At 36.0% G+C, this 72,089-nt stretch overlaps 5 protein-coding genes and 1 non-coding gene across 6 annotated transcripts; 4 read left to right on the top strand and 2 right to left on the bottom strand.

Annotated features, from left to right (window-relative positions):
- The first annotated feature begins 1,420 nt into the window (after positions 1 to 1,420).
- Positions 1,421 to 6,472, top strand: LOC146937283 (NAC domain-containing protein 53-like). The gene is made up of 4 exons (XM_085751701.1): positions 1,421 to 1,618; positions 2,559 to 2,833; positions 4,580 to 4,864; positions 5,245 to 6,472. The coding sequence occupies exons 1-4, from the start codon at positions 1,462 to 1,464 to the stop codon at positions 6,211 to 6,213; spliced, it is 1,686 nt and encodes a 561-aa protein (XP_085607827.1). The 5' UTR covers positions 1,421 to 1,461; the 3' UTR covers positions 6,214 to 6,472.
- A 2,933-nt stretch (positions 6,473 to 9,405) lies between these two features.
- LOC146937282 (Plant invertase/pectin methylesterase inhibitor superfamily protein) lies at positions 9,406 to 10,327 on the top strand. Its single transcript, XM_085751672.1, has one exon. It carries the CDS (start codon positions 9,480 to 9,482, stop codon positions 10,161 to 10,163), a length of 684 nt encoding a protein of 227 aa, XP_085607798.1. The 5' UTR covers positions 9,406 to 9,479; the 3' UTR covers positions 10,164 to 10,327.
- A 5,402-nt stretch (positions 10,328 to 15,729) lies between these two features.
- On the bottom strand, positions 15,730 to 19,284 carry LOC146937281 (putative protein FAR1-RELATED SEQUENCE 10). Its single transcript, XM_085751700.1, has 3 exons — positions 19,107 to 19,284; positions 18,348 to 18,420; positions 15,730 to 18,228 (listed from the first exon to the last, which is right to left on the bottom strand). Exons 2-3 carry the CDS (start codon positions 18,417 to 18,419, stop codon positions 17,182 to 17,184), a joined length of 1,119 nt encoding a protein of 372 aa, XP_085607826.1. The 5' UTR covers position 18,420; positions 19,107 to 19,284; the 3' UTR covers positions 15,730 to 17,181.
- A 6,749-nt stretch (positions 19,285 to 26,033) lies between these two features.
- Positions 26,034 to 27,024, top strand: LOC146937280 (uncharacterized). Its single transcript, XM_085749388.1, has 2 exons — positions 26,034 to 26,569; positions 26,712 to 27,024. The coding sequence occupies exons 1-2, from the start codon at positions 26,034 to 26,036 to the stop codon at positions 27,022 to 27,024; spliced, it is 849 nt and encodes a 282-aa protein (XP_085605514.1).
- A 1,686-nt stretch (positions 27,025 to 28,710) lies between these two features.
- On the top strand, positions 28,711 to 29,286 carry LOC146937279 (uncharacterized). Its single transcript, XM_085749387.1, has one exon. The coding sequence runs from the start codon at positions 28,711 to 28,713 to the stop codon at positions 29,284 to 29,286; it is 576 nt and encodes a 191-aa protein (XP_085605513.1).
- Positions 29,287 to 31,570: 2,284 nt separating this feature from the next.
- LOC146937278 (small nucleolar RNA R71) lies at positions 31,571 to 31,677 on the bottom strand. The gene has a single exon (XR_015033653.1). It is a non-coding gene; the product is annotated as a small nucleolar RNA R71 (small nucleolar RNA).
- Positions 31,678 to 72,089: the final 40,412 nt, after the last annotated feature.

Below are 72,089 nucleotides of genomic sequence, written 5' to 3'. Positions count from 1 at the left end.
AAATACAAGTCAAACACTTTTTAAAGTCATAACCGTATAATTTCCAATACAAAAATTGCTACTTTTAGATGCTTAAACAATGCCCTTAGGGCACTTGTTAGCATTTTCCAAAAAAAAAAAATAGTGATGGTGAGGTGGTCACAAACAATGTGACCACAAAATGGTGAGAGGGAGAGGCAATTGAAGAAGTTTTGATTTTTATTTTTTTAAATAACTTGCTTTGGAGAGTTTAAATAAACTATTGGTGAACAGAATTTTTGTGCATATAAAATGCTAGGACCTATAATTCTTTTCAAACAGATTCACCTTAATTGCAATACCACAAACATTTTCATTGTGTACAATGTTTATGTTATAACCAATTATAAAATATTACTCGATATTAAATTGGATTTCAAAGGAAAATGATTCAAAGGATAATTCACTTGAACATAATTAGACAATATATTTAAATACTTTTTTAGCAAACAATAGATTTAAAGTCTTATGAATTGTTCAAACACGAAAATAATATACACATAAAAAAATTTGTTAACTTTTTTGAAGAATTTAAGTTTATTAGGCTACATTTATTTTTCGCATCTCGAAATGTACTTTGATAAGTTATAAATTAAATATGATATCATATATAATCAAATTCTTTAAAACATACTTTGAATGTTGTGTTTACGAGAATTGATTTTGCCATCTAAAAAGGTCTAGCGGCACAGCTTGTTGTCCGCTTCCCTCCTAGTCATATGTAAGTAATATTGATTGTAAATACTATTTTAAACAAATAGAGTTTAATCTCATTAGTGTACTAGTTTCTCAGTTCTATTTAAATACATATATATATATATATATTAACATATCATATCAAATATTTGTAAAAAAATAATATCATATCAAATAATTGAGAATATCAATGAGCTTCACCAATGACGAATTATTCATGAGAGCCTGAATTCGATTTCTAGTAAAATAAAGCATGACCAGAATTGTATCAGACTTTTGAAATGTCAGACTCAAGCCTACGTATGAAAAAGTATATGATAGGATAAATTTAGACTTTGCAAAATTTTATCATATCAACTTTTTTCATATATCTATATAAAAATTTGTTTTCGTATGTATAAGTAAATAAAATCTATAATTAGAGTGACTTAATTATATAACAATTTTTTTGTAATACTCATTATTTTCATCTAATAATTATAAACATATATAATATTAATAACCTAAATATTTTATTTTATAATTATCGCAATGTTATGTTATCGTGCAAAAAAAAAACGTTTGTTAAAAAGGCAAAGGAAATTCCCTTCTACTCCTTATTTTTTTACGGACCCTTTCACTCCTAAAAAGCCCAAAAGTCACACAGTCCAATTGAAAAACCCTAAATTTTTTCTCTTCAAAAACCCTAATCCACATTTTTCTGATCAATTTCAGTTTTTCTCTCTTTTTTTCTTTCCTCAGCGATCAATGTCTCTCTACCAAGCTCCTGGGTTCCGATTCCATCCTACTGATGAAGAGATCGTTTGTTTCTACCTCAAGCGGAAACTCACCGGAAAGTTGCCACCCTGTTTTGATCATCTTGCTTTCATCGATATCTACAAGTTTGAACCATGGGATCTTCCTAGTATGTGATCATGTTTTTGCTTTTGTTTAATGTTTTTAATTTATTAGGGATTTTCAATCATGATTTTAAATGTTTGATGCTGTTTTGATCATTTTAGTTTTTTCAATGTTATTGTTTTTGTTTAAGGTTTTTATTTATGGTGATTTGATGATTGTTGTTGTTTTGATTTTTTAGGGTTTTCAATGCTATTTTTTGTAGGGTTTCTATTTAGGGTTTTTCAGGGGTGATATGATGATTGGCGTTGTTTTGATTTTGTCGGGTTTTTCAATGATATTGTTTTTGTTTAGGGTTTTTCAATGGTTGTTTGATGATTGAAGCTATTTTTTAGGGTTTTGTTGTGAGCAATTGAAAGTGTAGTGAGGTGAATAGTTGGATGAAGGAAAACGGGTTCAATTGTTGTCGTTAGGTGGAGGAATGTTGTATTGGTTGGAAGGGAATTGAGGAATGTTAAGTGTTCGTGATGGACGAGTTTGTTTGTGAGTAGTTGAATCAGACCATGCTGCCATGGTGAGTGAGTGTGATTGCAAAAAGTGAAAACGTTTTCGGTTTTAGGTGAATTGAGGAACATTAAGCGGTCGTGATAGTGGTCATGATAGACGAGTTTGTTTGTCAGTAGTTGAATCAGACCATGCTGCCATGGTGAGTGAGTGTGGTTGCTAAAAGTGAAAATGTTTTCGGTTTTAGGTTAGTGTTGAACGAGAAGCGGAAAATGACATGTAAATGTATTGTAGTAGAATGTATTGTAGTAGAAGATGAAGAGTGTGTGTGTTAATAGTGATTGATTGAAAGCTTGATGATTAATGTTGTTTTGATTATTTACGGTTTTTCAATGGTGATTTGATGGTTGAGGTTGTTTTGATTTTTTAGGGTTTTCTATGTTATTTCGTTTAGAGTTTTTCAATGGGGATTTGATGATTGGTGTTGTTTTGATATATTTTAGATATGTCCAAGCTGAAGACTAAGGATTTGGAATGGTACTTCTTCAGTGCGTTGGACAAGAAGTACGGCACTGGATGCAGGACTAATCGTGCTACTGATCGAGGTTATTGGAAGACTACTGGAAAGGACCGGGTTATCAAAAACGGGGAGGAGACAGTTGGAATGAAGAAGACCCTTGTCTATCACCTGGGTCGGGCCCCACATGGTAACCGAAGCAATTGGGTCATGCATGAGTATAGGATGATTGATGAAGAATTGGCCAAAATTGGAGTGCAGGTATTATAGTAGTGATAGACATGGAAATTGAATGTTTGTTTTTTCAATTTTTATTTATGCCCTTTCAAAATAGATAGTGAATAAATAAATTTCCTCCATATTCAAAACTTGTTACATTTACTGTCAACATTATACCTGTTACCGGTGCGCGTACACAACTTGTTTAGTACTTCATTTTTTCTTATCATTTTGTCCATTTTTCTTTTCACGGAAAAAAGTTTCCGCGGTTGACTCACTATTTATTGCCAACCTACCGTAATTATGATCTTTGACCCACAGTAGGTGTCTCAAAGTATCTTCATGGCTCAGGCCCTTTGGGCTCGTTATGGAACTAATCTTTGAGTCTGCAGCCGGATATCTGATTCTTTTTACGAGGTTGGACTACTTTAATCGACGACCCAGGAATTGAACCTGGGTTCTTTTCCTGGGGGAGTCATATTTGCCTCACTTTTTATCTGTGAGTTTCTGTGATTTGTATCTCAATGTTTCATTGCAGTTTACTTTATTTCTTTCATGGGTTTAATTATTCTCTGCCCAAGTTCAGTTTGTATGTTTAGCAAAGGATTTTCTCATAATTCTCTTTCATAGATAGTCAAAGGTTGTTGTGTTCTAAGTATATTGTTTTTCTCATATTTGTATCTTGAATAAGGAAAATTAGTATATTTCACGAGAGCAGCCACTACGCCTTGTATATAGGTTCTGCATGTGATTAATTAGATATTTCTTTTAAAAATATATGATCCATCATGACTATAAGCTGGAAAACCTTATGCATTTGAAGTTTGATCTTTAATAGATGCTAATTCATAGTTTTTTGGTTGCACATATCCATAATTTCTTGAGTTATTTCCACTGCTTGTAATTTAAATCTTGAATAATCTCATACTTGGCTTGCTGAGATTTCTGTCAATTGCTACCAGAATTTCATCTGTCTCCTGAAGATTTGTTTTTATGATTTTGACATTGCATATAGTCGTTTGTATATTAGCCTTAAGATGTTTTTATCCTAGTGAATACATAGGAATTATTATTCAAGTATTGCAATGAGAAATTTAGCTTATAGTTTTGTATTGGGTGGTTCCACAATATGTGGCCCTTTTGGAAATTGGAAGGTGGAGTTTCCAGCTGTAGATTTTTAAGCATTGCTACCAACTAAATTCGGGATTTTTCTTTTCCTTTGCCAATTAATGGATCATTGTTTACTCTAATAGTAGGCAGTCACTGGCAGTGCGAAGGCCTCAACGTGTACTGCAGAAAAGGGGGGCTGTTATTTTTATAGTAGGTTATTTTTAGAAGACAAGGTCTAACATTTTCTTTTCCGCACATGAATCTGCATTCAGCAATTGTTTCATTGTCTCCTTAAAAAAACTATTTCATTTTCTCACCATTAAGAGAATACTTGTTACTCAACTACACTGCTCATTATTGTAGATAGCAAATTGCAAATGAAAAAAATTAACAATTGAAAAAAATATTCACTCAAAGTCGGTACATGTCTGGTATGTCTGGTACTCCATTGCTTGTTGTGAATCGAACAAATTAGCTTTCTCATGTTATATATGGTATGAAAACTCATGTTTTTTGTTGACAGGCCTTTACCTTATTTTTAATTAAACTGCCTTCCCTCGTATTCGTTCCCATATCTATTCATAAAGCATCCTATTATTTGTGCTTTGAATTTATGGAATTAGGTTTTGATTTGATTCTTACTTGAGATGACGTTTGTGTTTGTTTTTGGTGGCGAAGGATGCTTATGTGCTGTGTAGGATCTTTGAGAAGAGTGGTTCAGGGCCTAAGAATGGGGAGAAGTATGGGGCTCCCTTTGTGGAGGCAGAATGGCAGAATGTTGATGAACCAGTCGATCCCTTGCCACCGGTTGATAATCAGCTTCTGGAACAACAAGTGGCTGCTCCTGCTCCTGATTACGCTGAATGGTTGCAATCCATGGTGGCGTTTGATAATGATCTTTTGAATGAAAGATTGCCTGCTCCTACTGATGATAATTATCTTGAAATCCTTGACCTTGACCAGGTTTGTATCGTATCCTAAATGATGTTGGATCTTTCGTTGGGGTTGGAATTTTTTTTATTTTTTTTTGTTTGATTAATCTTTCCTGGGCTATAGATTGTATGCATGTTTGCAATGTTGTAGCTTTGCTTGATTTTTTAATTGAAACCTTTCCTGGGGTGGAGATTTATTTATTGGTGTCCATCATTCTAGATACGTTATTGCACAGCGTTGGCCTTTTCTCCTGAAGGATGATAAACATCTACAGTTTTACTTTATCATTTTTGTCTTTGCGATTTCTTCTCAAGCATTTTTTTATTTTTTATTTTTATATTATCTGCTTTCTTTGATGTTCCTGGTATATTTAATTCTTCTAATTTAAAAGAAATGTCTTCAATTACCAGGAGCTTGATACTAGTGTTACAGTTGGAAATGCTGATTTGCCACCAAACTTCTATTATGGGGAGTGTAGTAGCTTTCCTCAGCATTCCCAATCGGAAGCTGCTTTTGGTATTCATGATCATCAGGCTGGTCTGTATGGTGCGGATTCAGTGCAAGATGGTTACAATGGCGAGACAAACCATAATGAAAATCCTCTGAACTTCAATTTTGCCTCTGAGGATCCAGATCTGTATTTTGATGCGGCTGAATATTTTAAGGGTTTGAACGAAGAATATGTTGAAACCAATGATCTTACGAATCTTGGCGGGGTTGATTCTACCGTGATAGATCCTTCTGTTTCTGCACTGCTAGATGAGTACCTTGAATGCCGTGATGAAGAAGATATTACCAAATATATATGCTTTGATTCTGAAAGTCCCATTGCCAACCATGGACAGTCTTTCATTGAGCAGAATGTGGAGGGCGAAGCTAATGGTAGTTCCTTGACAAACAATCATGTTTTTGAAGCACAGTATAGTAATGGAGTTTTACCTAAGGAGGATCAAGGAGCTGCATCAAATTGGGTCTCAGGAAGTGAAAATGCTTTTGTAAAGCAAGCCAATAAATTGTTGGCCGGCATACCAGCTCCTCCTGCATTTGCTTCTGAGTTTCCTTCTAAGGAGTTTGCTGTTGGGATGCATTCTGCAGCTGAGTTTTCCAATTCAGCTCATATAACTACCGGTATTATTAGCATTACAGACATTACTTACAGTGGCAATGTGATGGATTGGATGGCCGGCAAGAATGGAGGTTTTGACACCATAATGTCTACTGAGTTTTCCCAAACTGCTGCTATTAACTCTGCTACTGGTTTGGTCTGTAGGAAAACTGCATGTATGTTATCACATGGTTGGGTTTACTTGATGGGTTTCTCAGTTGTGATTCTTTCAATGAGTTTGAAGATTGGAAGCTTCATGTATATGGGTAAATGACAAATGCAAGGTTGGCTATGATACAATAATCCAGTCAGTTAATTATTGTTCGGTTGACAGGACTAAGATTCCATGACTTTTGTAGATTTTTTTTATGGTAATTTAGTCATACCGATCATGACATTATTTATCGTAACTTACACGTCTGCATTTCAGTTTGTTGGTTGCAAACAGAGTTCTACTTGATACAATTAGTTATACATTTCAGTAACTATATGCCTTTGTTAGTTTTTAAATAAATATTTGGACTATTTTACTACTACTTGTAGTTATTTTGGGTTGTTGTATTCCCTATTGTTTCACAATTGTAAAGATATAAATTCGTTGTGTTTGATGCCCTGGACAATTATTGTTTCAACAATTCAATATATTAAGAATTTAGGGAGCCCCAACAAACACAGTATTCACAAAGCTATTCCATGGTGACATTTTATCATTTATGTATTATTAGGTTTCATCACGAGCATTTCAAAACGCATGAGGGTGTTGTCATGGTGTGTTTGGTAAAGGGGTGGCGTCACTATTTGCGATGTTTGAATTCCTTTATATCCCTTTGTACTATGTAGATATTGGTGTTGAAGGAAACAAAACTCAATAGTTGCAAGAGGCAACTCATGTTTCCATAACTTTGTTCACAAGCTGTTTGTTGTTGTCTCACCCTAGGGCTACATACTTTCTCTTAACAAATCGGAAAACGTGAGTGAACGACTTTATGAGTCAAGAATCAGAACATGTGAAAGGGGAGACTAAAGAGCACCAATGAGTGTGTCATGTTTCTTTTTTTTCTTCTTCTAAATGAAACAAACATGACTGATGACGTTACACGGGCGAGGTCATTGTCTATTATTAAACTAGAGGGGAGGCGTGTGACGCTAAGCCAAACCTTAGGGAAGGTGATGGTAATTTTTTATTGTTGTTTTTGCTATAATCACTACAATGAAAACAAACTCAGACAACCTGCCCATCGATATTTCTGCCACTCAATTGGAATATCTTTTTCCATTGCTTTGTCCTTGAAGTTGTCGATCTACCTTAAGGACCTCCCCCATCCATTGCGTGGCCAGATTTATGATGAGTGATTGCGCTTCATTGACCACACGACTGCAGGTCTGGTCCTCTCACCACACCGCTGCAGGTAGGGAAACAAGAAAAATTAAAAACTAATGTTGAATGTTCGTTGATATTTCAAAAGAAAATTAATTGACGCTATAGCATGATTGTGTTGGTCTTTTTTGTTTCCAGTTCATGGTTCAGATCTTTTATTCATTTTGATTGACATAATCGAAAATGACAAGTCCTATTTTTTTTGTTTTTGTATATGGTGTGAGCTGAATATCTATGGTGTGAAGTTAATGGCAGTGGTGCAAACTTTTTTTGTTGACAATATAAAAATTTCAGTTATTTGACAGCTGACCATCAAATGTTAGTGCATTACCAAATAGTTTCAAATAAAACTATGTGGATACTATAGTTTTTTCTGACTATTAGAACGAATTTGTTGAACAAAATACTACAATTTGATTCACTGAAAACATTTTTAATACAAAGAAGTCACAATTCAAACTTGCGAAAGTAGATCAAAAGCAATAGAATCTGAACCTCGATTGTCACTTGTCACTATGTTAAAACCGATTCTACAAAATCTTAAACATGAATATTAAAATTTATTTAGGGAAAACACAACAAAGACAAGTCATCATACTGCATAAAATGAGTGAAATATGTTCTTAATTTTTTTTAACGAAATTGGATAATTCAAATGCAGATAAGCATAATCACCAACAAAGAATATCATCATTACCATAATCACCAAGCAGATAAGCAATTAACAATTAATCAATAATGCACTACAAATATGCAACCTAATGATCAGCTACTACAATTAATCATTAATGGTACTAGTGGCATTATCATCTGATGCATTTCGTGCTTCATGTAAGTCAAGAGACTATGAACACTAGATAGTGTAAACTCGAGGTGGAATCACTACGTCAACCTTATCTTGGTTTGAACAAATAACAAAATTATGAAATATAAGGTTGATTTGATAACCGATACTAAATAGTTAGTGAATAGAATGATCAATATAGTCTCAAGTTCGGTTATCACCACCAATCAATACTAACAAATTAGGGAAATGCTAACCATTGCCCTTGAGGCATTGGATAAAGGAACAAAAATAGAAATTTTGTATTGGGAAGTGATAAAAAGTGGTCTAAGTCAACTTTTAAAAAGTTTACAAATTGTTATTTCCAATGTAAAACTACTAATTTTGGTTACCTTAACCATTGCCCTAAGGGCAATGGTTAGCAAGACCCAACAAATTAACATACTAATATTAACCGTTAAAAAAACAAAATTAACATAAGGGAATGTTCTGATTTATTTTGGTGAGGTTAATGTTGCCATCGGCAAATCACAAATCAATCAATCAAAACAACCTCATGTATTCTACTGTGTCAAACATAATATTCCAAGTAAATAATTAGTGGATATACATGACATTACAATTGGTTGTGAAATCTTTCAAAGGTAAATTAGTTGACTTTTTCTTTTTATTTTAATCTACCTTTTATGAAGAGGGTTACGAACACCGTTTTTCTAATTAACGTGGGTTCAACGGTATAAAAATAGATTTCATATAAATGTTAGAAAAGTGCATTTTAGTTGGCTTAAGTGGATTCTTTGTTTATGAGTTCCCTATTTTATGATTCTTATTCTATGGGTCATGTTAACTGATCCTCGAAGCCCTATTTAAACTACTAAATATGGTAAGAAAAGAGAAAATTAACAATAAAAACAACTCTTTTTTAAGTTTCAAAAAATAACATACATAATTTTAAAAAAATATTTCCTTTGCTGGGGATACTACTCCCTCCCTTCCATTTTAATTGAGTCTTTTGTTCATTTCACATATATTAAGAAAAAATATATAAGTGAAAGAGAGAGAAAAATAGTTTTGAATGCCTTGTCAAATATTGATGCATTCTTTCTTATCATAAATGCAAAGTAGACTATATTGAATTGCGAATGATAAAAATAGTTTTAATTAGAGTTATAATTAAAAAAAAGTAATTATCACTATATTGAAAAGTGAAATTAATCAATCTTTTAACAATTTTCTTTTGCAAATAGCTCAGTTATTTTGGGACGAAGTATTTAAGATTTCCTTATTCTATTCTATATTACTCCACTTGACAGTTTGTTCAAATAAAAATAGCAAGAAGAAACAACTCCTCCCTCTAACAAATCCCCAAAAGCAAGAAATGGATTCTCTCAAAATTTTCAAAGGTTATGACAAAGTAGAAGAAAATCTCGAAGATCCACAAAAACAACCACACAACAATCGTAACAAAATCTCCAAACCCCTCATCGCCACAATTTCCATCATCATCACCATCCTCTTCCTTACCCTCACTTTATCTTTCACCCTTTTCTTCCACCACAACACAAACACCGAGTCACAAAAACCCTTCAACTCACCCAACTCAATCCGATCCATTTGCAACGTAACTCGCTTCCCTAACTCATGCTTCACCGCTCTATCCTCCTCCTCCTCCTCCACACAAAACCTCACCAACCCAAAAACCATCCTCAAAATCTCAATCCTCTCCTCCATCAACCAACTCAACAAGACCAAACTCGCTTTCTCCAAGGGAAACGCGTTCAGTGATTGCAAGGAGCAGATCGATGACGCGGTGAGTCGACTCAACGATTCGATGTCGGTGATCACTAACGGCGCCGTAACGTTGACGGATGGTGAAGTTAATGATATTCAGACGTGGGTTAGTGCTGCGTTGACGGATCAACAAACGTGTGTTGATGGGTTGGAAGAGGTTGGTGTTTCTTTGGAGAGTGTTGGAAAGGTGAAGAAAATGATGGAAAAGTCTAATGAGTATGTTAGTAATAGTTTGGCTATTGTTGCTAATATACGCAATTTGCTACATTGAAATTTTTGAATATATTGTTTTTATTGTTTTTTCTTAGTTGTTTATTTAATTTACATAATAAAAAAAAAATTGTAAAAAGGTTTGATTATGCAAATTGTAAATGTTTGTATGAATGTATGATGTATGGGATTAATTTATTTGGTAGAGAAAACTCATTTGTTTGATATTAGTTTCATTTCATGCTTGCTAACATCTTTTTAATTTTTGATCGATTGAAATCTATTGGTATGTGTTCATTTTTCATGAAATTTATTTATTTTTCAGGAAAAGGAATACCAAAAACGGAGTGACAATAACTAAAATCTTTTAAAAGAATAACTATTTTAAAATTGACACAGATAAGTGAGAGATCTGGGGTTCGCACTTAGATCACGATATCTACTCTAGTCTATAATATCAACATTCTTCAATTAGAAGTCTATTAGAGGGAAAAAGGACACAAATTCATTCCTAACAAAAGTAGCATACACCTTGATTTAGTGTGATATCTAGGGCATACTATGATATTTCACCTAAATTATTATACATCAAATAAATCACATTCCTTCATAAACTTAGTTAAATAATATATAAAACATCTATGAAATCAATACACATAAAGATAAACAACACAAAATAATCAATGTACAAGTAAAGTATTTATCACAGTTCACAAAGTGAACCTCGAAAAAAACAAAATTCAATATTACATAATAAAATAATACAGTGTTACCTAGTAAAACTATTTTATATACTATTTATTTTTTTAAAAAGGTCGGCCCGCAAGCCTAGTACCCTAGCCCATGCTAGTGAATGTAAAAACGTAGGCCTGATGGGTTGGCCCAAAAAGGCAGGTCATTTTTTCATGATTTTTTATGGCCCGGCCCACACTAAAATAGAGGGCCGACCCGATGGGCTTGACCCATTTTGAAAACTCTAAATGTAATTGATTAGAAATATAATGTCAAACTTGGTATGGCTATATATATATATATATATATATATATATATATATATATATATATATATATATATATATATATATGTATATGAATCCTATTTCATTATATCGATGTATTGATTTTTGAACTTAATGCTTTTACAGAGTGCAATCCAAAATTGATCTTTGGGTTTAGGGAAGGCTAGATTTAGAATTCTTATTCAAGGTACATGGATAAAGACATTTGTAGATGATAGTTGTGAGACATCAGATTAAATTTACAATCACATTTTTTTGACAAATAATTACTTTGGGATTAAGAGAAGAAAACTGTGTTTTTCCAAAGTTTTAGCTTGAAAAACAAGCTGCAAGCGATTTCTGCCTGCATCCATGCGCTAATGGCACATACAGGGACGCAATAGGAGTCTGAGGCAATGGCAGCACTACCTCATGCGCTAGTGGTGCATGGCCATGCACTAATGGCACACGAGGCATCCCTGTGTGCGAAATCTTGCGTTTTCATCCCGTTTTCGACCGTTCTTCCATCTGGAAACTCCTAGGAACTTGAAATGAATTTTCTTCACTTTGTACTGTCTTCAAAAACCTTCTAGGAACCATTAATCTTCATATCATTGATCCTTCACGCGATGTCTTGAATTGTCGATTTACATGAGTTCTCACTACAAAACACTCAAAACACCTATGAAGTTGCATGATTTAGGATAAAAGTGAATTACAACGACTCAAGTGAACACAATGCAATATGTTCCTCAAACCATTGACAACTCCCCTAATACGTCTCATTTTTCTTCAAATGCAAAGAAAAGTACTGAAAACATAGCCAGAAATATCATTAGATGCTCCGTCATCAGTTATTAAAGAATACCTAAAGGGAGGTTAGTGTAATTTGGCCATTATTTTTTTAAAGAGTAATTTGAGCATGATAATTTTTTTGAAATAGTTGTTATTAAGTATTATAAAGTGGTAAACTAAAAATACATAAAAATATTAAAAGTAATAAAGATATCATTAATGATAAAGATGTCGTTCAGAGTCCCGTGTATGATCACTGATCACTGATCATTTACCCAGTGTTTTTTTATAGTTATACTTTTAAAGAATATAATAGATAATCGTATCTTGCATCTATATCATTTGCTATCTGATAAAAAAGAAAGAATATAATAGTTAATAACAACCATTAAAAATATTATTTATAATATGACATTAAGATAAACAAAAAACAAAGGCAAATTATTTTTACAAAATAAGCAATCTTGAAAATGTGTAATTTTCTAAATAGTAGTTGCATGCCTTGTAATAAATATGAATCCTATGTATAATTTATAAGTGAGAAATATTTTATAACTTTCTCAAAGTTATGTTATTTTTGATTAACAATCAGATATACTTTTTTTGGATAAGCCAGGAGAAATGACAGGTATCAAGAGAAAGCACCGACATCCCAACTAGGTTGGCACCCTGGAGAATCTCCATCGTGTACCGCCAAACTCAAAATTTAATTAAAACAAGGGGAAAAATATGTACAAGAGGGGTGACTAGGCCAAAACCCTCGAAACAAAGAAAGAAATAAAAAATAAAAGAACTATAGACTAAAGGAATCTGTAATTAGGCAGACCACATCTATCTCGTAAAAAATAAAACCGCAATTGGGAAGGTAAAGCCGTCAACCAACTGAGCCCACGACGAGACAACAATTACCTTCTCTAAAAATGTGTGACGAAATGATGTGCACACCGAGACTACAATCATTATCCCATCTGTTACGCAACAATACTAGAGAGGAATTTGTTAAGACCTCAAATTGCTCTCTAACCAAATATAATTCCACCCATTTCGAGCAGCTCGGAAATTCCAATAAAAGAAATTCATTGAGGAGATGATGTCCCCCTAACACGGGTATGATACGGCTGCTTACCATCAAGAAGTTGCTTCTTAAGATTTTGCTTTTGCTTTCTCGTTAAAACGAGAGTGTATGGCGCTTCTTATGTTCTCTTATCATAGTCTTTAATACTCTGCTAAAGATCCAAGTCATGCTGAATTCTTGGATTAATATGTTTCTCTAGGACTGAAGTGCTTTCACTGACATTTTCTGTAACGCCATCCTTGTTATTTAATTATTTTTCTTGAGATAGAGTCGAATTATATGATTTATTTAATTATGTGATATGTTGATATTTTATTGAGTGGCTTTATTTTATTATTTATTAGAATATATTTAGTGGGAGAATATAATTAGTGGAAGAATATAATTAGTGGAAGAATATATTTAGTGGAAGAATATATTTAGTGGGAGAATATAATTAGTGGAAGAATATATTTAGTGGAAAAATATAATTATTTAGAATAATGAGGCTTTGGGGCAAAATTGGAATTAAGAGAAAATAAGTAGGTTAAGGATTTATATATAAAGAGGAGAGTCAGAGTTAGAAAATAAGGATTACGTGCAAACTGTTTTTTTTTTTTTGGAGAAAGAGGAGAAACCTAGAGAAAGAGGAGAAACCTAGAGAAGAGAAGAACCAGAGAAGAGAAGTCTGTAGAATCCTTGCAATCAATCAATATAAGGTAAGGGTGGGACTATCATTCAATAATCTTGAGTCTATGATTCTGAGAATTTCATTTAACATGTTGTAGGTTTAGTTTTTGAGAATTGGAGAATTAGGGTTAAGAGTGATAATTGATGATTTATGTTATGTTGTTGTTGATTTGTGGTTATTGATGATTGTTGTTGTTAATGTCATATTATGAATTGGGTATGAATTATGTTGAGTTGTTGTTGATTGTGATGATATTGAGGTAACGTTTAAAATGGGAAAGGATTCTTTTTTCCCATGATGGGAAAGTGCCTGTTACAACCATTGATATAATAGTATTTTAATTGGATGACTGAGATTGAAGAAGTGATAATTGTTGAAACTTGTTGTTGGACAAAAATTCCGGCCCCACCATTTAATTAAATAATAATTTAGCATTTGTTTGTTTTAATTTATTTTTTTCTATGAATTCATGGGCCTTATTAATTTGGTTTGGGCTTATTGCATTTCAATCAAAATTTTCGGACTAAATTGACCCCCATAGAATGCTGTCATATTAAATTAAATTAGTGAAGGAAGTATTAAATTTTCAAAATTTGATTAAAAATATCATTAATGTGTGGCAGTAAATTAATTAAATAATGTTTACTATGTGACTTAAAATAATTTTTTTCTTTAAAAAAAAAAATCGTTGACATTAATTATGGATGGCCTAAATTAGATTGTTTATATAAAATTATATACACAATATTAAAGCAATTAGTATTTTTCTGAAAATATGTACGTAAGTAAATATGTTTAGATAGTAAATTTGGAACTTGGTAATTTTTTTTAAATAAATGATCATAATAATTATTATTTGTTGTGGTGTTGCATAATTTGAGCAATATATTATCCAATATATTATTAAAAAAAATCGTTTTTGAAATATAAAATTTTTTTATAATAACATGTTTTAAATAGTGTTGCAGTTGGTTTAGGTTTAATATTCATTTTGTTAGTTTCGTAGAGAGTTTAGATTTTGATTAGTCATTGATCATTGTTACATTTGATTTAAGCCTAGATTCATTCCTTTTAGTAGAGAGTATAGATTTTGATTGGTCATTGATCATTGTTACATTTGGTTTAGGTCTAAGATTCATTCCTTTTAGTAGAGAGTTTAGATTTTGATTAGTCATTGATCATTGTTACATTTGGTTTTGGTTTAAGATTCTGTCCTTTTAGTATAGAGTTTACAGTTTGATTAATCAGTGACCATTGTTACCTTTGATTTAGGTTTAAGATTATGTCCTTTTAGTATAGAGTTTACAGTTTGATTAATCAGTGACCATTGTTACCTTTGATTTAGGTTTAAGATTCTGTCCTTTTAGTATAGAGTTTACAGTTTGATTAGTCAGTGACCATTGTTACCTTTGATTTAGGTCTAAGATTCTTTCCTTTTAGTAGAGAGTTTAGATTTGATTGGTCATTGATCATTATTACATTTGGTTTAGGTCTAAGATTCATTCATTTTAGTAGAGAGTATAGATTTTGATTAGTCATTGATCATTGTTACATTTGGTTTAGGTCTAAGATTCATTCCTTTTAGTAGAGAGTTTAGATTTTGATTAGTCATTGATCATTGTTACATTTGGTTTTGGTTTAAGATTCTGTCCTTTTAGTATAGAGTTTACAGTTTGATTAATCAGTGACCAGTGTTACCTTTGATTTAGGTCTAAGATTCTTTCCTTTTAGTAAAGAGTTTAGATTTGATTGGTCATTGATCATTATTACATTTGGTTTAAGTCTAAGATTCATTCATTTTAGTAGAGAGTATAGATTTTGATTAGTCATTGATCATTGTTACATTTGGTTTAGGTCTAAGATTCATTCCTTTTAGTAGAAAGTTTAGATTTTGATTAGTCATTGATCATTGTTACATTTGGTTTAGGTATAAGATTCATTCCTTTTAGTAGAGAGTTTAGATTTTGATTAGTCATTGATCATTGTTACATTTGGTTTTGGTTTAAGATTCTGTCCTTTTAGCATAGAGTTTACAGTTTGATTAATCAGTGACCATTGTTACCTTTGATTTAGGTCTAAGATTCTTTCCTTTTAGTAGAGAGTTTAGATTTTGATTAGTCATTGATCATTGTTACATTTGGTTTTGGTTTAAGATTCTATCCTTTTAGTATAGAGTTTACAGTTTGATTAATCAGTGATCATTGTTAACTTTGATTTAGTCCCTGCTAAAATAAATTTTGTTTAATTATCCTTAAACTCTTAAATTTTTTAACGATTCTTTTTATACAAGTTTAGAACACTATGAAAGGTTCATTTACTAAAATCTATAATTTTTTAACATGAAATAAATTAAATATGAATTTTTTAAAACGATAAAAGTTTAAGATATAAGTAACAATAATATGGACGTAGAAATCAAATTTTTGCGATATTTTTTTTCAGAGAACCTTTTAATAGCGTTATTAACACGCCTGTAAAAAAATTGTTGAAAAACTTAAGAGTTTAAGCATAAATTAAACAAATTTGGATTGAGTAAGGACTAATATTGAGTGCAGAAATTTTTTGTAGGAATTAAAAAAAGCTATTAAAATTAAGTAAGGACTAAACTTACAAGGTCGCAATTTTGTAGGGACCAAAAACATAATTAACCCTTAAATATACCAACATTTGATTTTAATCCCCCTAAAATATTTCCTAGTCTTTCTAAAAAATATTTTATGGGGACTAAAATCAAATATTTGTATATTTAAGGGGACTATTTAGTTATTTAACCCTATTTTATATTTAGTTTAAAATTGTAAATTTTCTTTTGTTTATTCTTATAATTTAATCAACACCTACGTAAATTATATTTGACCATATATCTCCATATAAGTGTTATTGCCATCCATTCCAGCTTCTTCATTCCTCCTTTCAACAAAAAAAAAAAAATCACTCGTTACTCTCAGATTCTTTCGATTCCTCCTTCTTCATTCCACAAACTTCATTTAACAAACAAAATGCCATCATTAACCAGCACCAATTACAATCCCAACTCGATTCCGAGATCTGTCAAAAGCGATTCGGATTCGTGTTCTAAATCGAAGATTGATTGTGGTTGTGAGTCCGTCGATGGAGAGGTACTTACCAACTCGCAAAAGGGATTTGCGAATAATTGTTGTGAGTCCATTGATCAACGAATAGATAACAAAGCAAAACCTGAAATAAGTGCTGGTGTGTTCTTTATTTTTATATTGCTGTCTTCTTTGAATTGTTTTTGTTTTGGAAGATCAAATGAAAACAATATGATTCACACCCTCCTTCCTCCTTTCAGCTTTAGATACTAACATAAACACCACTGCATTCTGATTTTCATAAATATTAGACTTCACTACTGCATTTAGATTTTTTTATTTTTCTGGATATGTTGTGCTCATATTGTTCGTGTTCATGTTCTATGAATTTCTGGAATTCTACAACTATTTTATTTTGATTTTTGTTTAAATATTAATTTGATGTACTTAATTAATTTTGGAAAAAGAAAGAAATAAACAAAATCGTATCACAGGTACCCGTTTCTCATGGATAAATCACCGTCGGTTATGACGGGCATGGGACATTTCCCATCCATTGCTTGGATGAAGTTTTCCAAAAGCCAAACGTAAGATTCTTCCGTCTCATCGCCAACGATTGCACCGGCAAATATGACACTTTTATTGTGGTGATTTACACCGGAAAATATGACCAAGGGTGTATTATATTTTATTTTCTTGTACGTGGCATCAAATGCCAACACGTCACCAAACAAAGAATAATCCATACGACTCACTCCATCACACCAAAAAAGATGCTTAAGCGACCCATCCGGATGCAACGTGTGTTTCCAAAACATCATATCATCCCGGGTACACATCCCTCTAAGAAATTCAAGTGCATCATCTGCATCAGACATCTTACTACCCCTCTCTTTAAATTGTTCATTGTACATGTCTCTTTTTGAAAAAGGTAATTTTTCATACCCACCCGCTTGTGTAGCCATAAACCCATATATGCGTGACGTGGAAATGCCAGATTTTCTCATACTTTTCATTTGGTATTTGTCATGATCGGTCATCTTCCTATGGGCTGGTAACATTCGCTCATACTTACCATCCAAGAACGAATGATTATGGACATTATCAAAAATTTTAATATACCAACGCTCACTATTAAAGTCAATGTGGACCTGAAATTTGGCCTGACAACCACACCTAGTATCAGGTTTATGCTCTCTTTTCCTAATGTTTGATTTGCTATACCTATCATCCCTAAAACCTTCCCTATGGCAGATAAATGTTTGTTGAACAATTTGGCCCTTAGCATTTCTAACATTCCTACTCCTTCTACCAGCAAATCCATGTAAACAGGCATACCAATTATAAAACATAAATGCTACTTCCCGGTCAGGAAAATGATACCTCATTATTTCTTCACCAGTTATTTCCTTCAAATCCATTTTCTCTATTTCTACCATACTATCAACGGCTGTTGCATCATCAAAGTTGCATGAAAATCCTTGGTTGTTGGATTCCCCTACATCTGAACCGGAACCACAACTGCTATCCAATTCCTATAAATAAAATGTCAAAATCATCAACTCAGCAAAATTAAATGCACCCAAATGCTAAACAAAACCATGAAAACAATAAACAATCAAAGTTTTGCTTCACAGAATCATAACAAAATTACCTCCGGATCGCCCCCATCAAATTCTGAATGTGGCTCTGCTTGAAAATTCTCCATAATTTCATCAGTATCCATTCTGCACATGAAAATAAACTTCACGCCCCGAAATAATATTTCAAAAGGATAATGCTGTTTATGCATAAAGATGAGAAAATCGGAATTGAAAATTAAATGGAATAATTTGATAAAGTAAAAATAATTACTAGTGGAAAACTAAGAATTACTAAAAGTAATTAACAATAATTTCATGGTTTTCAAACAAGAAGAAAAATTAAGTAATTAATATTTGATTGTTTTTCACGTATAATAGGAAAAATTGGATAAATAATAGTATTACAATCCCATCAAAGATTTCAGCAAAAATTTGTGTGTACAATGTAAGTCTACTATCTCCATTGTTTTGCTGGGTTTCTTACACCTACTTTTTCTAGGTAAGCAATCCATGACAGTTCATAACTATGGAATATGAAACAGTCAACAACGATGCCTCTTTTTGAGCATTTGCCGATTTATAAGATGAAGAAAAAAGAGTTTTTGCATAATTTTGCAATGAAAATAATTCCAACGTTCAAGATAGTTTATATTGGGATCTTTGTTTATAATCCCAATTGGAAAAAAAAACCCATTTCATATGCAAAATATCTGACAGATCCGAGTAAAAATTACCCCCGATATTTTGAAGTTTCGCTCACAATCGATTCGTCACACCGTTTTAAATGCAAAATCATATAAAAATCAGTTAAAATCGGTTTAAATCCATACCTTGAATTGAAGTAACGAGATCGATGATCTTGGGTGTTTTGAGTTTTTCCAGTATCAGGGTTGAAGTAATGAGAATTTCGTTGGGTGTTTTGCGTGATCAACTTGAGAATTTCAAAACCCTCTCCTTGTTCATGGGTTTTGCGTTTTTTGAAGATAGAAGAAGAACTGAATTCTGGTTAAGAAAGAGAAGAAAATTATATTAATGATATTAAACAATAGATGTTATTTCTGGTTGACATTAGTAAATGGGGGTGTGGTGCAGAAAATAGCAACAATATTAAAAAACTGTTTTCAATTTTTTTGTTTTTTTTAACAACAGGTTACCAACTCACAGGTGGCATGGGAAAAGGACACTTTCCCATGGTGGGAAAAAAAGAATCCTTTCCCATCTTAAACGTTACCTGATATTGAATGAATGTGAAGTTTGAATAATATACGTTGCTTTTCCTGATTTTTTCTAATCTCTGTCCCGAATTTTGAAATAGAAACTGATATTGATCGGTACAGAATTGGTCTTAGGTGTAAACATGAAAGTTGTAGGTATGGATGTTAGTTTTCTAATGTCGTTGGTCTGACGTCAAAACGATTTATAGAACTTGAGTTATGGTCAAATTACTGCACGTAGGTCACAGTGAATTTTTATGGACTTTCTGCACAATTTTTTCGACTTTGAAACAAAAACTGGTATTGATCGGTACAAAATTGGTCTTAGGTTTAAACACGAAAGTTGTTGGTATGGATGTTAGTTTTCTAATGCCGTTGGTCTGACGTCAAAACGATTTATAGAACTTGAGTTATGGTCAAATTACTACATGTAGGTCACAGTGAATTTTTATGGACTTTCTGCACAACTCTTTTGAATTTGAAACGAAAACTGGTATTGATCGGTACAAAATTGGTATTAGGTGTAAACACGAAAGTTGTAGGTATGGATGTTAGTTTTCTAATACCATTGGTCTGACGTCAAAACGATTTATAGAACTTAAGTTATGGTCAAATTACTACAAGTAGGTCACAGTGATTTTTTATGGACTTTCTGCACAACTTTTTCGATTTGGAAACGTAAACTGGTATTGATCGGTACATAATTGGCCTTGGGTGTAAATATGAAAGTTTTAGATAATTTTGTTAGCTTTCTAGTGGCTTTGGTTTGACATGGAAAAATGCTATGTATAATTTATTATGTTTTTACAAAATTGCATGATGAATTGTTGATGTTTGAATACGATGTTATATGATGAATTGTTGATGTTTGAATATAATATTAACGATGATATGTGAAGTTGTTATAAGATGATTTACTGTTGTTACTGATGATATATATAATCGTATATGCATTATGTGAATTATAAGTGATGTTTTGAGACGATGATTACATTTTGATATTCTTATATCTTGAGATTATTGATATGCTGCCATGTTGCTGTCTAATAGTGATTAAAGCTGCATGTGTCGGTCTAAGATGTGAGATGTTGATCCAAATTATTGGAGTCATATAAGACGTTCATGTTGTCTAAGTTGTAAGATGTTGAGTCCATGCATACTCATTTAAAGACGAGGGCTCATGCCCTATGAGCTTTTGCTCAATAAAGACGAGGGCTCATGCCCTAGGAGATTTTGCTCAATAGTGATGAGGGCTCATGCCCTAGGAGTATATTTATGCTCAAAAGCGACGAGGGCTTATGCCCTAGAATGGTACCACATGCATGAGTAAAATGATAGAGTTGCATAGTCGAGTTAAGTTGCATTGTCGAGTCAAGTTGTTAAATTGATTTATTAAGTTGATATTGATGTTGATTATGAAGTTGATTATGATGATGATAATGATGCTACATGACCATTGTTATGATATGTTGATGATGTTTATGTTGTTAAATATAATTGTTGAATTATATGCTTAACATTATTGTTTGTGAATCTCATCCCTTCTGCCTGGAAATGTTGCTCTTCGTATGAGTAACTTGCAGGTGATCGAGAATAAGTAGCTACTGATTGCTGTCGTGAGTGGCTATCTCTCATTGTGTCTTTAGGTGCTCTGATACGTAACGTAATGGGAACTTTTGTGGCTATTTTCTATTCCTTACGTACTGCTTATGATTTTACATGACTATGATTTAGTTTTTGGATTATTACGAGATGTTTTGATGAGGCCTTTGTGCCAAGACTAATTATGTTGTTGAACTAAAATCCGCTGCGAAATTTTTGAATATTTATGTTGACCAATTTATGAAGGATGAATTGTTATTTATTCCATATATGATTTTCAAGAAGTGTGACATTCCGTTTATGTTGAATGACTCTGATTTATATGTGAAATTTTTATGTTGGGAAATCAAGGTGTTACAATTGGTATCAGAGCAGGTCGGTTCGTCCGGCCAAGTAGAAGAGTCGTTGTGTCGTGTGACGGTTGAATACTGTCGTTAATGGTTATGTTTTATTATGTGATCATGTTTAACTGACTAACTTTAATGTGGTTTGTGTATTGCTTGAAGTTTCTATTTTGTTATATATAGTTTTAGATATTTAAACAATAATTAAATTCATTTTCTCCTGTGCTCTAAATTTCGAGGACGAAATTCTTTTAAGTTGGGGAGAGTTGTAACACCCTCCTTGTTATTTAATTATTTTTCTTGAGATAGAGTCGAATTATATGATTTATTTAATTATGTGATATGTTGATATTTTATTGAGTGACTTTATTTTATTATTTATTATGATATATTTAGTGGGAGAATATAATTAGTGGAAGAATATATATAGTGGGAGAATATATTTAGTGGAAGAATATATTTAGTGGGAGAATATAATTAGTGGAAGAATATATTTAGTGGGAGAATATAATTAGTGGAAGAATATATTTAGTCGAAAAATATAATTATTTAGAATAATGAGGCTTAGGGGCAGAATTGGAATTAAGAGAAAATAAGTAGGTCAAGGATTTATATATAAAGAGGAGAGTCAGAGTTAGAAAATAAGGATTACGTGCAAACTGTTTTTTTGGAGAAAGAGGAGAAACCTAGAGAAAGAGGAGAAACCTAGAGAAGAGAAGAATCAGAGAAGAGAAGTCTGTAGAATCCTTGAAATCAATCAATCTAAGGTAAGGATGGGGCTATCATTCAATAATCTTGAGTCTATGATTCTGAGAATTTCATTTAACATGTTGTAGGTTTAGTTTTTGAGAATTGGAGAATTAGGGTTAAGAGTGATAATTGATGATTTATGTTATGTTGTTGTTGATTTGTGGTTGTTGATGATTGTTGTTGTTAATGTCATATTATGAATTGGGTATGAATTATGTTGAGTTGTTGTTGTTGATTGTGATGATTTTGAATGAATGTGAAGTTTGAATAATATAAGTTGCTTTTCCTGATTTTTTTTCTTATCTCTGTCCCGAATTTCTGACGTCAAAATGAATTATAGAACTTAAGTTATGGTCAAATTACTGCACGTAGGTCACAATGAATTTTTATGGACTTTCTGCACAACTTTTTCGATTTCGAAACGTAAACTGGTATTGATCGGTACATAATTGGCCTTGGGTGTAAATATGAAAGTTTTAGATAATTTTGTTAGCTTTCCAGTGGCTTTGGTTTGACATGGAAATATGTTATGTATAATTTATTATGTTTTTACAAAATTGCATGATGAATTGTTGATGTTTGAATACGATGTTATATGATGAATTGTTGATGTTTGAATATAATATTAATGATGATCTGTGAAGTTGTTATAAGATGATTTAATGTTGTTACTGATGATATATATAATCTTATATGCATTATGTGAATTATAAGTGATGTTTTGAGACGATGATTACATTTTGATATTGTTATATCTTGAGATTATTGATGTGCTGCCATGTTGCTGTTTACTATTGATTAAAGCTGCATGTGTCGGTCTAAGATGTGAGATGTTGATCCAAATTATTTGAGTCGTATAAGACGTTCATATTGTCTAAGTTGTAAGATGTTGAGTCCATGCATACTCATTTAAAGACGAGGGCTCATGTCCTAGGAGCTTTTGCTCAATAAGGACGAGGGCTCATGCCCTAAGAGCTTTTGCTCAATAGCGACGAGGGCTCTTGCCCTAGGAGTATATTTATGCTCAAAAGCGACGAGGGCTTATGCCCTAGAATGGGACCACATGCATGAGTAAAATGATAGAGTTGCATAGTCGATTTAAGTTGCATTGTCGAGTCAAGTTGTTAAGTTGATTTATTAAGTTGATATTGATGTTGATTATGAAGTTGATTATGATGATGATAATGATACTACATGACCATTGTTATGATATATTGATGATGTTTATGTTGTTAAATATAATTGTTGAATTATATGCTTAACATTATTGTTTCTGAATCTCATCCCTTCTCCCTGGAAATGTTGCTCTTCCTATGAGTAACTTGCAGGTGATCGAGAATAAGTAGCTGTTGATTGTTGTCGTGAGTGGTTATCTCTCACTGTGTCTTTAGGTGCTCTGATACGTAACGGGATGAGAACTTTTGTGGCTATTTTCTATTCCTTACGTACTGCTTATGATTTTACATGACTATGATTTTGTTTTTGGATTATTACGAGATGTTTTGATGAGGCCTTCGTGCCAAGACTAATTATGTTGTTGAATTAAAATCCGCTGCGAAGTTTTTGAATATTTATGTTGACCAATTTATGAAGGATGAATTGTTATTTATTCCATTTATGATTTTCAAGAAGTGTGACATTCCGTTTATGTTGAATGACTCTGATTTATATGTGAAATTTTTATGTTGGGAAAACGGGGTGTTACATTTTCACCCAATGAGGCAGCCACAACCGGATCAATATGTCAAAGGGGGATGCATTGTTGCGGAATTGGCAACAACACCTGCATCTTTGTGGGACACATTTCCAGCCAATGAGGCATTCACAACCGGTGCAGAATCTGTCAAATCAGACTGCCTTGTTGCAGAAATGGCAGCAAAAACTGCATCTTCATAGGACACATTTCTAGCCAAAAAGGCATTCACAACCAGTGCAAAATCTGTCCAAGGGGGCTGCATTGTTGCGGAACTGGTAGCAACAGCTGCATCTTCGTGAGCCACTGCCACAACTTGAGGGGTCACCATGGTGTTTGCTTGTGCAGCCGTGGTCTGATCAGTGACTGTTAGCCTGTATTTTCAACAGGCTCATTTAATATGGTCAACATTTAGTTCACTTTTAACCTTGCAGGAATCGAAGGCTTTCTCATTTCAATCTGAGGATTTCAACAAGATGGCAAGCCTAACGCACATAGTCAGAAGTTCGACATAGCAAGGCAGAAAGTGTAATCGCGTCGAAGCCAAGCAGTCAAGGCGGGAAAGATACGATTTCAAGCTCAAAGGCGATTTCCTTAGTGGGAACGTGGGACACGTAGTTGTCAAAGATGGAGGAAGTGCTGATCATGAGATTAGTCTTTTGCTAGTTATTTTCTTTATGTATAAATAAGAGTTTCCAAGTCAGAAAATGGGTCGCAAATCATTTATAGAAATTCTACAACACTCAAACTACCGGCGCAAAGGGAAAATAGTTATACATAATGTATGTAAACTGATCTGTAGACCATTTTACTTTTAATGCAATGCATTTTACATTTCCTTTAAGTTTATGCATTTAAACTTTTACCCTTTCCTTTAATTCTATCTTGCTTTTACTTGCAATCTCAAACCTGTCGATAGACAGTGCCTTTTTTACTCTCAAACCTATCTTGCTCTCTAAGTAACCTGAGTGCATTTCGTTGGCGTTTTCAAACCATTTTCAGTCAAAACCTTTGCACAACATGTCCTGAGATATCTAGTTTGGTCTCACTTGTAATAATCAGAACTAGCCCATAGTTTACTGGAACCACCGGTAAACAAATTGGCACGCCCAGTGGGACCCTGTTTATGCAATTGATTTTCAAAAACTTTTTCATAAAAACTGTTTTTCAAAACTCATCTCCTTGAGAGATCCGTTTTTAGAATTTCGTTACTATTTCCTGGTAACTTTATTGCTAAAAACACCAAGTTGTTTGTGTATGCATTTGAGAAGTGGTAAATCTATGACTCGTGCCAGTTCATCCTCTTCACAACCGTCTTCACAAGCACAATCTTTATAAGCGACTACTCCTTTGGAAGATTTAAACGTGTCGACCGCCGTGGGGGCAACCATGGATATGCCAGTTTCGACGGAAATGGGAGTAACCGCTCCCTCAACCGTTTTGACGTCCTCTCCAATGACACGACCAGAAATTGGAACCGTTGTTCCCCCATTCACTGCTGGTGTTCTTTTGACTACTAGTGTCCCAAGTTCTCGTTTAGTCAGGACTAGGCTTGATGATCGAAATACAAATGTCCAGAACCTTCCTAGGGAACAACCGCATGGTATGTCAACTTCGATGATAGAAAATGTGCAAAATAGTGCGTCCGCATTTGCACACCAAGCAAATCCGTTCACAATTCACAACGCACATAGTCCCTCAAGTTCTAGCATTTTTGGTTGAAATACTCTACCAGTCTTAACAACTGATTCAATGAATTTGTTAAGACAACAAATAGATGAGAGTAATAATGAAATGGTTAATTTGTTAACACAAAAAATTGGTACCATGTTTAACCCTTTGATACGGGACAGAAATCGGCGTTACCAAGCCCTAACCACACAAATGGGGAGGATAACAGATTTCTTTGCTCCTCCACAACCTATTTACCAGCCGGTTCCACAAATCCAAAACCAACAACCGTTGAGGTTCATCAAACCAATGGTTCAGAGGCCAAAACCTGCGCCTTAACCCCAACCTATTCAACCAGTGATTCTAGATCAATCTGAAGTGGTATTAGTGGATATAAATCATGACGCCGATGAAGTTTTTAGGAATGTCCAACAACAAAATACATGAGCACATAACAATATAACCAATTTGGTCAAAAATATAATGGCTCAAAATGGTTTAAATATTGGCTTGCATAGGTCAAACTTTGTATCTCCTTTGTCGGAATTGGTATTACTGTCTAAACATCCTAGGGGTTACAAAATTCCTAAGTTCACCAAGTTTACAAGTGATACTAGTGAGTCCACTGTCGAAGATATCACACGATATTTGACAGAGGCAGGAGGTCTAGCAAATGACGAGAATTTGAGGTTAAAGTACTTTCCAACTTCTCTAACAAAGAAGGCCTTCATGTTGTTTACTACTCTTACACCACATTCGATCCAAAATTGGACTCAATTAGAGAGGTTATTCCATGAAAAATTCTTCATGGGCCAATCTAAGATACGTCTAAAGGAATTGGCGAGTGTCAAGAGAAATCACACTGAATCCATTGATGATTATCTCAATAGATTCAGGTTGTTAAACGCAAGATGTTTCACTCAAGTGCCTGAGCATGAGTTAGTCGAAATGGCCGTTGGTGGCCTAGATTATTCCATCAGGAAGAAGCTAGACATTCAACAGTTGAGAGATATGGCCCAGTTGACTAATAGAGTTCGACATGTCGAAAGACTAAGGGTTGAGAAAGCCAGAACTAAAAAATATCATAAGAGAAAAGGTTGCTTATGTTGAATCAAACGAAAGCGACCAAGAATTCAACATAACTTTTGACAATGTCTAAAGGAAGGAGGTTGACATTGCTGAACTAAGACCAGGGCCCCCTTATACATGTAATTCGTTAAGGCCCTCAGATAGGAATAATCCCGTCGAACCAAGGAATGAAAGATATGTTCCCAAAACATATACGTTCGGCATAACCAAATGCGACGAGATTTATGATCTCTTAGTTACCGATGGACAAGTGGTAGCACCTAAGGATTTAAAAATCCCGCCACTAGAGCAATGTTGCAAATACCATAATTATTTGGGAAAAACACCTCACGATGTTCCATTTTCAGGGATGTGGTTCAAAAAGGTCTCAATGAAGGCAGGCTGAAGTTTGGATACAAGCCATAGCCTAAAATGCAAGTAGACTATGATCCTTTGAAAGATGAGAGCATGATGTACACAGACATTGCAGGCTGCAATACGATCGAAGCAATTGTTGTTGTTATCGAAAATTCGTTTGTCGACGCAGAAGTTAAAGCAAAAACTAATAGTGCAGAATGTCAGATTGTTGGCATTGTCAGAAATCTGGAAGACAACAAAGAACCTGTTACAGAGCATCAGTCTGATGAGCAATTAGTAACGGCCATCACGCCTGAATAGAATGTGTGGAATAGGATCGCCGCATACTTGACTGAGAATGAGATCAAGAAAGCCTTGGAGGCTGAGTTGCAACAAAAGATGGTTATAAGAACTATCAAAAAGGACACCTTCGAAAAGGAGATGATGGTGGAAGGCCAAAAATTTGATTGTGTCTTTGATGATGAACCTTTAGGATTCGAAAATGATTCGTCTCTTGTGGACAAAAAGATTCAGGCACAAGATCCGTTGGAGGAAATTGATTTGGGAGATGGGTCGGTCAAGAGGCCAACTTACGTGAGTTATGAAATTTGGCCTAGACTTCAAGGTTCGATTAATGGTACTGCTGAGAAAGTACAAAGATTGTTTCGCTTGGGACTACAATGAAATGTTGGGATTGAGCAAAAGTATGGTAGAGTTGAAATTACCCATCCAACCAGATAAAAAACCAGTAAAGCAACTTCCGAGGAGATTCACACCTCAGGTTATGTCGAAGATCAAGGAATAGATTGAAAGGCTCCTCAAAAGAAAATTCATCCAAACCACAAGGTATGTCGAATGGTTAGCAAACATAGTTCCCGTAATCAAGAAAAATGGATCTCATAGAGTTTGTATAGACTTTAGAGATTTGAACAAGGAGAAACCAAAAGATGAATACCCAATGCCAGTGGCAGAGATGCTAGTCGATTCCGCAGAAGGATTCGAATACTTAAGTATGCTCGACAGCTATTCTGGGTATAATCAAATCTTTATTGCCGAAGAGGACGTGTCAAAGACTACCTTTCGATCTTTAGAGGCTCCGGGCACATATGAATGGGTGGTAATTCCTTTTGGGTTGAAGAACGTGGGAGCAACATACTAAAGAGCAATGAATTCGATGTTTCATGATTTCATTGGTAGATTCATGAAAATTTACATCGATGACATTATGGTAAACTCTTCGTCAGAAGAGGACCATCTTGAACATCTTCGACAATCGTTCAAGAGAATTAGAAAATATGGATTGAAATTGAATCCATTAAAATGCGCCTTTGGGGTGCTTGCAAGTGACTTCTTAGGGTTTGTCGTGCACAAAAAAGGAATTGAGATAAATGAGAATAAAACAAAGGCGATTTTGGAGACTAGACCTCCGTCAATAAAAAAGGAGCTTCAGTCATTGTTGGGGAAAATTAATTTCTTAAGGAGATTCTTTTCCAACTTAAGTGGTAAAACACAGGTTTTTTCACCACTGCTTCGATTGAAGAAAGAGGATAGTTTCCACTGGGGGCATGAGTTATTTCAATAAAACCTCTGATTCTATCAAGAGTTATTTCATAAAACCTCTGATTCTATTGATGCAATCAAGAGTTATTTCATAAAACCTTTGATTCTATTGCCTCCAATCAGGAACAAAAATATGAAATTGTACATTTCAACATCTGACTCGCCAATAGGTAACATGCTAGCTCAAGAAGAGGAAAATGTCGTTGAAAAAGCCATATATTACCTGAGCCGAGTCTTGAATGATGCTGAGACTAGATATAGTCCCGTCGAGAAATTATGTCTGTGTCTGTACTTTTCATGTTCCAAACTTAAGCAGTATATAAAGCCTGTAGTTGTTCATGTTCACTCACACTTGGATGTTGTGAAACATATGCTCTCGAAGCCAATTCTACATAGTAGAGTTGGAAAATGGACTTTAGCTCTTTCAGAATTCTCATTAAATTATCAGCCCTTGAAAGCTATAAAAGGGCAAATTATTGCTGATTTCATAATTGACCATTCTTTGGTCGAAGCAACACAAGGCTATGTGGAAAACCAGCCTTGGACATTGTACTTTGACGGTTCCAGCCACAAAAATGGAACTGGAGTAGGTATTTTCACATTATCCCCGTTAAACATACCAACGAAATTTAAGTACAAAATTAAGGACTTTTGCTCCAATATTGAGGCTTATTACGAGGCCTTAATAGTAGGATTGGAAATTCTGCTAGGACTGGGGGCAAAGAATGTGGTGATAAAAGGAGATTCATAATTGGTTGTGAAGCAGTTGACGAAGGAGTACAAATGCATAAGTGAGAATTTTACTTTCATACTTTGTTTCTGCCAATTCTTTATAAAGCAATTTTCAGTATGTTAGTCTTCAAGATGTGCTTAGAATTGAGAACCAAGTGGCAAATGACCTGGCATAAGTTGCTTCAGGATATAAAATTTCTACACAGAAATTGCAATAATTAATCAAAATTAAGGATAAGTTAGTTCATATCGAATGCCATTCGACGAAATTGTCCATGATAAAACCTGTATGGGCAGAATGGGAGCCATATTTTTGTAACCCATACTCTTATCCTGAAATTTTTGAAATTTTTGCCATTGACAATCTGACAGACGACGATTGGAGGAAGCCTATTGTCGACTATTTAGAGGGTCCATCAGGCACAGTTAGTTGAAAGAATAAATATAGAGCTTTGAGCTATGTTATTGTTGGAATTGAGTTGTTCAAGAAAACGACCGAAGGAGTTATGTGATGAGTCATTATTTAGTCTATTTTTATGCATTATTTAGTTTAGTTTTATTTAGATTTGATTTTATTTTATTGAAATTTTATTTCCTTTTTGAATCTTTTTACTTCAATTGCATATTTTATATTTCAGGAATGAATATTGTATGGAAGAAGCCTTGGAGCAAAAGAAAGGAGTCTGGAGCTGATTCGGAACAAAAATACGAAAGATTCGGGAACAAAATATAAGTCCCCCAAGTCAGAAGCTTGGCAAGATCCGTGCCACCCTCCAGGATGCCTTTTGCTGCTGTTTCTTCGGGCCCAAGCTACTCTGTTTTTAGTTTTACCAAAAAGCCCTTGTAATTGCTTATATTTTAAGTCGATTGTAAGCTATAAATAGAGTTACCTCCCATCACAAATATTCATCTTTATTCTTGGAATTAATAGTGACAATTGTTTTCTTAATAAAGTTCACCTTTTATTTCTTTTACTTTCTTATTATTTATTTTTATGCTTTCTCTCTTTTTCCCCATGTTTACGATGAACATGAGTGAGTAGACTTCTTTGTCTTGGGATTGTTGGATAAGTTTAATGACGTAATCTGAATCAAACCAAGCCTTAAACCTTAATTATATGTAACCTTAATTTCTAATCTAAATTCACCGTTTTAACATGAATTAACCATTATCAAACTGTGGAAGCGAACACGGAGGATTTGATAATTGTTAATTCATCATCTCAAATATCAATTCATAAAGCGAACACGGAGCTTTGATATTCGAACAAGTGAATTTAGGCAAGGATTGTGAAACATGATAATAGTCTAGCAAACCTTGAGACATATAAAGTTTCGATCTTCAAGGGTTCCAAAGGCAATCACCCATGAGAATAGGTGTGGTTGTTGGAGGAATACACTCACTGACTTCGAGAGAAGCTTTGATACGCCTAAGAGAAACTTGTCTTTAGAAATTAGGACTAACATAGAATTATAAGTTTAAGGCTTGTTTGTGAAGGATTGGTCATTACGATGAACCAATGATCCCAAGGCTCCTTTTTATTATTGTTATTTACTTTCAACCAACTGAACTTCCTCTTTTATAAACTTTCTTCTCCTCTAATCATTCTCTTAAAGTTAGTTAAATTGAACAACTCCCTAGCGGAACGATACTCTCTTTTACTACTATTTTGATAGACCGTGCACTTGCGGTTTGGCCTATCAAGTTTTTGGCGCCGTTGCCGGGGAGTTAACTAATTTAATTAACTTTTTCTTTTTGATTAGAATTCTCTTCTTTTTCTTTTCCTTTTCTTTTCCTTTTTCTTTTCTTATTTTTTTGTTATCGTTAACTTCTTGGGTTCTCAATTTTTTATGCGAAAAACCGAAAATCGAGTGGTATTCATTCCCGAGATCGAAAGGTTTTTACATAGAAGAAAGAGAGACGCACGAAATAATACCGCCATGGCTGATCGCACTCTCAAAGAGTATGAAACGCCGTCTACGGCTGAGCCACAAGCTATTATTTTGTACCCAACGGTTGAGGATGACAACTTTGAAATTAAGCCTGCCCTTCTTAACTTGGTGCAGCAAAATCAGTTTTCGGGATCCCCCGCCGAGGACCCAATTCTTCACATCTCTATTTTTCTACGAATTAGTGGAACCCTAAAGGAGAACCTAGAGGCTGTAAGACTTCATCTCTTTCCCTTTTCCTTAAGGGATAGAGCTAACGCTTGGTTCCATTCCCTTGAAGTCGGTTCCATTAGTTCATGGGATCAAATGAGGCAAGCATTCCTTGTCCGATTCTTTCCCTCCTCTAAAACTGCTAAACTAAGGGACCAAATCACACGGTTCAATCAAAAAGATGGGGAATCTCTTTATGATGCGTGGGAGCGTTTCAAAGAAATGCTTAGACTTTGTCCCCACCATGGTTTAGAGAAGTGGCTCATAGTCCACACTTTTTATAATGGCTTGTCTTATACCACTAAGATGTCTGTTGATGCAGATGCATGTGGAGCTCTAATGAACAAGAACTATACGGAGGCATACGCCTTGATTGAAGACATGGCTCAAAATCATTACAAGTGGACCGACGAGAGAACCATCACTAGTTCTTCATCCTCCATAAAGGAGGCAGGTATATACGAAGTCTCTAAGTATGATCACCTTGCTGCTAAGATTGATGCACTAACCCAAAAATTTGAAACTCTAAATGTTAGTGCCATCAATTCTACTTCTGCATCTCCTTCTTGTGAAATATGTGGTATATCTGGTCATGTTGGTGTTGATTGCCAACTAGGTAGTGCTATTATTGGTGTTGAGCAAATGAACTATGCTCAATACAACCAAGGGATGAGGCAAAACCAAAAATTTTATAAAAATCAAAATCCCTATGGACAAGTAGCACCACCTGGCTATGCAATCAACCAGAGAGTCGCTCAGAAATCTAATTTGGAAATTTTGTTGGAAAATTCTATTGCCAACCAAAGTAAACAACTTCAAGAACTTAAAAACCAAACCGGATTTCTGAACGATTCTCTTTCCAAGCTCAATACCAAAATTGATTCTATCTCTACTCATTCTAAAATGCTTGAAACACAAATCTACCAACTAAAATGCTTGAAAAGGACAAGAAAGACAAAGTCTTGGGTAAATGGTCACCTTGATGGGAAGGGCCATTCGAAGTCGTGCAAGTGTTTTCCAATGGGGCCTACGAGATCGAAGAGTTACCTCCCATTAAGAGAATATTCAGGATAAATGAAAAATATTGGAAAAGATATAAGCCTATGCTGCAGGAAGTCAAAATAATACGGTAGTAGTCTCAACTCAGAGGAAAGAACTTGTTATACGGATCAAAAATGAAGTTAACACTAAGAAATTATAATTATTCACATAGTCTAGTTGTGACAATGAAGACATGAGAAGTTAAAATGACATGTTTTGTTTAAATTGAAAGCCAACTAATGGGAAAAGGTACAAAGATGTCGAAAAATGAGTACAAGACCATTCATAATATGTACTCGACAAAAATTGTTAGTGTTGGAACAAAAATGTGTTTAATAATAAACTTTTGAGAGTTTTGTTGATAACAAGGTATTAAAAATTGTCAATTGGATAGTGAATCTGGGTCTGAAAAGGAAGAAGCTGGAAATGAAGCAAATGTAACTATGGGGTTAGTAGCTACAGTGACTTCAGAAGCAGAACCTGATTCAAACTCTAAAGATGAAAATGAGGTATATTCTAAAATTTCCAGAGAAGAACTTATTGAGTCTCTTAAAGAACTCCTTACACACTTTGAACTTAGAACCAATGAGTTGAAAGATTTAAAAGAAAAATATGTTGGTTTAATGAAACAACAAGAATCAACTCTATTGGATCTTAAAGCTTCTGAAGAAGGACTTAGAAGCTTTGATTTCATTTGTAAAACTTATGAAGAGAAGCTCAAGTATCTTTGTCAGAAGCTACAAGAAAAGTGTAATGGAAAGTCTTTAAGCAAACATGAAATTGCTCTTGAGGATTTTATCATATCTGGTATTGACAGAAGCAAAGTTGCTTCAATGATTTACAACATACAAAAACAATGGTAAAGGGATTGTATTTTTAGGAGGGAAACCTAATGAAATCAGTCTCAAAGCATGTTGTTAATGCATCAAGGAAGGATTGAAAAACTTCTTTGTACCTGAAGGTGCTAAGTTTGAAACTGAAGTTCAGTGAGAACCTGAAGCTTCCAGCTCTAAGGCTAAGATTACATCAAAGCCAAAGAACTCTAAGCCAAAAGGACTGATAAACTCTGATTCTAAGACTTCAAAGATCAAGATTCTAAAGAGATCAAAACCTGTTCCTCAGAGTCTGTTGAAACCTGAATCTGAGGTCCTGAAGTCTAAGTTTCAAAAGAACAAGACAGTTGTTGCTCCTGGGGAATCAAAACCAAAAGGTGTTAAACCTTAGGTAATGATTAATCATAAGCTATCAAACTCACAACACAAGGTACATGAAGTGAAGAGTAAAACTTCTAGTACTAACCTGAAAGGACCCATAAAACAATGGGTACCTAAATCTGAAAATGTCAATGCTACAGATATGTCTAAGAGCAAAGGAAAAGAAAAAATCATGGTACCTAGACAGCGGTTGCTCAAGGTATATGACAAGAGAGAAGTCTATATTCCTCACCCTAGCAATGAAAGAAGGAGGAAATATGAAGTTTGGAGGCGATCAGTTTGGCAAGATCATTGGTACAGGAACTATTGGTAACTCCTCTATCTCAATTAATAATGTGTGGTTGGTAGATGGTCTTGAACATAACATTTTGAGTATCAGTCAGTTTTGTGACAATGGTTATGATGTGATGTTTGAAAAGACCAACTGCACAGTAATCAACAAAGATAACAAGTCCATATTATTCAAGGGAAAAAGGATGGAGAATGTCTATAAAATTAACTTCTCTGACTGGATGATCAGAAGGTAATTTGTCTTCTGTCAGTGAATGATAAGAAATGGATGTGACACAAAAGGTTGAGACATGCCAACTGGAGATTAATCTCTAAGCTTAGTAAGTTACAACTTGTCAAAGGCCTACCAGACATTGACTATCATTCAGATGCACTTTGTGGTGCATGCCAGAAAGGGAAAATTGGGAAATCATCTTTTAAAACAAAAGACATTGCCTCAACCTCCAGACCCTTAGAATTACTTCATATTGACTTATTTATACTAATTAGCACTGCATCCTTATATGGAAGTAAATATGGATTAGTTATTGTTGATGATTACAACAGATGGACTTGGGTAAAATTCTTGAAAAGTATGGATAATGCTTGTGATGTATTCAGCAACTTCTACACTTAAATACAGTCTGAAAAAGAAATGAAGATTTTAAAAGTAAAAAGTGATCATGGTGGAGAGTTTGAAAATGAGCCATTTGAAATTTTTTATGAAAAACTTGGAATTGTCCATGAATTCTCTTCTCCTAGAACTCCACAGCAAAATGGGGTTGTAGAGAGAAAGAATAGAACTTTAAAAGAAATGGCTAGAACCATGATTCATGAAAACAATCTGGCTAAACATTTTTGGGCAGAAGCAGTGAATAGAACATGTTATGTCAAAAATAGAATCTATATCAGACCTATCTTGGAGAAAACAACAAATGAACTCTTTAAGGGAAGAAGACCCAATATCTCTTACTTTCATTAATTTGGATGTACCTGTTACATTCTAAATAACAAGCTCTACCTAAAGAAATTTGATGCCAAGGCCCAAAGAGGAATCTTTTTAGGTTACTCTGAAAGGTCAAAGGCATACAAAGTGTATAATTCAGAAACACTTTGTGTTGAAGAATCAATGCACGTTAAATTTGATGACAAAGAGCCTGGAAGTAAAACTCCAGAGCAAGATAAAAGTTTTGCAAATATACAGGTTCTTGAAGATACTCAAGAACCTGATCAGATAGCTGAATCTGAAGATAGTCCAGAAGCTGAAACTTCCTCAGAAGCACAAGATGAAGTTGCTTCTGATGAAGCTCAAGATGGCTCTCAGCAAGCTACTCAATCCAAGAACACATTCAAGTACAAGTCTTCACATCCTGAGGATCAAATCATTGGAAACAAAGAGAGTCTTAGAAGAACACGATCGTACTTCAGACAAGAAGAGTCAATGATAAGACTATGTTGGATATTTGTATGTTGGCTTCACTTTTGCCTAAAACAAATATTCACTTCAGATGTGGAACACAAAGTTCCAATATCCAGGCTCGGTATGTATGTTCTGTGCCCTGCCTTTGTTTACGCACGCGTTCGCTTGTTTTAAGGAATCCACGCCAGCATTTGTGTTTGGTCAAACCGTGTGTAGTTATGAGAAGATCAGAACATATTTGATTTCATGAGGAAGTGGTAACGACTTGGGAAAGTCTTTGAAGGTGATCATAATGTTCCTATTAATGTGCCTAATTTTTAGGAGTTTCCTTATCCGGTCATGTTGACTGAGTAATGGATCACCGGTTTGATCTGAAGCCCGATTATGTTTATGACCCACATTGCTTCAGTATTTAAAGAAGGCTGCAAGACCTGAAGAATCATTCAAGCCATCATTATAGAAGAATAGTTTATCTAGGGTTTTGAGTCTTTTGTTTGTGAACCTTTCGTGTATCATCTTGATGCCTGTTTAGGACTGTATTCTGAGTTGTAATTTGTGCACTACTCCGGAGCTTTTAAGCAAGGAGTTAGGTAATTTGTGAACTGCATCTAAGCTTTTAAGCACGGTTTCAAGTTGTTATGTTTTGAAGGTAACTTCATTTTATAAGCGTCTTTAATTTGAGAATCACAAGGGTTGTGATCAGTTGTAAGGGAGTGAGACGGGTTCTCAGATCTAGGAGTTCCTAGGTTGAAATCTGGTTGGGGTAAGTCCTAGGTCATCAGTGCAAATGTGGTTTTCTGAGAGCTTTTGAATACGGACTGCCTTAGTGGATTTCCTTCCTGGCTTGGTAGCCCCAAGAGTAGGTGACGTTGCACCGAACTAGGTTAACAAACTCTCTGTGCATCTTTTATGGTTCTGTTTGTTTTTTTGTTCATTTTCATTTGTTTTGTTGTAAGTTGTTCTTGCATATGTTTCAACATTATAATACATCTAACTAGTGTTGAAACATCTCATTGAACATCTTAGTCTAACGTGCCAGAATTTCAATTGGCATCAGAGCAGGCACCCTGCCTGTTATTGGGTGAGATCCAGAGGAGATTTATTCTGGCAATATGGAGAAAAAGGGTGGTTTTGTTAACAGACCACCTTTACTGGACAGAACCAATTATGTCTACTGGAAGTCATGTATGAGTGCCTATCTCAAGTCTATTGACAGCAAGACTTGGAAAGCTGTGATGAAAGGATGGGAACATGCGATTGTTCTTGACAAAGATGGCAATAAAACCAGGGTTTTGAAGCCAGAAGATGAGTGGACCTTACCTGAAGATGAACTGTCTCTTGCAAACTCTAAGGCTCTAAATGCTCTTTTTAATGGAGTGGACAAGAATATGTTTAGGCTCATCAAAAAATGTGATGTTGCTAATGATGCTTGGGACATCCTTAAAACAGCTCATGAAGGTACCTCCAAGGTAAAGAGCTCAAGGATTCAACTCCTGACGACCAAATTTGAAAGTCTAAGAATGCAAGAGGATGAGACTATACATGACTACTATATGAATGTTCTTGACATTGCCAATTCATTTGATTCTCTTGGAGAAAAACTATCAGATGAAAAATTGGTAAGAAAAATTCTCAGATCTCTGCCCAAGAGATTTGACATGAAGGCCACAACCATTGAGGAAGCTCAAGACGTGTCCAATATGCAGGTGGAAGAGCTCATAGGTTCTCTTCAAAACTTTGAACTTGTTGTTGACAACAGGACTGAGAAGAATGGAAAAGACATTGCTTTTACAGCAAACACAGCTGATGATGAAGGATTGGAAGAGAATGTGGAGGATGAGAATCTATCAGAAAACTTGGTGATGCTAGGAAGATGGTTTAACAGGATTCTCAAACAGGTAAACATCAGACCTAGAGGTAATGGGCAGAACATCAGATGGAACACTGATAGGCAACAAGGTAATCAAAGGTATGACAGAAGTGAATAGAAGAACAACCATTACAAAGGAGTACAATGCCATGAGTGTGAAGGTTATGGTCACATCAAAACTGAATGTGCAACTTTTCTCAAGAAGCAAAAGAAAGGGATGATTGTGTCATGGTCTGATGATGAGGGAACAGATGGAGATGGTGAGAGTGATGCTACTTAACGTGTCAATGCTATGAAAGGGAGAGTAAAATCTGAATCTGAATCTGATAATGAAGATCCTGACTATGAGAAAGTAACTGTGCCTTACTGCTATCAAGAGATTCATGATGCAAACACTTCCAGGAGTCTGATAGAGCACGAAGAAATCATTAATCAACTTCAGGAAGAGAGAATTAGTCATCTGGCTAAAATCACTGATCTAAATAAAGAGGTAATGTTATTAATTCTCAACTTGATAATGTCTTCAAACAAGTTAGAATCACAGGGGTTGTGATCAGTTGTAAGGGAGTGAGATGGGATCTCAGATCTAGGAGTTCCTAGGTTGAAATCTAGTTGGGGTAGGTCCTAGGTCATCAGTGCAAACATGGTTTGCTGAGAGCTTTTGAATACGGACTGCACTAGTGGATTTCCTTCCTGGCTTGGTAGCCCCCAGAGTAGGTGACGTTGCACCGAACTGGGTTAACAAACTCTCTGTGCATCTTTTATGGTTCTGTTTGTTTTTTTTGTTCATTTTCATTTGTTTTGTTGTAAGTTGTATATGCATATGTTTCAACATTATAATATATCTAACTAGTGTTGAAACATCTCATAGAACATCTTAGTCTAACATGCCAGAATTTCAGACTGTTATCAATGATTGAACCTGCTACAGTTGACGAAGCACTTTCAGATGATGGATGGATACTAGCTATGCAGGAAGAGTTTAATCAGTTTCAATGGAATGATGTGAGGGATCTGGTACCCAAACCTCAGTATAAGAACATTATTGGAATAAAATGGGTATTCAAAAACAAGTTGAATGAACAAGGTGAAGTAGTCAGAAACAAAGCAAGACTTGTTGCACAAGGTTACAGTCAACAAGAAGACATTTGTTATACTGCAACATTTGCTCCAGTTACAAGATTGGAAGCAATCAGGTTACTTCTATCCTATGTAGTAAATCATGGCATAATATTATATCAAATGGATGTTAAGAGTGCATTTCTTAATGGAGTCATTGAAGAAGAAGTGTTTGCCAAGCAACCACCTAGTTTTGAGGATCTTAAGCATCCTGACCATGTTTACAAACTTAAGAAATCACTATATAGCTTGAAACAAGCTCCTAGAGCTTGGTATGATAGACTAAGTAATTTCTTGATCAAAAATGATTTTAAAAGAGGTCAGGTTGACACAACACTCTTCAGAAGGACTCTTGAGAAAGACAATCTTGTTGTGCAGATATATGTTGATGATATAATATTTGGTTCTACTAATGCATCTCGTTGCAAGGAATTTTCTAAGTTAATGCTGGATGAATTTGAAATGAGTATGATGGTAGAGCTGAAGTTCTTCCTTGGAATTCAAATTAATCAAAGCAAGGATGGAGTATATGTTCATCAAACAAAATATACTAAGGAGCTTCTGAAGAAGTTCAAGCTGGAAGAGTGTAAAGTGATGAACACTCTAATGCATCGAACCTGCACCTTAAGCAAAGAAGATACTGGAACAAAGGTAGACCAGAAGCTGTATAGAGGTATGATTGGTTCTTTGTTATACCTCACTGCATCTAGGCCAGATATTTTATTTAGTGTATGCTTGTGTGCAAGATTCCAATCAGATCCTAGAGAATCTCATTCAACTGCTGTTAAGAGAATCTTCAGGTATTTGAAAGGAACAACTAATCTTGGACTCCTTTATAGGAAATCCTTAGATTATCAGTTGGTTGGATTTTGTGATGCTGACTATGCTGGTTGTCGCGTCATTTTTCGGAGGTCGAGCAATTTTATTAGCATAGACTCACTATTTTATTCACGACTAAACTTTTAATTTTTTTTCAAAGAGAATGGAAAAAAGTTCAAATACCATTTTTAAAGATTAAGGGTTCAGGGGTTGGTTATATTTAGGGAAGGTATTAGCACCCTAAATATTCGTAGTACTCTACGAGAACCTCTTGATTTTATTTAACTTTTTGTGCTTAAACTTGCTTGCTTTTTTTAAAAAAAGAAATTAGAGTGATGATTAAATAAAAGAAAAAGAAAGTTTTTTATTTACATTTTTTTATTGATTTGGAAGGATAAGTGTCCTTTGCCTACGTACCCGTGAGGGATCAAAACCTCGTAGTTTGGGGTAGAAATTGACGTTTGATTGGTTTTGTGTTTTTTATTAGTTTTGAAAAAAAGTTTTAAAATAAAAAGCCAAGGGGAAAAAAGAATTTGTTTGTGTTTTTTATATTGAAAGAAAAATGACTCAAAGTAGAATTAAAATTGATTTGAAAGTTGATTAAGAAAGAAAATAAAAAGAACGATCACTTGATTGAAAATCAAGGTTTAATATGAAAAAATATTTTTGTGATTTTTGATTATTTAAATGTTTTTGTTGTTTTTGATATTAATTAAAAATTAAAAGTAAACTAACGTAACAAGAAAATGAGGAATTTCCGTAGTGACGTTGGATCACCACGAAAAATCCTTTCCTAATCTAATATTTTTTGCATTTTTTGAATATATATAAAAGCGGAATAAATAAAATGAAATAAAAGAAAGGGACAACCGCAGGGACAAAATTACCGAAGGGACAAAATTCTGAAGGGACTTTTCCAAAGGGACTTTTTCCGAAGGGACAGAAAAAAGAGGGAGAAGAAAAGAATAGCTCGTCAACACAAGCTAAATGAGGGAGAAGAGAGAAAAGTTCTTTGACAACTCAAGAAAACTTTTTGTGTGTCTTTAAAGTGTGGAATGAGGGCTCTATTTATAGGTGAGGAGGTTGATGAGAATGGAAAAGTGGTTTAATGGTTTTTGATGGTGATTTATGGAATGGAACACGTTTTTGCTTGAAATGGAAAGAAAAGAGGATGACTTTGGTGATTGCCTATGATTGTGGCATGGGAAAGAAAAGAAAGAAAAATTGGACCTCGGGCACTTTGGATTTTTGGACTCATTGACTCTTTGTTTTTTTTTTGGGCACTAATTAATTAAAAAGAAATGAAAAATAAAATAAACCTAATACGAAATAAAAACAAATTAAAATAAAATAAAGTAAAGTAAAATAAAATTAAAAGATGGAAAATAAAAGGTAAGATAAAACTAAAAAACTAATAATAATAAAATAAAAAAAGTGAGAAGAAGGCCCAAATTCGGTACAAAAATGAGGTATTTTAAAATACCTCTTTGCCAAATTTTCCTCTGAAAAGACAAAGAATATTCGAGGTCAGAGACTGTATGAATGTAGGATCTTGGGTCCAAAATTGGGGTATGACTGATGCCCGTATTTAAGTCCGGAGATTTGAAGATGAAATCTTTGATTTGACGGGTCGAAGAGACTTAAATACAAAGTACGCCATTTTTGACCTAAGATGCTTTGAAATGCTCAAGATGCAAGTATGAATGCAGGACGGCAAAGATGATTTGAATGGGATGAGAAACAACAACGGGATACCCAAGTTTGTTGGAGAAAAAGGGATCCGACTCCGCTAGGGGGTAGTGTAGTTTCACTGGGGAAAATGGTTGTCAACTATTGTATTGATAGTTGTTTGAAGACAAATGATTTTCGGTGACAGCTCTTGACCATACACACTGGGGATGACAATTTTGACATTCCGTCATCCGAAAAAACGGGGCAAGACACTTGAGAATAGAAATTGAGTGACGTCTCGTCATCCGACATACCGAGAGATGACAATGTTGACATTCCGTCGACCGACAAAACGGGGAATGACACTTTGTTGGAACAAAATGTGTTTAACAATAAACTTTAGAGAGTTTTGATGATAACAAGGTATTAAAAATTGTCAGTTGGACTAGCTAATATTTGTTCAAGTGTACAGGACCATAGTTAAAAATTTACATCATATAAAGATTCTGAAGAACAAAAGAGAGCTAAGGAAAGTGCTCAAGTGTTATTTGTTCAAGTGTACAGGACCATAACGTCTGAAGAAAAGTGCTCCTGAAGTCAATAGTGCTCCTGAAGACAAAGTGCTCCTGAAGATGATGACGTCATCATAAGCTGAAGTTCATCAGAAGCAAGTTTCTCAGAAGCAACCTCATCAGAAGCTGAAAATCACCAGAAGCTGAAGATTCAAGATTTAACACTTCGAAAGATGTCTATTGGATTCGAAAGCAATGCAGAAGATTGGAAATGCAATGCAACGGTCATATTGTGAAGATTTGAAGGCATTGGATGCTTATCTTCAAAAAGCATTGACAAAGTACAAAGTGTACAACCACTATCTCCACTACTCTGCAGTGTCCACGCTACAAGACAAGAAACAGCTCCAGAATACAACTCCGCCTGCAACAATGTTCCTTCTCAATAGAAATGGATTTCAAATTGGTTCTTCATAGGACAACAACCATATCAGGCAAAAGATCATTGGTGATTGATCAAGCTTCAACAACGACTCTTTTGATGTGCTGGCAATTTCACAACGTCTCTTTCAGACCTCTATATAAAGGAGTGAAGACTTAGAGTTTGGCAAGGACTCAACAACAATTTACAAGTGCCAAAACTCTGCTGAAATTATTCTGCATTCAAAAGTTCACTTAGAATTTCTCATCAACTTTCATATCTTAGAAATTATAGAGACTTAAATGTCTGTATCTGATGTGTATTGGGAACACCACTGATTGTATATCAATTGTTCAACCTCAAACATTTTTTCTTTGTAATTCTGTTTGATTAGAAGTCTCTTGCAGTTGTGCTTGAGCATTAGAAGTCTCTTGATTGTGCTCAGGAGCATAGGAAGTCTTTTGCAGTTGTGCTTGAGTAGTTTGAAGTCTCTTGCAAGTTTTAGCAGTGAGCAGTTGTAATCAGATATTACATTATAGTGAACTCTCCTTGGAAGTGCAAGGGAGACAAGACTACTTTCGGTTTGTGGAAGGAACCTGTATAATTGCTTTGTGTCTTTCTTCTTTCTCTCTATCTGTTTTTATCCACTGCTAGTTAGTCCTGAACTTCACTTCAGAAGCAGAACTCTATCTTCTCCTGATCAGTGTTTTCAGCTTAGGAGAATACGAAGAAAAAGCTAAGACAATTCAACCCCCCTTCTTGTGTTTTTCTCACCTTCAGTTAGTCCCTAAACAAAGGAAGGAAGTCAGTAGTCTTCCGATTCGAGGAAACAAAACTGGACCAAAAACCAGGTAATCTTAACATCAAAGCGATAGAAGTGGCAAAGATCTGTCATTGAGTAGTCGTCAAAACCTGGGAATGGCCAATAAACGCCTGGATTTCTCCCATGTCTTTGACAAGTTTAGCTCGAGGTGCAAGTTAACCGATAGGTAAACTCCGGGAGAAGTGTTCTGGTCGAGAAATGTCCCAAAAAATAAGGAGGACCTTCGACGTTCATGATGGCCCCTTTATAATTGGCCAATTGTCGACAGTTTAAAAGGCATTTGTAGGTGAAGAAGGCATCCTCAACAAATGATTCATCTTTAGACAAAATACATAGCCCCGTCATAACCGTGTTTGGCTGCTTTTCACGGAATGAACTTGATTTCTTTCATGTCAGGACGTCCCCCTTGAAACATTTGGATGCCAAAACCAATGAATATTCTGCATGGCCACTGCAAGATAGTTTTTGCATAAAAGCCCGTTTCGCAACACAGGACCAGTAATCAGTAAGGTACCACAAACAGTCTCGTGGTAAGGTTCGTAATACCACCTTTTTGTTCGAAATTTTTTGATGATAGGTGGAAGTAGTTCCAAAATTCAAAAGGTTTTGGACTTCGTAATTGATATCTAGAGCCTTGGTTCTGTTGATAACACCTAACAATTTAACAGTCCAAGATCTGAGAAAAACATGTCTGGTGAATCTGTTTTTTTCTCACCTTCAATTGGTATCAGAGCCTTGGTTCTGTTGATAACACCTAACAGTGTAACAATCCAAGATCTGAGAAAAACATGTCTGGTGAATCTGTTTCTAGTAATGGATCTGGTCATAATTATAATGTTGTGGCTCATGATTACAATGATGACAACAAGAAATCCAACGTAGGAAAGATTCCTAAGTTCAATGGAGACCCTGAAGAATTTTCTTAGTGGAAATCCAACTTCTACAGCTATGTCATGAGTTTAGATGAAGAACTATGAGACATACTTGAAGAAGGTGTTGGTGATGACTTGGTTCTTGATGAAAAAGGAGCTGCTGTTGATAGAAAGAAACATACTCCTGCTCAGAAGAAGACTTACAAGAAGCATCATATTATCAGAGGAGAACTTGTCACTGCTATTCCTAAAGCAGATTATATGAAGATGAGTGACAAGTCAACTGCTAAAGCAATGTTTGCTTCTCCTTGTGCTAATTTTGAAGGCAACAAGAAAGTCTGAGAAGCAAAGGCTCTTATGCTGGTTCATCAGTATGAGTTGTTCAAGATGAAGGATGATGAGACTATTGAGGAGATGTACTCAAGGTTTCAAACCCTAGTCTCTGGACTACAAATACTGAAGAAGAGTTATGTTGCTTCTGATCATGTGAGCAAGATACTCAGAAGTTTGCATGCTAAATAGAGACCAAAGGTGACTGCCATTGAGGAAGCTAAAGATTTAAACACTTTAAGTGTTGAAGATCTTGTTAGTTCTCACAAAGTTCATGAGTTAAGTCTTAATGAACATGAGTCTACTAAGAAGAGTAAATCAATAGCTCTTCTATCCAAAGGCAAGTCATCAAAAGCTCTCAAAGTAGTTGAATCTGAAGAAGAAGAACCATCTGGTTCAGATTCTGAAGAAGATGCTGCTGAGATGGCTGTGCTCTCCAACAGACTGCAGTATCTGGCTAAGAAGAATATAAAGTTTCTGACCAGAAGGAGTAACTTCAGAAGCTCAAAGAAAGAAGATCAGAAGGGTTGCTTCAACTGCAAGAAGGCTGGACATTTCATTGCTGATTGCCCTGATCTTCAGAAAGAGAAGTCAAAGGACAAGTCAAAGAAGTCAACTTTCGAACCAAGCAAATTCAAGAAGCAGATTAAACAGAGTTTAATGGCCACCTAGGATGATTTGGAAAGTGAATATGGATCTGATAGAGAGGAAGCTGATGAAGGTGCAAAGATAGCTGTTGGGTTAGTAGCTACATCAACTTCAGAAGCTGGATCAGAATCAGACTCAGAAGAAGAAAATGAGGTATATTCCAAAATTCCCAAAGAAGAGTTGATTGAGTCTCTTAAAGAACTCCTTACACATTTTGAAGTAATGAAACAACAAGAATCAACTCTATTGGATCTGAAGGCTTCTGAAGAAGGACTTAGAGGTTTTGACTTCATTTGTAAAACTTATGAAGACAAGCTCAGGTTCTTATGTCAGAAGCTACAAGAAAAGTGTAATGGAAAACCTTTAAGCAACCATGAGATTGCGCTTGAAGATTTTATCATGTCTGGCAGTGACAGAAGTAGAGTTGCTTCTATGATTTATAGCATTTACAAGAACAATGGCAGATGAATTGGTCTTTCAGAAGTGAAAACTAATAAAACCAATCTTAAATCATGTTGTGAATGCATCAAGGAAGGACTGAAAACAGTTTTTGTACCTGAAGGTGTAAAAGGTGATACTATGGTTCAGTCAGAACCTGAAGCTCCTGGCTCTAAGGCTAAGATTGAATCAAAGCCAAAGAATCTTAAGTCTAAGGTTGTGACTAACTCTGAACCCAAAACCTCAAAGATTAGGATTCTGAAGAGATCAGAATCTGTTCCTCAGAGTCTGATGAAACCAGAATCTAAAATCCTGAAGACTGGTGTTCAGAAGAACAAAACAGTTTCTGCTTCTGAAATACCAAAATCAAAAGGTGTTAAACCTAAGGTGATGGTTAATCAGAAGCAACTGAAATCACACCCTAAATATAAACTTTTGAAAAATGCAGATATGTTTAAAAACAATGCCAAAGCAGAAATCATGGTACCTAGACAACGGTTGCTCAAGACACATGATAGGAGAGAAGTCCATGTTCCTCAACCTAACAATGAAATAAGGAGGAAATGTGAAGTTTGGAGGCAACCAGTCTGGCAAGATCATTGGTACAGGAACCATTGGTAATTCCTCTACCTCAATTAATAATGTATGGTTGGTAGATGGGCTTGAACATAACCTATTGAACATCACTCAATTATGTGACAATGGTTATGATGTGTTTTTTGAAAAAGCCAACTGTACTATAATCAACAAAGAAGACAAATCCATTTTGTTCAAGGGAAAGAGAGTGGAAAATGTCTATAAAATCAACTTTTCTGAACTGGTTGACCAGAAGGTTATTTGCCTTCTGTCATTGAATGATAAGAAATGGATGTGGCACAAAAGGTTGGGACATGCTAACTGGAGATTAATCTCTAAGCATAGTAAGTTACAACTTGTCAAAGGCCTTCCTGATATAGATTATCATTCAGATACACTCTGTGGTGCATGCCAGAAAGGAAAAATTGTGAAATCATCTTTTAAAACTAAAGAGATTGTTTTAACCTCATGACCCTTAGAACTACTTCATATTGATTTATTGTCATTGTTGATGATTATAGCAGATGGACTTGGGTAAAATTTCTGAAAAGTAAAGATGTTGCTTGTGATGTATTCAGTACTGCACACAAATTCAATCTGAAAAAGAAACAAAGATTTTGAAAATCAGAAGTGATCATGGTGGAGAATTTGAAAATGAGCCTTTTGAAGATTTTTGTGAAAAACATGGAATTGTCCATGAATTCTCTTCTCCTAGAACTCCACAACAAAATGGGGTTGTAGAAAGAAGGAATAGAACTTTACAAGAAATGGCTAGAACCATGATCCATGAAAACAATTTAGCAAAACATTTTTGGGCAGAAGCAGTGAATACAACATATTATGTCCAGAACAGGATCTATATCAGACCTATTTTGGAGAAAACAACATATGAACTCTTTAAAGGAAGAAAACCCAATACCTCTTACTTTCATCAATTTGGATGTACATGTTACATTCTGAATAACAAGCTCTACCTAAAGAAATTTGATGTGAAAGCCCAAAGAGGAATCTTCTTAGGTTACTCTGAAAGGTCAAAGGCATACATAGTGTATAATTTAGAGACACTCTGTGTTGAAGAATGTATGCACGTTAAATTTGATGACAAAGAGCTTGGAGATAAAACTCCAAAGCAAGATGAAAGTTTTGCTGAGATACAGGTTCCTGAAGATACTCTAAAACCTGATCAGATAGCTGAATCTAGGGCTGGCAATGAACCGAACCAACTCGAAAATAGTTCGAGACTCGATTTGATAATTGATTCATTGAACTTGGTTCACGAACCAAATGAGTCAAACTTGAGTTGAATACTAAACTCATTAAATAAATGAGTTGAACTTGAGCTTTGTATGGTTCGACTCGTTAGGTTCTTGAACCAGCTCGATATATATATATATATATATATATATATATATATATATATATATATATAATGTTATTTGGTATTTTTTTATATAATATGTAATTTATTGTAAACTTCTTTTAATAGAGAAAGCAAAAAAATATGTTAATGGTACCTTGTACTGAAAGAAACATTTTTTGAAGGAGACTTTTAAACAAACATGTGCGTGTGAGTACAACAAGAAAAAAAGAAAAACATGTGCATTCAAATAGTCCCACATCGGGGAGTTTAGAAAACATTAGAGAGGAGAAGTATTATATATATTCACATTGTAAACTTATACTGTTATGCGCTACAGTAAAGTGCCACTTCCTACCTAGGTAGTGGTTATGCCTCGTAGTTAATTTATTTTAATTCTATTTTTGTGTTGTTTTTTTTAAATGGTCAAAGACATATTTTTGAAAAAAAAACCTATCAAAATAGGTAAACGAGTTGAACCTAATGAGTTGAACCAAGTTGTTCGTGAACTTTAAACAAGCCGGACTCGAGTTAAGAAAAAGGTTCATTTCGAACTCGAGTCGAGTTTCGAGCCGAACTAATTCTTATCGAGTCGAGTCGAGCTCAGACAGGTTCGGTTCGAATCGACTCATTTCCAGCCCTAGCTGAATCTAAAGACAGTCCAGAAGCTGAATCCACCTCAGAAGCACATGATGAAGTTGCTTCTGATGAAGCTCAAGATGGCTCTCAGCAAGCTATTCAACCCCAGAGCAAATTGAAGCACAAGTCTTCACTTCCTGAGGATCTAATCATTGGAAACAAAGATAGTCCTAGAAGAACAAGATCATATTTCAGACAAGAAGAGTCTATGATTGGACTGATATCAATGATTGAACCTGCTACTGTTTATGAAGCACTTTCAGATGATGGTTGGATCTTAGCTATGCAAGAAAAGTTGAATCAATTTCAAAGAAATGATGTGTGGGATCTGGTACCCAAACCTCAGCACAAGAACATTATTGGAACAAAATGGGTATTCAGACACAAGTTGAATGAGCAAGGAGAAGTAACTAGAAACAAAGCAAGACTTGTTGCACAGGGGTACGGTCAACAAGAAGACATTGATTATACTGAAACATTTGCTCCAATTGCAAGATTGGAAGCAATCAGGTTACTTCTTTCCTATGCAGTTAATCATGGCATAATATTATATCAAATGGATGTCAAGAGTGCATTTCTTAATGGTGTCATAGAAGAAGAAGTGTATGTCAAACAACCTCCTGTTTTGAGGATCTTAAGTATCCTGATCATGTTTATAAACTGAAGAAATCACTATATGGCTTGAAACAAGCTCCAAGAGCTTGGTATGATAGACTAAGTAATTTATTAATCAAAAATGATTTTAAAAGAGGACAGGTTGACACAACACTCTTCAGAAGGACCCTTGGGAAAGATATTCTTGTTGTGCAAATATATGTTGATGATATAATATTTGGTTCTACTAATGCATCTCTTTGCAAGGAATTCTCTAAGTTAATGCAGGATGAATTTGAAATGAGCATGATGGGAGAGCTGAAGTTCTTCCTTGGCATTCAAATAAATCCATGCAAAGATGGAGTTTATGTTCATCAAACAAAGTATACAAAGGAGCTTCTGAAGAAGTTCAAGCTTGAAGATTGTAAAGTGATGAACACTCCAATGCATCCTACATGCTACTTAAACAAAGAAGATGAAGGATCAAAAGTAGATCAAAAGCTGACAGAGGTATGATTGGTTCCCTGTTATACCTCGCCACATCTAGGCCAGATATTTTATTCAGTGTATGCTTGTGTGCAAGATTCTAATCAGATCCTAGAGAATCTCATTTGACTGCTATCAAGAGAATCTTCAGGTATCTGAAAGGAACAACTAATATTGGACTCCTTTATAGGAAATCCTTAGATTATAAGTTGGTTGGATTCTGTGATGCTGATTATGCTGGTGATAAGATTGAAAGAAAGTCAACCAGTGGCAATTGTCAATTTCTGGGTGATAATATGATATCTTGGGATAGCAAGAGGCAAGCAACTATTGCTATGTCTACATCAGAAGCAGAGTACATTTCAGCTGCAAGTTGCTGTACACAACTACTTTGGATGAAACATTAGTTGGAAGATTATCAGATTATTGCTAACAGTATTCCCATTAATTGTGATAATACTGTTGCTATTTGTTTGTCTGAAAATCCAATTTTGCATTCAAGAGCTAAGCATATTGAAATCAAACACCACTTTATCAGAGACTATGTTCGAAAAGGAATTTTAGATATACAATTCATTGATGCTGAGAATCAATGGGCTGATATATTTACTAAGCCTTTAACTATTGAAATATTGGATTTTATAAAGAAAAGTTTGAACATGCATTTTGTGTCTGATTAAAGCTTGCTTGCTCCTGAATAGGATTTTAGGTTCTAAAGTCTTTTCAGAAGCTATGGTCCATCAGAAGCTCTTAATTGAGGTTTTGAGGAAAATGTGCTTATGATGATGACGTCAGCATCTGAAGTCCAAAAGTTGGACTTTGTGCTTCTGAATAGCAGAGTTAGTAGAAACGTTGGAAGTTACTTTTTTATGGTAAATTCTGGCCCACTAACTTGGCAAGTACTCTGAAAACTTCTGATGTGGCTTATTTGTATTGGTGTATAACTTGAAAGGGCAATGATGATTATAAGCTTTGAAAGTACTAACACGCGCCCCCTTTGTCATTAATTCTATGTCTGTTTGTCCCCTTTTGAATTGCAAACGTTTTTACTCAAAACACTTAATCAATTCACACACTTCCCACTTCACAACAAAGACTTTGTATTCTCAAACCTCTCTTTGCGAAGTAAGTGCAAATTCTCTGCATCTCAACCCTAGAACCCTAAATCTTCATTTTCTTCAATGGCAACTTCAACAAGTGGTTCCAGCATGCAACAACAACAAGACACTCCAGGATCTGGTTCTGTAATCAAGCCAAGAACAATGTCCATTCCGCTTAAATCCTTGGTCGTTCAAAAGGAATCACCAGTGGATTTCGACTCTCAAGAAATACAGAGTGGACATGAAGGCTTTGGTAGAAGCTCAGAAGCTATTCGATTACTTTCATATGTTGAATGGACCAACATATGAAAATCTTATCAAGGACTTCTGGGTAAGGGCTGAAGTTTACGATTTGGAAGCTGCAAGGTTAGAAGGAAGACAAGCTGTGTCAAGAGATTCAAGTCTGAAAGGGAAGACTAGAGGTTTGGATATTCCTCACAGTGACAAAAGGTTTGTTGGGTTTGACAAGAAGAAGAAAGAGCTCGATGTTGATTTACCATTTAAGGGTACGGGAATAAGGTCAGCAGTGATGGGTATTCCTATAACCATCACAGAAGAAGTGATTGCCAAAGCATGCAGGGTGGCTCTTGAAGGCAGATTTCAGTGGGATGTCAGCAAGGATGATATCCTGTTGGAAAGCTACACAAACTTGCTGCTGAAAGGAAACCCAACTGCTAAGTCTGTGGATATCGAAGTTAATCACAGGCTGCTCCTGAAGTTTTGCACAGACTGCTTCTTTCAGAGAGGAGGAGGGTCTGACCAACCTAATCAGGACCACAAACTAGCAATATACTTCATGGCTGCTTTCGAGAAGATAAATCTCCCAAGAAACCTCATGCATCATCTGTGCTGGACAATTAAAGAAGGTATCAACAAAGATAAAAAAACAAGTACCGTGTAGGAGGTTGCTATCTAAAATCTTCCACCAAGGTTAACTGCTGGAGATTCTGAGGAGATCAAAGGCTGCATCTGATAAATGATTTAAGGTTTCTACTGCTGACAAGATTATCAATAGCATGACCCTGTATTATATGGGGATTATCAAGAAATTTCCTCTCAATGAGAAGGGTATGGAAATATCCACAGCTGAATCAGAACTGATAAAGGATTTTCCTTCAATCTTAAAGGAGAATAATCCTGAGGTTTTGGCTGGATATGTAGCTGCCCATGACAGAGAATCAGGTGCCAACATTCAGGATGAAGTTGCTCCTGATGAAATCAAAGGAAAAAGGGCTAGAGTCATTACTGAATCAGAAGCTGCTGCTGGCAAGGCCAAGAAACAGAAAGTTGCTAAGTCTGAAGTAACTAACTACAACAGTGCTCCTGTTTCTGCTCACAAGAAGAGAAGAGGTAAAGTAGATACCTCAATCACCAAGGAGAAGATAAAACAAGCTTTTGATGAAATGGAAGAAGAAGAGCAGAAGCCCAGAAAGAGGAAGCAAGCTCCTGCACAAATTGTGAGTCTTATGTTTATGATGACTCCTGCCTTGGAAAGAATGGCTCGAGAACATGATGACAAGATGTTAGCTGAGAAGAAGGAAAAGGAAGCACAATACATTCTAGAAAGGGATGAAAAGCTCAAGGCTCTTGGGTTAGATAAGTGTGATGAATAATACGTGGAGAAGATTGTTGAGGTAAAGGCAATTGCTGGAGAAGCTGAAGAGATTGTTGAAGAGGAAACTCAAATTGGTCTGGAGGAGATTCAAGAACCATCAGTAGCTGGTGCTTCAGGAACTGTTTCTCAAGCTGCTGATCCAATGTCTACCTCAGTAGTTTTTTTTGTTGGTTATTGATGTTATTGTTTCATGCTTCTGACATTTATCTATGTTGTGAATTCTTTTTGCTTCTGATTATATATATCATCTCATGACTATGCTTTACTATATGTTTGCTCTGATATATATTTTTACTCCTGCTCTAATTATGTTTTGATATGATTATAGATTCTGATTATAGTTTATATTCTATGCTTACTGGTTTTTCCCACTATCTTTTAAACTATTTTCTCTTTTTGTCTTAAGTTTTCTTTAAAAACTTTTTGTTGATGACAAAAGGGGGAGTATATGTGATAGTATTTAAAGGCTCTGAGCCCTATTAATGTTATTTGAAAATTAATTCTGAAAAACTTCTATCATTTTTACCTGAAAGGTATAAGCCTTGAACGTAAGAAGGAGTATCAAATTTCAAATAAAATTAATTGAACCATTCTTCTTATCTATAATCTCTTTTCATTTTTAAGCTCTGATATTATTGCATATAAATGAATTTAATTAACATGGATAGAACTTAGGGGGAGCTTACAAAACTCACCTTAAAGACTATCAGACTCAGGGGGAGTTAGAGCTTACAAACCTCAGACTCTGAGCTTACAAACCTCAGAACCCCAAAGTAAACTTGTTAATTAGATTAACAACAATTGATCAAATTTTAAATACTATTGTTTGTCATCATCAAAAAGGGGGAGATTGTTGGAACAAAATGTGTTTAACAATAAACTTTAGACAGTTTTGATGATAACAAGGTATTAAAAATTGTCAGTTGGACTAGCTAATATTTGTTCAAGTGTACAGGACCATAGTTAAAAATTTACATCATATAAAGGTTCTGAAGAACAAAAGAGAGCTAAGGAATCAAGAAAAGGAAGCTTGAAAGCGTTTAAAGAAAAGTGCTTCTGAAGTCAATAGTGCTCCTGAAGACAAAGTGCTCCTGAAGATGATGATGTCATCAGAAGCTGAAGTTCATCAGAAGCAAGTTTCTCAGAAGCAACCTCATCAGAAGCTGAAAAATCACCAGAAGCTGAAGATTCAAGATTTAACACTTCAAAAGCTATCTATTGGATTCGAAAGCAATGCAGAAGATTGGAAATATAATGCAACGGTCATTTTGTGAAGATTTGAAGGCATTGGATACTTATCTTCAAAAAGCGTTGACAAAGTACAAAGTGTACGAAGTGTACAACCACTATCTCCACTACTCTGTGTCATACCCTAATATTGGACCTAAAAATACTTGCTCAAAATATGTTTCCATCTTTGATATGTGTCTATTACTCTTGAGAGGTTGCCACTTTGCTATTGTTTTGCCCTGATATTTTACCATGCTTTATCTGCATATTTTTCTGTCTTTGTTTTGAAAATATTTTCAACTGTATATTTGTCTGTGTTTTCTTGCATTTAAAGCCATCCAAAAGGGTTTTCTTGCATTCCAAGTCATTTGAATTTGTCTCTGATCAATTGCATATTTCTCTGCATTTTATTTCAAGTTTATTTGCAAAAATCATGGAAAAGGGCATTTTAGTCATTTCCTGCATTCAAACTCATTTTAATCTCTGAAAATTGTCTCTGAGTCTTTTCAATTGGTTTGTATAAACCTTTGTTTCAATTCCATGTTAAAATCCATTTCAAAAATTGCATTTGAGTCATTTTGAGTCAGTTTAGTCCCTAGGGGCATTTTGGTCATTTCACATAAAATTTTGACAGAGAGAGGTTACTTTAAAGTACCGCATTTGGTAGTTGGTTCTTTTAGTCCTTTTGTTGATTTTATTTTTTGTTTCACTTTTCGTTAATTTCAAATTACCAAATTTTAACCAAATTTTATTTTATTTTTATTTTAGTCCTTTTTCATTTCAGTCCTCAAGTTTTGCAAGTTTTCATTTTTTTAGTCCTTTCACTTAATTGCAGAATAGTCCTTCTAGTTTGTTATTTTGCAGAAAGGTCCTTAAGGCATTTTTAGTCCAAAGCCGAAGCTTTTAGTCCAAAGACAGGTGTCAAGAGATCATTGGATCAAATATCATAGCTGGCCTATAAATACAGGCCAACTCATCACATGTGTCAGGATCACACCATTCTCTAACCGCCAACTCAACAAACACTATCCCACATTCTCTCTCCAGGATCAGAGATCAAACCTAGAAAAACCTCAAGAACATGATGAAGTTCGTGAAGAACTTCATCCCCAAACCATAAACCCTAACTCTCCAGAATCCAATTCCACGCCAATTCATCACAAATTCTCACCAGTTCCATCACAAACAAGCTCAATTCAACAACTATTTCACCAAACCAGTTCGGATTCGTAGAGATTCTCAGAGATTCTATGAGGAATCTTCATCATTGAATCGATTACCTTCGCAATTCCAGCGTAGATCCATCACAAATTATGACGAATCCAACGCGATCACGAAGGATTTGGTGAGGCAGAGAAGAAGAGGGATTGAATTCGAATTGAACCAGAGAAGAAGAGGAACGTGTACACCGATTTATTTTCGGTTTGAAATAACAACGAAGCATTCACCAGAAGATCAGAAAAGGATTCAAGAAGTTTCTTTCATCTTCTCTTTCAAATTTCCAAATTAAACCACAGGTAAACATGTAAACCTTCTCAGTTTCTCTTTAAAAACATCAACGAAGATAGATCGAAGTAGATCGGTGGTTTCTGGAAAACATATGTGAAAAAGATTCAAAACCGAAAGGTTCTTGAAAAAACCGTAAGTTTGAACCCCGATCTACTCCGTTTTAATCACAATCTCACAAAAGTAACCTCAAAACCATAAAGAGGAAAAGAAGACGAGAAGAATCATGTAAAAATTTTGAAAAAAAGAGTTCAGAAAGACTCCGGGATGGTGGTGCCACCGGCGAACCACCGTACCAGAGCCTCTTCCGGTCATCTTCTCTGACCTTCTCCGACGGTGAGTTTTTGAGAGAGGTGAGAGCACATCTCACTAGATTTGTGATAGAGAGAGAAAGAAGAAGTGGAAATGAACTGGACCGGCGCCTATAGGCTTATATAGGCGCCTGAACCGGTCCGGTTCACTTCTGGTTCAACTCTCCTCCATCGTAGGCCATCAGATCTAGGGTTGACCCATCTGGATCAATCCTGTGGCTCTGGTTCAACGCGTTTTGGGCCTGGACTTTGTCTGTTTCTCTTTCCTTCATTTCTTTGCTATGCACACCACTGGATCCTGCTTTTTACACCCTCTGCATGTCAAAATTGTGCAAAAACTCCTAATAAATTTCTATGAATTCTTGATAATTTTCTTGATGTTTTGTGATATTTTTGCATGATGAAATTTGATAAAAAATAATATATGTGATGTCTCTTGTGATTTGTTTGATTTCTTTGTTAAATTCTTGTGAATTCTCTATAGGTTTTGCTATGATATTTTGTCAACTTGATATTGGTACTTGATATGCAATTTTGTGATGTGTTTTATCCCTGATTGGATGCTATTTTTAGTGTTTGTGATTGCATTTTTGATAGTGCCTTGTGTTACAAGTTATGTGAATATTGTTTGTGAAAATAAGTGCAAGATATGCTTAAAAATGTGTCATAATTCTTGGCTTGATACTTTCTCCTAATTCTCATGATTATGATTGAAATAAAACCTTTGAAAAATTATCATGATGTGAGGATTAGAAGGCATGTATTGACTTTGCTTTTGTGGTCAAATTTTAGGTATATTTTACCTTTAGTTTTGGTGTATTTTGAAGTTTTTTGTGATGTTTACTTGCTTATATGTTTCACCATATTACACTTTGTGCTACTAACCTTCTACTTCTTGTTTCATACATTCCATAAGCATCTCATCCTCCATCTTATATTCTTAGCTTTTATTTCTTGCACTTTAAATTTTGCAAAGACTTATCATGTATAACCTAGCTTTTTTTTTTTACTTTATTTTATGCAATTTAAATTCTTGCAAGACCATAGCATGTAAACTAGGGCCTATGTAATGGACAATGGACTCTAATGATGTACACCGACACAAGCACCGACACATGCACACACATCACATGGATACTTTAGATGTATGCTTTAGATGTATGCTTAGGGATCACGATACTTAGAAAATTCTCTTTTCCAAAAAACATGAACAGCTTCACTCAAATAATTTTCTAAAGAAACCTTGGGATCAAAATCCCATTGAATTTTCCCTTTATTTTCTTAAACAAAAACCTTAATGAATTTTAATCATACTTAGACCTTTTTTGCAAAATAACTAATTCCACTTCACATTTTCCAAATCTTATGCCCTTGAGGCCTCTCTCTCTTATTCTTGAAAATTCCATTTTCAAAATTAAAAACAAACAACGAAAACAAAAACTTTTTTTTGGAAGAGAACTACATGAATTTTGATCCCTTAAAAGGGTATGTAGGCAAGAAGTCAAAACTTCTCCAAGACCAATAAAACAAAATTCAAACACATTCTTCTCCCTCCAATTCTTAACCTAGCAAACCCTTAGGTGTAAATAACACTTTCAAATAGCATTTAAAAATAAAGCGCGTGCGTAGAAAGTAAAGACGGTTCCTATAGGATACTATAGTAGTTATGGGTGCCTAACACCTTCCCATAACTAAAACAACTCCCAGACCTCGATTCTGAAGGGTTTTTCTTATTTTTCCCTTCCCAAGAAAAAATGAGATATCAAAGGTTAAAAAGGTTCAAACTTAATCAATGTTTGACACCCGAAAAACCAAGATAAAACAGCTGGCGACTTCACTGGGGAGATTCGAGAGTTACGCCTAGTCTTTATTTTCACGCTTGCGCTTTTGTTCTCTTATTTGCTTCCTTATGTGAATAAATGTTTAAATTCTTGCAAACGTGTGGGGGTGAGAATATTAAAGCCCTACACCCGGGCTGAGTGAACTTATGATTTAGGGGGGATATAATCGACAATTCATTCCGAGGGTTGCCTCGTGTATTGGATTATGCGATCAATCCCACATAGCTGAGGCATTTTGGGGGTGATGTTGTCGGCGCGTGTTGTCGCGTTTAGGCACTTTGCTTCCAATTGTTCTATGACGCTATGGATCGTAGATAACCGAACCCATCCATGGCCATTTTCTAGGATGTAGTGCGGAGGCTACACCGAGTGTTGTCTCGAGTTTAAGTCGTCACACGATACTACACTCAAGTTAGACCTTCTTACGGATAATCATGGAGTGAGTGTTTGTCTCGTGGCACCATGATATACGTAAGAGAGGTTGCGACTTGGGAACCTTTTGTAGAACCCGATTATTATTACCCAAAGCCCTAGTTTGACCGGACACCGTGTCCACCCTTGACTTTGAATTTCAACCCACCATGGTCTCTCCGTACTTGAATGTGATCATGCATACATGTATACATGCATAAACCTTTTTTCCATGCATTTATCGAAGGGCTTAGACAAATTGAATTTGTAAACATTGTAGGAATGGGGAAGACTAAGTCCTACAAGTTCAAGGAAGTGGATTTGGCTAGTTTGAGAGATTTGGCACTCAAGGTAAAGGATCCGACCGGTTTTCGACGTCGTTACGGGGACTTACTTACTCTTCTCCGGACTAATGTGGATGAGAAGCTTGTACACACTCTAGTGCAGTTTTATGATCGGGACTATCGGTGCTTCACTTTTCCCGACTTTCCGTTGGTACCCACACTCGAGGCTTATTCTTGCTTGATGGATCTATCTATTGCCAAGGGGACACCTTTCATGGGTCTTGAGCATCCCCCTACTCCTTTGGTTATTGCCCGTGATCTCTATCTCAAGACCTCCGATGTTTCCAAGAATCTTGTCACTAAGGCTTACATCCGAGGGTTCACTTCGGAGTATCTACTTGAGAAAGCCAATCTCAAAACCACTTGTCAGGACACTCTTGAGGCTATTCTTGCACTACTCATCTATGGGCTTATCCTCTTTCCAAATCTTGATGACTTTATGGATATGAATGCTATTATGATCTTCCGCTCCAAGAATCCGGTTCCTACTTTGCTGGCTGACACATACCATGCTATTCACGATCGATCCGACAAGGGTCGTGGATACATTCTGTGTTGTGTACCTCTCTTATATAGGTGGTTTATTTCGCACCTTCCGAAGTCTTTCCATGATAATCCAGAGAATTGGACTGTTTCACAGCGGATTATGGCTCTCACCCCTAACGAAGTGGTTTGGCTCACTCCTGCTGCTAGAGTCAAAGAAATTATCTTCAGTAGTGGAAAGTTCCTTAATGTACCTCTTCTTGGTACCCGGGGTGGAATCAACTATAACCCGGAGCTCGCTTTGCGACAATTTGGTTTCCCGATGAAAGAGAAGCCCATCTATCTTGCTACATCTCCTTACTTCTTCCATTACTCTAATGCTCCTACAGGAATAAGAGAAGATTTCATAGAGGCTTGGTCCAAGATTCGGAAGAAAGATGTGAAGCATATGGGTGTGAGATACCATGAGGCATATACTCAATGGGTAATAAACCAGGCTGAGAAGATTGGCATGCCTTACCCCGCCATGAGATATGTGTCCGCATCTACTCCAACCATGCCTTTGCCTCTACCTCTGCCTACTCAGGAGATGTATCAGGAGCATCTAGCTATGGAGAGCCGAGAGAAGCATTAGTGGAAGACTAGATACTATGAGGCTGAGAATCTGATCATGACTTTGGATGGAAAAGATGAGCAGAAGACTCATGAGGTTTTGACGCTGAAGAAGGAGTTGGCAAAGGCTAGAAAAGAGATTGATGGAAAAGATAAGTTGCTTATGAGGGATTCCAAGAGGGCTAGGGGTGCTCGTGACTTCTATGCCCGATACTGCAGCTATGAGTCTGAGTCTGAGTCTGAGGATGATCCTTCCACTTCCTATGCTTGAGGATTATTGTTTCCTGTTGTTGTTTCCAGTTGTTATTGTTGTTTTACATTTCAAAGTCTATCCCTTGGCTTAGCATTTCAAAGGGAATTATCTTGTAAGACCTTGTGATGGTTAGATGTTTCGTCTATTTATGATGTTTCAGTTGTTTAGTAGTGTTTACAAATTTCTAATTTGTCTAAAACCCTTCGATAACACAAAAAAGAATCTTTTTTTGCATATGCATTTACACATCTCATACATCATATGCATTCATTGGTCACATAAAACTTCCCTGGTACTCATTGCCTCCTGGTTTTTCCGCCGCAGTCTGAAAGGTGGCTCGTGCTCGTAAGGTTTACCAACCAGCTAGAATTCATCAGACAAGATTGTACAAGAGAAGAAACATGGCTAACTTTGAAGAAGAGAATGCTCAGCTCCGTGCCGAATTGGCTGCTATGAAAGAAGACTTGGCCAAGGCTCATGACGCTATGTCTACTCTGATGGCTGCACAAGAACAACCGGTCACGTCTGTTCCGGTTACTAATGAATTGATTCCATCCATCCCATTATCCACTGTGGCTTCTGATGCTCGGTTTCTTATGCCCAATGGGCGCCCTTATAGACTCTCAGCTTTCTATGCTTCCAACACCGCGGCTGGTATTTTTGGTATTGCTAATCAAGGACAGATTCCTGCAACAACTTTTGCTTCTACATCTACCTCTATGCCTCAAGTGACTACTGTTGTTATCGATCCTGTTGTACACATTGTGCAAGGTAATCGATGTTGATACTCCGCATGGACAGGACCCTATAATGGAAGCTATGAGAGAACAGTTAAGAGAGCTAGCTGGGGAGCTCCGTGAGGTCAAAGCTAGCCGTGGGAACGGTGTTTCTGCTAAGGCTCGTGATTTATGCCTGGTATCCCAGTTTGAGGTTCCTAAGAAGTTCAAAGTGCCAGATTTTGACAAATACAATGGATCCTCTTGTCCATATAGCCATGTCATTCGGTACGTCCGGAAGATGGCCAACTACGCAGATAATGATGCACTAATGATCCACTGCTTCCAGGACAGCCTGACAGAAGATGCGGCAGACTGGTACACTGGTTTGAGTAAAGATAATATCCATACTTTTGAGGAACTCACTGTTGCTTTTGAGAATCATTATGAGTTCAACACCCGCTTGAAGCCGAATAGAGATTCTCTTAAGTCTTTGTCTCAGAAGTCAGATGAAACCTTCCGTGAATATGCTCAGAGATGGAGGGGGGCAGCTGCCCGTGTTTCTCCTCGGCTCGATGAGGAAGAACTGACACAGACATTCCTGAAAACTTTGAAGAAGGAATATGTTGAAAGGATGATAGTCTCTGCACCAAATAATTTCTCCGACTTGGTTACTATGGGAACTCGTCTAGAGGAGGCTGTTAGAGAAGGTATCATTGTTCTTGAAAAAGGTGAGTCCTCAGCTAGCGCGCCAAAGAAGTATGGTAATGGCCACCATAAGAAGAAGGAATCCGAAGTAGGGATGGTGTCCGGTAACCAGTTTACAGCTGCTGTCGTTGCTATTAATGCTGCTCAGTTATCCCTATCCTACCAATATATGCAGTACTCTCAACATCCTTTCTTCCCACCATTCTACCAGCAATATCCTCTGCCATCGGGTCAACAACCAGTACCCATTAATGCCAATTACCATTGGTCCTGAGACGTTCCAGATCACTTTCCAGGTCATGGACATCAATGCTTCTTATAGTTGCCTCCTCGGAAGACCGTGGATTCACTATGCTGGGGCAGTAACTTCCACTCTGCATCAAAAGCTCAAGTTTGTGAGGAACAGTAAGCTTGTCACTGTGCACGGTGAAGAAGCGTACCTGGTTAGCCAAGTGTCATCTTTCTCTTGTGTTGAAGCAGGATCCGCTGAAGGGACGTCATTTCAAGGCTTGACTGTTGAAGGTGCAGAACCCCGAAGAGGTAGTGCTACTATGGCTTCATTGAAAGACGCCCAGAAAGCTGTTCAAGAAGGGCAAGCTGCTGGCTGGGGCAAAGTGATACAGATTTTGGAGAATAAGCACAGAGAGGGCCTTGGCTTCTTCCCGACCTCGGGCGTTTCAACAGGAACTTTCTATAGTGCTGGGTTTATCAACGCTATTGCCAAAGATGCTGCTGAAAACAGTCATGTGCCTGTGTTTGTTGTACCAGGAGGCACCGTGAGAAATTGGGAGGCCGTTGATATTCCTTTAGTCATGCATACTTCTATGTAATGTGTCTTGTTGCTCATGCTTTTCTTTGTTTTCAAAATAACAATCCTTTCGCTCTGCCCAAGGCGAAAGTGATGTCTTTGTAAGGGCATGTTTGTTTCGGCATTGCCGTTATCAATAAAAGTTGTCGTCTTTTCCGCGACTCTTTGTTTTTTATACTTTTTAGTGCCTTTTTCCTTGGAAATAATGGTAATGCCAGAAAAAACCAAAACATCGTTATTTTCTTATTAATTTCAAAAATCTGCATGAAAAACCTTTTTCTAAAATCATCCCAATCATATTATGCAGATTGAACCATAATAAACCCGTTGAACACAGTGACCCTACGGTTCCTCCAAATTTTGAATTCCCGGTATATGAAGCCGAAGATGAGGAGCATAATGAGGAGATACCATATGAGATCACTCGACTGCTTGAGCAAGAAGGAAGAACCATCGAGCCTCACCAGGAAGAGATTGAGCTCGTTAATTTGGGTACTGAAGAGAACAAGCAGGAGATCAAAATTGGTGCTGTACTTGAGCCAGAAGTAAAAAAGAAGATTACTCAGCTTCTCCGTGATTATCCAGATGTCTTTACATGGTCCTATGAAGATATGCCGGGTCTGGATCCCATGATTGTGGAACATCGGATACCATCAAGACCTGAATGCCCTCCTGTCAAGCAGAAATTGAGAAGGTCTCCAGACATAGCTCTTAAGAATTAAGGCTGAGGTGCAAAAGCAAATTGACGCAGGTTTCCTTATGACAGCTGAATATCCTGTGTGGATCGCCAACATTGTACCAGTGCCAAAGAAAGATGGGAAAGTTTGGATGTGTGTTGATTACAGAGATTTGAATAAAGCCAGTCCAAAAGATAACTTTCCATTTCCACATATTGATGTACTTGTTGACAGTACTGCTCAATCCAAAGTGTTCTCCTTTATGGATTGTTTCTCTGGCTATAATCAGATACAGATTTTGCCTGAAGATAGAGAAAAGACGTCCTTCATCACTCCATGGGGGACATTCTGTTATAAAGTGATGCCGTTTGGTTTGATAAATGCTGGTGCAACGTATCAGAGAGGTATGACTACTCTGTTTCATGATATGATTCACAAAGAAATTGAAGTATATGTTGATGACATGATTGTGAAATCAAGTGATGAAGAGCAGCATGTTGTATACTTGAAAAAGATGTTTGAAAGTTTGAGAAAGTACAAGTTGCGGTTGAATCCCAACAAATGTACATTTGGTGTAAGATCAAGAAAGTTGCTAGGCTTCATTGTCAGCCAAAGAGGCATTGAAGTTGACCCTGATAAGGTCTGAGCTATCAAAGAGATGCCGGCCCCTCAAACTGATAAGCAAGTCAGAGGTTTCCTCGAACGCCTGAATTACATTTCAAGATTTATATCTCACATGACTGCTACTTGTGGACCAATTTTCAAATTGCTCAGAAAGAATCAGCCTGTTGTATGGAATGATGAATGCTAGGAAGCCTTTAATAGCATCAAGGAATACTTGTTGGAACCACCTATCCTTGTCCCGCCAGTGGAAGGAAGGCCTTTGATTATGTACCTGTCAGTGTTAGATGAATCCACGGGTTGTGTTCTCGGTCAACAAGACGAGACTGGGAAGAAAGAACATGTCATCTACTATCTGAGCAAGAAATTCACCGACTGTGAGACTCGGTATACAATGCTTGAAAAGACTTGTTGTGCTTTAGCTTGGGCTGCCAAACGCCTGCGTCATTATATGGTGAATCATACAACTTGGTTGATATCCCTAATGGATCCAATCAAGTACATCTTTGAAAAGCCTGCTGTTACTGGAAAGATTGCACGTTGGCAAATGTTGTTGTCTGAATATGATATTGTGTAAAAAGCCCAAAAAGCAATCAAAGGAAGCATCCTTGCTGAGCATCTTGCTTGCCAACCTCTTGATGATTACCAACCTATTAAGTTTGAGTTCCCTGATGAAGAGATTATGTATCTGAAAGCAAAAGGCTGTGAGGAACCGCTGATCGATGAAGGGCCGGATCCCAGTAGCAAATGGGGGTTGGTATTTGATGGCGCTGTCAATGCTTATGGTAAAGGGATTGGGGCCATTATTGTAACCCCGCAGGGGCACCACATTCCATTCACTGCTCGAATAACTTTTGAATGCACGAACAACATGGCTGAATATGAAGCATGTATCTTGGGCATCAAAGAAGCCATTGATATGAGAATCAAGCATCTTGACATCTATGGAGATTCTGTGCTTGTCATTAATCAGATAAAAGCTGAATGGGAGACTCATCATGAGAAGTTGATTTCTTACCGTGACTATGCAAGACGTTTGTTGACGTACTTTACAAAGGTTGAGCTGCACCATATCCCTCGGGATGAAAACCAGATGGCTTATGCTCTTGCTACTTTGTCTTCCATGTTTCGCGTGAACCACTGGAATGATGTGCCCATAATCAAAGTGCAGTGTCTTGATAGACCCGCTCATGTGTTTACTATTGAAAACGCACCTAGTCAGATTGATGAAGATGTGAATGATGGAAAACCTTGGTATTATAATATCAAACAGTTCTTGAAGAATCATGAATATCCACCTGGTGCTTCCAATAGGGATAAAAAGACCCTGAGAAGATGGGCTAGTAGATTCCTTCTGGACGGAGAAATTCTATACAAGAGGAACTATGACATGGTCTTCTTGGGATGTGTTGACGAACAAGAAGCTGAGAAATTGATGCATGATGTACATGACGGTACTTTTGGGACCCATGCTACAGGTCACACTATGTCAAGAAAACTGTTAAGAGCCGGCTATTACTGGATGACTATGGAGTGTGACTGCTACAAACATGCCAAGAGATGCCACAAATGTCAAATCTATGCTGACAAGATTCATGTGCCTCCACATGCCCTCAATGTTATCTCTTCCCCATGGCCTTTCTCTATGTGGGGCATCGACATGAACGGAAGAATTGAACCAAAAGCTTCTAATGGTCATCGTTTCATTTTAGTGGCAATTGACTACTTCACCAAATGGGTTGAAGCTGCTTCCCATGCTAATGTGACCAAGCAAGTGGTAGTGAAGTTTATCAAGAATAACATCAATGCCGATACGGTGTTCCCAGCAAGATTATCACTGACAATGGTTCCAATCTGAACAATAACATGATGCAAGCTTTATGTGAAGAATTCAAGATTGAACATCACAACTCTTCTCCTTATAGACCTCAGATGAATGGTGCAGTTGAGGCCACTAACAAGAACATCAAGAGGATTGTTCAGAAGATGGTTACTACTTACAAAGACTGGCATGAGATGCTACCTTTTGCCTTGCATGGTTACCGTACTACAGTGCGCAGTTCAACCGGGGCAACTCCTTTTTCTCTTGTATATGGCATGGAAGCAGTTCTCCCTCTGGAAGTGGAGATTCCATCTCTTCGAGTGATCATGGAAGCAAAATTAACTGAGGCTGAATGGTGTCAAAGTCGGTATGATCAGTTGAATTTGATTGAAGAGAAACGCATGGATGCTATGGCTCATGGACAGTTGTATCAAGTGCGAATGAAGAATGCTTTTGACAAGAAAGTCCGGCCTCGTGAATTCAAGGAAGGCGAACTTGTATTGAAAAGAAGGATAAGTCAGCAACCCGACCCAAGGGGCAAGTGGACACCTAATTATGAAGGTCCTTATGTTGTCAAGAAAGCTTTCTCTGGTGGTGCTTTGATCCTTACACACATGAATGGTGTTGAACTTCCGAATCCTGTAAATGCTGATATAGTCAAGAAATACTTTGTCTAAAAATATGAAAAGAACAGCGTGGTAGGTCAAAAACCCGAAAGGGCGGCCTAGGCAAAAAAGCGCTTCCCGGTGGATCGAAAACCCGAAAGGGCGATCCAGGCAAAAGTTAGGGACAAAAAAAAATGAATATGAAAAAGCTCGCTGAGATTGTACGCAACTCAGGCAAGAATGAGCGTCTTGATGATCGTCTTCATCAGAAGCTTCTGTACTTGTGAATTCAAAATTTCTATGAAATGTAGCGGTCATCGTGTTCAATGTACCACCAACCAATAAAATTACCATTTTCCAAGCTTTGTAAATCCGTGGGGTTATGTCTTTGGCTGACTTCCACTCTTTTACATCAATTTGAGCCTGTGCTTTTGTTTGAAATTCTATTTTCTTTCTACTTTCAATGCTCTATACAAAATATTTTTCTTTCTATTTTGATAATGTCAATGTCTGAAACAAACATCTTTGAAAATTGAAAAATCCTTTTTCTGTCTATTTTGAAAGCAAACCTGAGCAATAGGGTACATTCCAGTGAAACATGCATGAATAAATGTGTATCAATGTCCATTTCAATACATGTTACAAGCAGGTTGTTCCCCAAGGATGATATGTGGTTAATGGCAAGAATGAAAAACAGAATGAAAGTGAGAAATGAAAATGCAAATGAAAAGCTCGCTAAGTTGATAACCCGAAAGGGCGGCTTAGGCAAAAATGAGCACCCCGCTGATTGGCAACCTATGAAGGCAATTCAGGCAAAAATGGGGCAATGAAAAGAATTTATTCCCGGTGGATCGAAAACCAGAAAGGGCGGTTCAGGCAAAAATGGGATTGAAAAATGAAAGATTGAAAATGAAAGAATGAGAAATGATGTAAAAGCATTGACCACAGATGCGAACATCCAATGTTTACCCAACACTGACACGCCTAGCAATGGCAATCTGTCTCAAGGAATATTCCAAGGTTCCCTCTTCTGCAAGTTTTGTATATGTGAAGTGATATATTGCCCTCAGCCATGGTTTCGATACATCTCTCAACGACGGTCTCTCCAAAGAGGATTCCTATGTGTATATGTTATAGCACGAGCCACCACGTGCCCAATCTTCCAATGTTTTGTCTGTCTCTGTGAAACTTCTCTGCCAAATTGTAAACCAATCATGCATTTCCAAGCATTCATACATGCATAATCATGCATTCTATGTGCTCATGCATTTGTAAAATTGTTATACCATACATACATGTCGCATTTTCTATCTCAAATTTCAAATCAATTCAATGCCTATGTCTCTTTCAATCTCAATTTTCAATTCAACGCCTTTGTTAATGCCTCTGTTAATGCCTCTGTTAATGCCTCTGTTAATGTCTCTGTTAAAGTCTCTGTTTATGTCTGTGTGAAAACTCTTGTGAAATTTCTGTGAGCCAACGTTACTTGGCCATGTTTCTACCTGCAAATTTGATGTCTATGTTAAAAAAAAAATCTCTGTGAAAGTTTCTTCTGGGCCAATGATAATGGTCATGTCTATCTTCAAATCAAGTCATTGTCAATTTACTCTCAATTTGTATCTTGCTAAATCAAGCTCCCCATGTATCCTGCTATATGTTTTGTTATTGGTCAAGTGGCTAGTTCGATCCAAAGAACAGCTTGTACCTGCTTATATGCCTGTGTTTCCGGTCAAACGACAAGTTCGATTTAAAGAACAGTTTGTACCCTGCTTATGTTTTGTTATCGGTCAAACAACAAGTTCGATCCAAAGAACAGTTTGCACCTGCCTGCATGTTGTATTATTGATCAAGTAGCAAGTTCGATCCAAAGAACAGCTTGTATCTGCCTATATGTCTATGTTTCCGATCAAGTGACAAGTTTGATCCAAAGAACAGCTTGTACCTGTCTTGTGCTTCTATCCCCAGTCAAGTAGCAAGTTCGATCCGAAGAACAGCTTGTACCCACCTTTTGTTTGTATCACTTGGTCAAGTGGCTAGTTCGCTCCAAAGAACAGCTTGTACCTACCTTTTGTCCCCTGGTTTGTCTACCCTGTTAATGTCTACCTTGATCCCCAGTGATATGACATGCTCTGTAGTTTCCAGTGGTTTGTCTTGCATTCATAATCAAAATATTGCATGACATTCATGTTTTTGCAATGTGAGAGCGTATTTTTATGTCCAAAACAGTGCAAATGTTAATATTTAAGTATCTTCGTCCCGTCAAATCAAAGACTTCGTCTCTTGACCCTCCGGACAAAGAAACTTAAATAGGGGCAGCTATCATACCCTAATTTTGGACCTAAAAATACTTGCTCAAAATATGTTTCCATCTTTGATATGTGTCTATTACTCTTGAGAGGTTGCCACTTTGCTATTGTTTTGCCCTGATATTTTACCATGCTTTATCTGCATATTTTACTGTCTTTGTTTTGAAAATATTTTCAACTGTATATTTGTCTGTGTTTTCTTGCATTTAAAGCCATCCAAAAGGGTTTTCTTGCATTCCAAGTCATTTGAATTTGTCTCTGATCAATTGCATATTTCTCTGCATTTTATTTCAAGTTTATTTGCAAAAATCATGGAAAAGGGCATTTTAGTCATTTCCTGCATTCAAACTCATTTTAATCTCTGAAAATTGTCTCTGAGTCTTTTCAATTGGTTTGTATAAACCTTTGTTTCAATTCCATGTTAAAATCCATTTCAAAAATTGCATTTCAGTCAGTTTAGTCCCTAGGGGCATTTTGGTCATTTCACATAAAATTTTGACAGAGAGAGGTTACTTTAAAGTACCTCATTTGGTAGTTGGTTCATTTTAGTCCTTTTTTTGATTTTATTTTTTGTTTCACTTTACGTTAATTTCAAATTACCAAATTTTAACCAAATTTTATTTTATTTTTATTTTAGTCCTTTTTCATTTTAGTCCTCAAGTTTTGCAAGTTTTCATTTCTTTTAGTCCTTTCACTTAATTGCAGAATAGTCCTTCTATTTTGTTATTTTGCAGAAAGGTCCTTAAGGCATTTTAAGTCCAAAGCCGAAGCTTTTAGTCCAAAGACGGTGTCAAGAGATCATTGGATCAAATATCATAGTTGGCCTATAAATACAGGCCAACTCATCACATGTGTCAGGATCACACCATTCTCTAACCGCCAACTCAACAAACACTATCCCACATTCTCTCTCCAGGATCAGAGATCAAACCCAGAAAAACCTCAAGAACATGATGAAGTTCGTGAAGAACTTCATCCCCAAACCATAAACCCTAACTCTCCAGAATCCAATTCCACGCCAATTCATCACAAATTCACACCAGTTCCATCACAAACAAGCTTAATTCAACAACTATTTCACCAAACCAGTTCGCATTCGTAGAGATTCTCAGAGATTCTATGAGGAATCTTCATCATTGAATCGATTACCTTCGCAATTCCGGCGTAGATCCATCACAAATTATGACGAATCCAACGCGATCACGAAGGATTTGGTGAGGCAGAGAAGAAGAGGGATTGAATTCGAATTGAACCAGAGAAGAAGAGGAACGTGTACACCGATTTATTTTCGGTTTGAAATAACAACGAAGCATTTATCAGAAGATCAGAAAAGGATTCAAGAAGTTTCTTTCATCTTCTCTTTCAAATTTCCAAATTAAACCACAGGTAAACATGTAAACCTTCTCAGTTTCTCTTTAAAAACATCAACGAAGATAGATCGAAGTAGATCGGTGGTTTCTGGAAAACATATGTGAAAAAGATTCAAAATCGAAAGGTTCTTGAAAAAACCGTAAGTTTGAACCCCGATCTACTCCGTTTTAATCACAATCTCACAAAAGTAACCTCAAAACCATAAAGAGGAGAAGAAGACGAGAAGAATCATGTAAAAATTTTGAAAAAAAGAGTTCAGAAAGACTCCGGCATGGTGGCGCCACCGGCGAACCACCGTACCAGAGCCTCTTCCGGTCATCTTCTCCGACCTTCTCTGACGGTGAGTTTTAGAGAGAAGTGAGAGCAAATCTCACTAGATTTGTGATAGAGAGAGAAAGAAGAAGTGGAAATGAACTGGACCGGCGCCTATAGGCTTATATAGGCGCCTGAACCGGTCCGGTTCACTTCTGGTTCAACTCTCCTCCATCCTAGGCCATCAGATCTAGGGTTGATCCATCTGGATCAATCCTGTGGCTCTGGTTCAACGCGTTTTGGGCCTGGACTTTGTCTGTTTCTCTTTCCTTCATTTCTTTGCTATGCACACCACTGGATCCTGCTTTTTACACCCTCTGCATGTCAAAATTTTGTGCAAAAACTCCTAATAAATTTCTATGAATTCTTGATAATTTTCTTGATGTTTTGTGATATTTTTGCATGATGAAATTTGATAAAAAATAATATATGTGATGTCTCTTGTGATTTGTTTGATTTCTTTGTTAAATTCTTGTGAATTCTCTCTAGGTTTTGCTATGATATTTTGTCAACTTGATATTGGTACTTGATATGCAATTTTGTGATCTGTTTTATCCTTGATTGGATGCTATTTTTAGTGTTTGTGATTGCATTTTTGTTAGTGCCTTGTGTTACAAGTTATGTGAATATCGGTTGTGAAAATAAGTGCAAGATATGCTTAAAAATGTGTCATAATTCTTGGCTTGATACTTTCTCCTAATTCTCATGATTATGATTGAAATAAAACCTTTGAAAAATTATCATGATGTGAGGATTAGAAGGCATGTATTGGCTTTGCTTTTGTGGTCAAATTTTAGGTATATTTTACCTTTAGTTTTGGTGTATTTTGAAGTTTTTTGTGATGTTTACTTGCTTATATGTTTCACCATATTACACTTTGTGCTACTAACCTTCTACTTCTTGTTTCATACATTCCATAAGCATCTCATCCTCCATCTTATATTCTTAGCTTTTATTTCTTGCACTGTAAATTTTGCCAAGACTTATCTTGTATAACCTAGGTTTTTTTTGTACTTTATTTTATGCAATTTAAATTCTTGCAAGACCATAGCATGTAAACTAGGGCCTATGTAATGGACAATGGACTCTAATGATGTACACCGACACAAGCACCGACACATGCACACACATCACATGGATACTTTAGATGTATGCTTAGGGAATGTATGCTTTAGATGTATGTTTAGGGATCACGATACTTAGAAAATTCTCTTTTCCAAAAAACATGAACAACTTCACTCAAATAATTTTATAAAGAAACCTTGGGATCAAAATCCCATTGAATTTTCCCTTTATTTTCTTAAACAAAAACCTTAATGAATTTTAATCATACTTAGACCTTTTTTGCAAAATGTTATTCTGGCTGGCTAGCAACAGAATGTTCTACAAGATGTTCCAACACTCGGCACAGATTATGAATGTTGAATGAGATGTTTAGAACACCGTGCTAGCAGTGGACATAAATAAACAACAAAATAAAAGACAAGAAAGTAAATGGCACAGTGAGTTGTTAACCCAGTTCGGTCCAACGTCACCTACATCTGGGGGCTACCAAGCCAGGAGGAAATCCACTAGTGTAGTCCTTATTCTCTAGCTCTCAGCAAACTCCTCGTTTACACTAAAGACCTAGGACCTACCCGTATTGACTTCAACCTAGGAACTCCTAAATCTGAGATCCTATCTCACTCCCTCACAATAGATCACAGCCCCTGTGATTATCAGTTTACAGACTCAATCAAATCAGATGAAGTTACCTTCTAACAGACTACCTATCTCCTTGCTTAAAAGCTTTGGAGTAGTGCACAAATTACAACTCAATGTAACACAGTCCTTAACATGTATTAGGATGATACAAGAAAGGCTCACAACATAATCAGACCTAAACTTCCATCGACAAATACAAGAGTAGATACACAAAAGACTCAAAACCCTAAATAAACTATATTTTGTAAAATGATGGCTTGAATGAATTCTTCAGGTCTTGCAGCCTCCTTTATATACTGAAGCAAGGCGTGTCATTCCTTCAATCATGCTTTAGATCTGATCAGTGACTTATTGATTAAGCAATATGGACGGATATGGAAACTCCTTGATAGTAGGCTTATTAAAAGTCACCTTAAAAATACTTTCCTAAGTCATTTTAACAATTCCTTAAGAAATCACATTTGTTCTGATCTCATCATAATTGCACACGGTTCATACCAACACATGCTGGTGTGGATTCCTTCAATTTAGCAAGCGCGTGCGTAATCATAGGTAAAGCACAGAACGTACATACCAGGTCTGGATGTTGGAACATTGTGTTCCACATCTAAAGTGAATATTTGTTCTAGGCAAAAGTGAAGCCAACATACAAATATCCAACAATCTCCCCCTTTGGCAAATTTTTGGCTAAAACAAATTCAGCCCACACCTGTTAAAACAGAGAGATAGCACACGCAACCTTTCCTTCAATCTTCACAATTAAAATCTTCCTTGAAGAATGGTTCACATTCTCAGACTTCCAAAAGATACCAAAATATAGTTCTTCAGTCATCACACATAATCTTCAGGACTAGAAGAATTATATTACAGGTCTTAGATTCTGCTTCCATTATTTTCTCACAACAATTAACATATGGAATTATGCAGACAAGAGAAACTAAAAGGTATCAGAGAGAAAATCAGAGTCTAGCAGCAGAGGACGTATAAGGAAAAATAAATTCCTGTACATCCTAAACAGACAGTCAACTGTCACAACACGCTACTTAGAGAAATAGGAATATAGTACTCAGTAGCTCAAATCATCAGGATGTTCCAACATCCACAGGAACATTCAGGGACACAGAGGCTTACTACCCCTCAAGGAGTACAAACATATATTCTTTACTCCCCCTGAATATATGCATGCTAGGCAAAAATCCTCAAACTGAAATATGTTCAAACTCCTAGTGCAACACGAGAACATGCATACATAAACATAACCATCTTAACAGAGAAGACTTCAACACATCCATAGATGTCTCAACATCAACAGGCACATTATCTGAGCACTAATCTTCCTACTATCATATGACCACACAACTCAGGAGTTCTTCACAACATACACAGGGAATACTTCCATCACTCCCCCAACTAGCAGACCTATCAAGGTCACACATAGACATGTTCCAATTTCCTTATAGCAGCAGCAGAGAACATGTACAGCAGAAATACTGAGAAAAATAAATTCTCAGAACAACATCAGGATGTTGCAACATACATATCAACATCTACACGTACTTGAAATAGTTGCAAAATAAATGCAACAGTAGAAAACACAGGCATAACAGGCATAACATACATAAAGCTGCATAAAATGCAGACAGATAGAGAGACGATAATACCATTTTTCTCCCCCTTTTTAGCCACAAAATATGCCAAACAGAAGGTAGCAGACTTCAAGAGTAGATCATTGCCATGTATACCTCACAGTTCAAAGACGTGCGCATAAGAGAAAACAGATAACCCGTCTCACAAAACATATCTTTACACTTCTTCATGCAGAAAAATGTCATCTAGATGTTTCAACATTATCTGACACATCTCATCATCAGGCATGCATCAAAAAATTCTGCTATCATACCAACACATACAAATACATACTTCCAGGAACAACTTCACAGACATCATTCCAGAAAACAGAAAAGATCAGAAGTACATCAGAAGAACACAAGTATACACTTACTCCCCCTTTTTATCCATAAATTCTGACAAACTACCATGCATAAGACGCAGAAATAGAAAGAACAGCAGCAGTACATAAGATCATGACACATAAGTACACATCCATAAAACCAAGATTAAAATAGGAGAAAACTCCACACAATTTGGTCATCACTTTCTGATCCATCCTTCTCATCACCAACAGAC

Source organism: Medicago sativa, chromosome 3, assembly GCF_051527215.1.
Source record: "Medicago sativa cultivar Bolivia chromosome 3, Bolivia_mono, whole genome shotgun sequence".
Classification (NCBI taxonomy): Eukaryota; Viridiplantae; Streptophyta; class Magnoliopsida; order Fabales; family Fabaceae; genus Medicago; species Medicago sativa.
This window is presented reverse-complemented; position numbering and strand designations above follow the sequence as displayed.

Excerpts from the sequence above, each read along its gene's own strand:
- LOC146937280 (XM_085749388.1), top strand. The coding sequence starts at position 26,034 with ATGGCTCAAAATGGTTTAAATATTGGCTTGCATAGGTCAAACTTTGTA. Across the intron at positions 26,570-26,711 it reads CAGTTGAGAGATATGGCCCA|GAAGGAGGTTGACATTGCTG; the intron begins GTTGACTAATAG and ends CAATGTCTAAAG.
- LOC146937279 (XM_085749387.1), top strand. The coding sequence starts at position 28,711 with ATGCTAGCTCAAGAAGAGGAAAATGTCGTTGAAAAAGCCATATATTAC.
- LOC146937281 (XM_085751700.1), bottom strand. The coding sequence starts at position 18,419 with ATGGATACTGATGAAATTATGGAGAATTTTCAAGCAGAGCCACATTCA. Across the intron at positions 18,229-18,347 it reads TTGATGGGGGCGATCCGGAG|GAATTGGATAGCAGTTGTGG; the intron begins GTAATTTTGTTA and ends TTTTATTTATAG.
- LOC146937282 (XM_085751672.1), top strand. The coding sequence starts at position 9,480 with ATGGATTCTCTCAAAATTTTCAAAGGTTATGACAAAGTAGAAGAAAAT.
- LOC146937283 (XM_085751701.1), top strand. The coding sequence starts at position 1,462 with ATGTCTCTCTACCAAGCTCCTGGGTTCCGATTCCATCCTACTGATGAA. Across the intron at positions 1,619-2,558 it reads TGAACCATGGGATCTTCCTA|ATATGTCCAAGCTGAAGACT; the intron begins GTATGTGATCAT and ends GATATATTTTAG. Across the intron at positions 4,865-5,244 it reads AAATCCTTGACCTTGACCAG|GAGCTTGATACTAGTGTTAC; the intron begins GTTTGTATCGTA and ends TTCAATTACCAG.